A 60,611-nucleotide genomic window follows, 5' to 3' on the forward strand; every position below is an offset into this window, starting at 1 on the left:
GTATACTTTTTTAATGTAGAAATACACACTCGTGTATATCATGAATAATACTTTAATTTCCACATTAAAAAAAGTTACATATGCGTATGAAGGGTACGTTGATGCATGCTTTAGCCTTTATCTAGAAAATTAATGATTGTACCTATCAATGGGCACACAAGCACGCGAGACGTATGAGGGAAAAAACATTTGGGACAAGCTAGAGGCAAGGAAAGTGAAAAAGGAAATAATCACTATTAATTTTTAATTTCATAATTTGGCATTCATATGTGTTGGGAAAGACTTCTAAAACTATAAATCTGTCTAGATTATGTTAATTTAAGAATTTACAATAGACCATATGTATAGGAATATTTTAGGTGCGTTTAAGTCCACTTTAGCCCAGACAAAAAATTAAATAAGAGAAAGAGAATTGCCGTATCCATCAATTCGTTGTCCAAGAAAATGTGATGCATTCTTTAATAACCACCTATCCATCAATTCGCCGACATCCTCAGATAGAAATTTCTATGATCACTGCTTAATTTTCTTTCATATAGGAGATTTTATGGAATTATTAATTATAAAATAAATTTCCATGATATATGGGACTTTAAAAGATTTAATTATACTTCAGCGCTGACATTCATTTCTACTATCACTATGTAGCCATTTTATGTATAATACGTCCTAGCTAATCAATTTGCCAGGTGTTATGCTAGTATATGCCTTCATATTCGAATGTATATAAGATGTATTTTAGAATCATAAATGAACTTTCTAAAATTTTAATTTTATAATTAACTAAAATTTATTGAGACTCATTAATAAAAAGTGAGACACGTGTAATTTTGTATTTTTAAATAAATTTTACTTTATAATTCACTCTTATATTATATAGTTTTAACTTTTAGACGAAAGTATCTTTAAAAATTATTTTCTTTTATACCAAGTTGTGTGACTTTTTCATTAAATATCTAATTTTCTTTTTTTATTCTTTTTAAACATCATCGCTTAAATTTAATCATTTTAAGTTTCGGTACGTTATGTCAAATCAACTAAATCCTTTTCTAGGATTCACCATATCATATTAAGTTTTTATTTTTAAATATATTCTTACTTAACCAAAATAATAATAATTATCAGTAATAACAAATATTTATTATTCTATTAATTAATTAATTAATTTTTATTCATAAATTTTTATCTAAATTTAAAAATACTCATATAATGTACGAAACTTACTAATAAAAAATAATTTTAAAAAGAATTTACTTTCACATCTTTCATGAAATTGGCAATATATATATATATATATATATATAAACCGCAAGGCAATGGATACTTGTAAATTTTTACCAAGCTATTTAAAAAAATCAACTTCTAACTTTATGAAATATTATTCATTTTAATATTACTATACATAAAAAATAAATATCGTTTCATAAATAAAAAAAAATTAGAAAGTAAAGCATCTGAACGAAATAATCTGGGTGATTAATATATGGGAGGATATAGTCTACGAAAATGGTTGGAGAGACATTGACAACGGTAAACAATAAATTAATGAATAACTAAAACGAGTAAACGACATACCTTGACGAAAACCAAAGGAGAGAAACCAAGGTCGGGACCAAGCATGTGATCATGGACAAGATCTTCAGTGGAATACCCATTTTGGTTGAACCATTCTTCAAGGATCATGTCACTGTGGGACTCAGCGATGCGCACGCCGGCGTCGTTGCACTTTATGAAGGCTCGACCCGATTCCTCCACTCGGATCCGACCTGATAAGTGCGCTAAGTCGTCGAGGAGAAGGAACATGGGTTCCTTGAGGTCGCAAATTGAGAGCCCCAGTGCTGCGTCGTTGATGAAAAAATAAACGGCTCTGATGTAGTGGAGCTTCACGAGCAGGTCCATGTTGCTCAGATGCCACGCGCTGTTTTCATCGCGTCGTGAGGTTGCGGGTACCACTGTTGAGATCTTGGAGCTCAATGGAGGTTGGTTTTCTTCCATGATAATGAACCAATGAGTGAGAGTTGAGGGGTGAGATAGAATGTGTAGTACATATTGGTTTGAAAGGGCACCGTTCCTTTGAATCTTTTGAAGGGAAAATGCAGTAGGTAGAGTTTTCCCCTTAAAGACACGTGTGTATGGGTATAATTAAGCTCCACTAAGTCCACTATTGACTTACTTGTAGCACCAGTGTGATTCCAGTCAAAAGCGATTAAACTAGATAACAATTTCTCATTTTGATAAATATTACTTGTTTTATATGCTCCAAAGGAAAAACAAAAAACATATATTTGGTTGAGTTTAAATTCGTGTATTATCCATGCAAACTTTTTACATTACCAATTAATTAAAATATATTATAATGTGATTTAATCAATACAGAAATTAATAAATTTTATTGTTATGAGAATTCACAATTGGATGATAGTATAAAAATATTGTCTATTATAAATGCATTTAAATTTAATTTTTATTTATTATCTTGAAAGTATAAAATATGTGTAATATTTATACAAATAATAGATATAAAAATTATTATAGAACACACTAGTTAAATTATATAAAAATTGTGTCATCTATTAGTAGTTTTTTTTTACCTTCAAATTTCTCAACTAGTATAATTATTTTATTCATTATACTTAAAACTTTTAAATAAAAGAGAAATATTAATAAAATAATAATAATAATAGTTATTATTATCTAAAAGTTTTTATACCAATAAGTGCAGATAAAGAGAAACATAGGTAATAATATAATACCATTGTATTAGAGATATAATCACAAATTTTATTAAATAAGGATTTGTTATGATTGGTTATAAAATTTACTAACTAAATTAAATAAAAACTTACGTCCTATTATACAGTGGCATAATGATTGCTCTTGGTTGAAATGATCATGAAAAATTTTCATTATTGATAAAAATTGATTGCATGTGTAATTTCTTATACATCACTATTTCTAATTTTCTATTATTTTATTTTTTATCTACCAGTTAACTTTTTAAAACTATCTATACCATAAAATTTCAATGTTTTTCTCTTAACCTTTGAATTCCCGTCCCCTTCAGACCTTCATGGGTATTTTGTAAAGTAAATTATTAAATTAGATTACTAATATCGAAGTGTTGCAGTGAAATACTAACATGCTACTTTTTATTTCTAAGTTTTCAATATTTGTAGCAATAGAAAATTCTAAATAATATATATATATATATATGAACATGTATTTGAAAACAGTGTCCTAGATAAAATTGTTAACATTTATAAAAGAAATATCACCAGGAATTTAATTGGTGAATAAAATTATACAAAATACTAATTGCTCTTATTCCACTCTGAAACAAATGTATAAATTGATTGCTAATCAAATATTATTAACGTTACCTATAAAAAAAGTGAAATGTTAGAATTACTTTTATTATGGAATTTAGATAATTCAGTTTACAACTTAGGAGGCTAAAAAAATGTGAGAATTAATTGTTTATTTATCATGCGTTAAGTTTCTCTATAAATTTTAACTAAGATCTCAAAACAAATTTTGACATGTCCCTAAGTTTATGCAAAAGGAATAAGGGCAAGTATGACACTTTTGTATATTATTAATAATTATCTTGTACAATTCATGTACATTTATAGTTTAAGTAAAACTTTAAATTATACATAAATTTATTTTTTCAACTATACAATAAATATATATATATATATATATATTATAATTAAAAAGTATAATAATTTAGATTTGAGGAGCAACAACTAAGAAAATATTTGATTTTAAAAACAAAACAGTTTGACATAAGATATATTGTATTGAAAAATAAAATCAAACATACTCTAAATTTAAAATTAGTAAACTGAATTTAATTCAAGATATATTGTATTTGACATAAGATAAGAAAATAAAAATTTGACACAAAAAATTAAAACAATAAAACTGAAGAGAATTTGAGGGAGAAAAAGTAAATCTTAGAAAAAAGAAAATTATTTAACACAATTAATAATTTTAATTTATTTTAAAATTAAAAATAAATATTAATAATGAAAAAGTTAAAGGTGTCATAAGGAAAAAGAAAATGTAATATGTCTTTGTGATGATGAGTCAAATTTATTATATAAATGTTAATTCTCAAAAGTTATTTATTCTTTATTTTTTAGCATAATTTAAAATTTATTCAATTTAAAAATTAAACATTATAGAAAAAAATTGTAATTCCTTTTCTTTATCTGCCCCTTGTTCATTATGGAGAGATAAACAGAAAATCTCATATAATGCATGTATAATAATCACATATAGCTTACCTTACAAAAGAAATGTTAGATTATTTATAGCATAGATAAATATAATGATGTAAAAAAGATGAGTTTTTTTAAACAAAAGAAAAAAAAAATCTGAGTTTTCTCTTTCAAACTTTTGAATGCGTGGCTGTATTACTAAAACAAGGCTCAGCATTTTTTTTAATTTCTTTTTATTTTCAATTTAGTTATTTGAAAAGTAATTAATGCACTTAATTTAAGAAATAATTATTCAGCTATAAAAAATAATAAATATTAATATATATAATTATGCATATTTTTTTATATAAGGTAATTTTGTTCGAACATAATAAAATTATTATAAACAGTAAAACTCTTATAAATTTTAACATAACTACAAATATTACAACTCAAATTTTAGTTAATTGATTTACATATTCAATAATAGTATTAATATATGTGACTAAAAATAAAAAAATTTAAATACTATTTTAATCTTTATACAATTTTTTTTATTTTTATATAAAAAAATTATAAATAATTCTCTAAAATGAAACAAATATTTTTCAAATAATTCTTAGTATTAAATTTTGTTAAAAAATTGTTATTTTATATTTATATTTTTTTAATCCATATATAATATATTTTTTTATTATGATCCTTGTATATAATGTAATTTTTTATTTATTTTTATACTAATAAAAATTAATTGAGGATTAAAATAAAAAAATTATCATAAAGTGATTATAAAAAATATTATAAAAAATGATGTTTGAAGGTTAAGTAAAAAAATATTTTGCTTTTGTTCGTCACGAAAGATTAAAAATAAATTTTATGAATTAATTTTTAAATGTTAAAGTTATTTTTTTTTATTTGAAGAAGTAGGGGCAGTCTCTTATTTTTATTTTATGTTTTTATAGATTAAAATTTATAACTAAATTTGTTCATATTTTTAAATGAACTAAATTATTTATTTTATATAAACAAAACTTCAATATAATTTTTTAAATATTTTCTCTAATTAAAATTTAAAAAAATAATTAATACAGTAAAGGTCAATGTTAAAAGGTGATACTAATTTATAGTTTAATTGAAAAAAGCACTACTAGTGTTTAAGGTAATGTATATAAGTTTTATTTTCAAACAATTACTTAAAAATAATCTTTCAAATGTACTAGTGGTATAACACCAATGTATTTCATAAACACCAACTTTTCAAAACAATTTTTATAATTAAATAATATATAGATATATTATTTAAAATTTTTAAATTACTTTATGTACATTATTATAAATTTCCATAATCTCTCTTAACTTGTTTTGACAGTGAATTTTTTTTTTTTTACATTAATTTTTTTTATTTTAATTCCTATGCATACCAAATTCTTTTTATCTTGATTTCTGTAGTTTATTTATTTTGTATAAAAGAACTAGAATAAAAATTGTGTCATGTATCAAGACTATAATAAAAGAAAATTGTGTTATGTATAAGCATTAAAAAAATATATATAAAATTTAAACACGATATACAAAAATTATAAATAGAGACTATTTTTAAAATATGTTTGATTTAAAATCTTATTTACAAAATTTTTTATAACAACTAAAAAATTGATTGTAAAGACTAAAATATTATTTAAATCAAATAAAAATTTAACATCACTTTCATATAAAAAACATTTAATTATAATATTTTAAATATTATTTTTCAGTAAAACTAGAGTTTAAAAAATCGGTATAATATTATATTTAAATTAGTATATCTAAACTGAAAATGAAAGTAACAGAAGATGAAAGAGCATTGTTTTTAAAAAAAGAAAATGTAAAGAAATGTGACACGGTGAAATCACTTTCGACGTATTTAGAGATGTCGTATTAAGGTAGGTTGAAATGTCAACAACTAATTGCATGAAAATGATACGCTCCTTGTGGCCACATGCATGCATATCAAATCACCTCCTTAGTTGATCACCTTCTTTCCTTTCCCACCTAACCCAAGTAAAGCAACTTCATCCTCATCTTTATCTTATTATTATTATTATTGAAAATTTTACTATTTATAATAAAACAAAATAATAAAATTATTTAACAAGACAACCTGATTAATCAGGTAACTGTATTGATACTCCAACAACCCCCAATAAATAGCAATAAAATGTAAAACTAATAATCATTTAGAACTTCAATATAAAGTTAAGGGTCGTTCGATTAAGTTTTAAAATACATTAGGATGTGGATTTTTTACAATTTGTTCTAAGACTATTATTTTTAACTTCTAAAATAATCCTATATTTCTTCTCAAGTTTTAATTTTTTAAAATTTCAAAAGAATTTAATTTTAATATATCATTCATATAGAATTTTTCACTCTGTAACTAATTAAAATATATAATAGATATAATATAATTAAACTAACTTTAATTAAATTAATAATTTTTGTTGACGTGATAATTAATTAGATAACAATAAAAAATATTTATATTGCAGCGGATTGCAATTAAATCTATTACACATTATCATTATAAAATGTAAAATCATATTTAAATTAAAAAAATACTTTTATCTTTGATTAGTTTCCGATAGGAATGAGTTTTCCACAGCAATAGAAGTATATTATGAAGTTAATTATGGTAGTTTGGAGTTAGCACAAACTAATTAACTCACCAAGATAATCGAATAGTCCAATTTGGATAGGGGCAGTGTAGAGCACGCGTAGGTAAGGCAAGAGTTTTAGGCCTCATTTTTTATCTTTTTATTTTTTAATATACCTTTAAAATTAAAAAAAATAAATTTAAAAATAGTTTTTAATTTAAATATTTAATTTAATTATTAAATATTTATTAGTATTATAAATAATATTTAATGAGCCGTAATTCTTAATCAATAATAATAAATTATTTTATTAATAAAAAAAGTCTCATTTTTAAATTTGCTTTTAAGCTCTAAATTTTTTTTTGCCATTACTAGATTGAATCGTACTTTATTTTTGTCTTTTGTAAATCATAGTTGCTTCTCGTTTACTTTTGACAAAAAATTATCTAAAATATAATACACGATATATTAATATAAATTATAATCACTCGATTTTGTAAAATGTTAATACATACGATCTCTATAGAAATTATGTTATTAACTATCAGATATTCACCATTATTATAGATGATTGTGAGTGAATGTTCATATTTATAATTTCTTATGTTTTTTATAACTAACAATTTTATAATTATTTTATTTAATTCTCAATTAAAGAGATAAATTCTTTGATTATAAATTTAGGTCTATAAATAAATATTTTATTTGTATTGAAGTCAAGTCAAATAAAATTGAGATTCTCTTTTTTTTTATAATATTTTTTTATTTTCTCATTTGCTCCTTATAATTTTACGTTATTTTATAATAATTTAATTATTTAAATACATTTAAACTAAACAAAAATATATTAGGAGGATTAAAAGAAAACAATTAAGAAAACCAATAATTAAATGAAGTTAAGATCAAGTTTAAGAGTTTTTAAAAATTAATTTCACTACAATGAAAATTTGATAAATTTACAAAAAATTAAATAAGTAAATAGTCTATAAAAATATATCATCTTTTAGTATTAGTCTTTATAATTTTTTTTATTTAGTCTCGCAATTTTTTTTTTTGAATAGTCCTTACCTTTAATTGTCGCACAGCTTAAAAAGTAATTAATTTTTACAAAATATACTTTTGGATTAATTTCTAAAAAATAACTCATTGAATATTTTTAAGAGAAAGATGAAGTATAAGATATTGTCTAAATCAAGAATGTTAATCCAAAAGATAACAATATGATCTATTTTTAAAAATTTAAAATTTTATGAGACTAAAATCAAAATAAAAATTTAATAGAGACTAACTTAAAAAATATATATTTTTAGAGACTAATTAGTTTTTAAACTTTAAAGCTACCGTTCCACATCACTGGTGACAAGTATGACATGGAATATCATTTGCTTGCTTAGTCATCACTTGATGATTCTCAGTTAATTATATGGACTACTTTTTTTATAAAGACTAATTTTAAAATATAGATATATTTTTAGGGACTACTTATTTATTTAAGTCATTTTTACAAAATCAATTCTTTTATTAAGTTTTGATTTATTTTAAAAATATTATATTAACATAATTATTATTTCTTTTAAAATATAATAATGTATTTATTAAATCAACTAGTATTTTGGTGACAATTATATTACATCAAATTCATTAGGTTATAAATGTAGCTCAAATAAAACTTAAAAAAATTATTTTTTATGATTTAGAACCTTAAATTCAATTCCAAGATTTCATAGATCAAGGTTTATCTTTCAATTCTTATTTTAATATCTAAAATGATATAAATATGATGGCTAACGTAACATGTTTACAAGTAAAATAAAAATTATAAAATAAACAAAATAAACTAAAATCATCAAACATGTTTGGATGCCATAAATACAAAGGATGAAAAGAAAATAGAGAAGAAAAATACTTTCTTGTTGGGATAAATTTTTTTTTTTGAAAAAAAAAACTATTTTACAAGTTGTCAATTGCGTGAGATTTTGATTCTTATTATTATATGCAAATTAATAATTAATAAAATTTATTTTAGTTTTACTCATATAATATAATTTTTATTATTAATAACTATAAAATAGTATTTTTTAAATGTATAAAGTTTATTAAATTTTTATAAATTATATATTTTAAATTATAATTAAAAATTATTTAATTTAATGATATTTGTACGGTGTAAAAAAATTACTAGTTACTATAAAATTAAAAGTATGTGTTTTTTATACTTACAATTTAAATATATGAATTTATTAAGGATGTTTAGAGGCAGAATTTTAGTATCTTTATTTAAGATAGTTTGATCTATTTATGGTTAAGATTTGTTAATTAAATGATAAAAATATTCTCTTAACAGTTAGAATTTTTAAATATGTTATGAGAGCACAAAGTAGAAAAAAAATAGCAAATAAAAGAGTAAGTACCCAGACTAACAAATAACGTAAAATGAAAAAGAAATAAAATTAGCAATTAAAAAAAGTAATGCTAAACTAACCAAACAGGCAAAATACTCGTCAAAAGGCTAGAAAATTAATAAAATCAATTTTATATATAAAGAATTGAAGCTTTATCATTGAGTTTTTTTTATTCTATTATGATGGAAAGAGTATAAGCAACATTTTAGTTATACTTGACATCTGGTTCAAAGATTTTAATCATTTAAAGTTAATTATTTTTATTTGTTTTAATTATTGTATTTTATCATTCTTGTTTTGTTACCCACTTTAGAAATATGTTGTTAGTAAGTGGGGAGTTAACTACTTTTTAGTTTGTTGCAAGCAAACTATATAAACTTGATCTTTTAATTTATGAATATGTAAGAATGGAACATTTTTCTATTTAAATGAATTAAGTGCTATTTATATTTTCATGTTCTTGTAAGTTAACATCTAGGATCACAGTCAAGTGGGTACAACAAAAGTGCTTAAAGTTTCATAAGATGAAACAAGTGTTGGACCTGACTGTAGAATAAGTGGTTTTTGAGGTGGCGCTGCACAAGGAAGAGGCAAATGAGATAAACAACTAGTGTACAAGGCGACAATAAAGTACTATTAATGTCATGATTTTGGACATTTCCAATATGAACGTCCAAAGAAGTTACAGAACTACAAAGCAAATTATGTTGAGGCAAGTGAGAAGGAAGTGTGTTACTCATGGCACAACTTTCACCGGATGGAAAATCAAATGAATAGGATATGTGATTCATTGGCTCAAGGCGTAGCAACCATATAACAAGTAGCAAGGATTAGTTCTCTTCTATTGATGTTTCCTTTTTTTTTATATGAAGTAAAATTGGAGAATAATTATCCACTAAAGGTGAGTGGGAAAGGTACTATCAATATCTTTGATTAATGAAGTTGTGCACTTGATTAATGATATTTTTATGTAACTAAATTGAAAAATAATTTATTCAATGTAGGGCAACTTCGGAAAAGAGAATTGAGTGTTGAAATAAATCAAAATAAATGTAGAGTGTTTCAAGAAAAAGACTTTATTTTTTAAACCTCTATAACTAACAACCACATGCTTATTGTCCATGTAAAATATTGAGTTTCTTAGTCATGTTTTCAGGTTAGTGCCACTAGCTCAACTTTGGCACTGTTGCTATGGTCACATAAGCTCCAATGACCTGAAAACTTTATTGGAGTATGATATGGCGAAAGGTCTACCCTTATTTAAGTGATCAACTCAACTTTGTGAACATTGTCTTATAGGGAACTATCAAAGAGACCTTTTTTCGCGACAAAGTAATTGGCGTACATTTCAACTGTTGCAATTAATTCATTTTGACACATGTGGCTCTGTTGATCCTACATACTTTCATTGATTATTTTAGCAGAAAATTCTAGGTATATTTTCTTGTTGAAAAAAGTGAAACATTTGGTATATTTAAGAGATTTAAAGCATTAGTTGAAAAACAAGTTGGCATTCCTATTCAAATATTGTGCAATGACAAAGGAGAGTATCTATCCAAGGATTTTGTTGAATTTTACAATGAACAAGGTATTCAAAGGCAACTCATAGCTTTATATACATCACAACAAAATAGTGTGGCTAAGAAAAAAAAATCAAACCATTACAAATATGGTTTAGAGTGTTTTGACAGAAAGAGGAGTTTTAAGATCTTTTTTGCTTGAAGTTGTAAATTGGGTAGTTCATATTTTGAACAAGAGCCCCACTATTACAGTAAAAAATATCACACTAGAGGAGGCATGGAGCATAATCAATTCATTTGTCTCTTATTTCAAAACCTTTGGTTGGATTGAATATGTTCATATACCTAACCAACAAGGAAGCAAACTTGATGACAAAAGTATCAAATGTGTGCTGTTAGGAGTGAGTAAGGAGTCTAAGGCCTACAAACCTTATGATCTTATCAAAAAGAAAATTCTAATTAGCAGAGATGTTAAATTTTAAGTGGATGTTGTGTGGGATTAGGATGAAGCAAATACTAGTAGCATACTTGATACAAATGAGTTAAATCCTTGTGAAGAATCAACTTAAGCAACTGAGGAGATAATTCAAAAAGATTCTAATGATACGACAATTTCTAATACAATAGCTCCAAATTCAACTTTTAAATGTGTCTAATTTTTCTATTTTGGGAGCTTCAATAATTTCAACTGAAGGGAAGGCTAGAAAACCACCACCATGGATAAGAGATTTATGTCACAGGTGATGATTTAACTGTGGAAGATGCTATAAATTTTGTCATGTTTCCAGAATCAAATCCAATAACATATAATCAAGCATAAGAAAGTAAACACTAGAAAGCTGCAACGAATGCTAAAATCTAAGGTATAGAAAGAAATTATACATGAAAGCTAGTTGATCTACCACTCAATTGCAAAGTTGTAGGCATCAAATGGATTTTCAAGAATAGGGTGAAGGAAACTAGAGAAATTGACAAATTCAAGGTTAGACTTATAGAAAAAGGCTATACTCAAAAGTAAGGCATATATTATGGAGAGGTTTTGCTCTAGTAGATTGTCTTAAAACCATCAGAATTGTTATTACATCGTCAGCTACGAAGAGATGAAGTATTTATAAGCTTATATTAAATCAACATTCTTGCATGGAGAAATAAGGGGAGATGTCTATGTAAAGCAACCACCAATTTATGTTTTCAAGGACGCGAACATTAATTATACAAACTCAAAAATGTCTCATATGACCTTTAGCAGACTCTTAAAACATGGTATAACAAATTAGAAACTCGTCTTGCAACTAATGATTTTCTAAAATGTCCACGTGAACACTCTTTATTTATTAAGAAGGAGAAAGGTGAAATTTTAATTATTTATGTTATGTAGATGATTTTATATATATCAATAACGATGAGATGATATTTCAAAAGTTTAAGACTATGATGATGAATGAATTTGCAATGATTGACTTAGGCAAGATGAAATATTTTTTGGACATTGAAGTTGTGTATGGTTATTATGACAGTTTCATTGGGCAAAAAAATAAAATACAATAAAGATATATTGGACAGATTTTATTTTCGTCATTATTCATATGTTAATTTCTCTAATAGATTAGTTGACTAAACATATTAAGTCTCAATTGGACATGACATGTGGTAGAGTTATATAAATAAGTTTATTTTCTACAAAATTTGTTAATATAGTCATACAATAATCTCTAGACCTAAAACCTATTACTTTGGTTCTTAAAGAATCTTTAATCAAACAAATTGGTCCCTTAAGAATCTTTAATTAGTTAATCTAACCCTATAAAATTCTTAATCAAACAATTTAGTGCTAAAAAATCTTAATTAATCATTTGGTCCTTAAAGCATCCTTAATCATATAATTTGTTTCTTCTAAGCCTAAATTAACTTTTTTTCTCTTCACCTCTCTATTTTAGAATTGTATTTCAAAACCATATGCTGTAACAAAATATAATGACTCAACCATAATTTCCTATTATTAAAACTAATTGAACTAAAATATTAATTTTCAATATTGTTGCTACTAATCAGCGTTGAACTCTTTTATTGACGTCACTCAACCAACACACTATATGTTTAGATTGTAGGTTCTAATATGATGGTGGTAATGTACTAGATAAGACACCACTCGGTTATAATGACAAAAGAAGGAATCTGAATACCTCTTCGGCATAAAGTACAGACATCCCTCTAGTCAGATTAAAATAATTTAATAAAGGTAATTAAAGATGATTAAAGAGATTAAAGTAGATAATCATCAATTATCTAATTAAATAGAAGGCTGAAGACAGGGCTGAGTCATAAAGCCAATTAGCCCAAAATCTTGCCTATAAAAGAAAAGTATAAGGTATAAATAAAAGGTAGGCTTTTGAATAGTAAATAGTATTTATTGCATAAACTGACACATAACTTTATCATTGGAGTGCCTTTTACAAATCCTCCCACATCAGATAAAGAAGGATCTGACATATCTGCGAGAATGTCACAACGTAGGACAGAAGAAGAAATAATTGAAGACCATTGTATCCTTAACGGGAATAGCTAGGTAAAGTTTGAACACGAAACAAATATACTGACTTAACCATGATTTACTATTATTAGAACTACTAGAAGTGAGCTATTAACTTTTAACATTGCCATTACTAATCAACATTAAACCCCATTATCAACACCATTCAACCAACACACTATATTTGGATTGTAAGTTCCAACATGATAATAATAAGGTTTAGACAAGAAAAATAAAAGTAACAATGATTACAACTTGTTAAGAAAGAATGAAAAAGAAGAACAATTGATAGATGAAAGATTTTAAGAATTAGTAATTAAAATGTTTGACGTAAATAATTTAGAAATTAAAATAAATAAAAATATATTTTACATCATATATGATGTCATTTTTGTCATACAATCAATTATACATATTATTTCATCACTATATGTTGACGATATATGGTTCAAAGGACTAAAGTGATTAACGAAGATAAAAGTTAACAGCTAACATGAAAATTTTTAAATCATAGACACTAAAATGCTTGATACTAACGATTTTAAGGACTATAATTTTAAAAATGTATTTCACATCATATATGACATTGTTTTTACTATATAATTATCCTATGTTGATAGTATGTAATTTGAAGGACTAAAGTGATTGATAAAGACAAAAGTTAGAAACTAACATGAAAAATTTAAAATTATAAATACTAAAATGTTTGATACTATATAATTTTAGATACTAAATTGATTAATTAGAGGCTCTTTAGGGACTAACTTGATTAATTAAGAATTCTTTGTGAATCAAATTAATGAATTCTAAATTTATAGATTGTTTGGAGACCAAATTGATAAGTTCTCATAAAAATAAATTCTATGTCATGCTACTTTGTCTGGTTTGTTAAATGTTACATGTCAAATTAACTTGTTTGTTAGGGTAATTAATATTTAAGTATCAATAAAGATTAAAATGATTAATGATTATAGGTATTGGGGATATAAATAACCTTTTGCTTGGTTTAAAAACTATTTTGATGAACCTTAAAAATGATAAAAACAAAATTGAGAATTCATTCTTTTCAAAATGGTCAAATTCGATCCAACACTTTTTCTTTTTAAAAAATACCAACTGAAACCTTAAAAAGATATGATATTTGCCACGGCTATACTCATCTTTGTTGGGTATGAATATGCCATTTACGTTATCACTTTTATATATAACAAATTTAGTTTGGAACAGGGAGTTCAAAAATGTTCTATGAATTTGACTCCTTAGTAGCTATAGACTTCTTGTTGCTGAGTTCTTGTTCATTTAATACATTCCACCACTTTAGCGTCAACCCAAAAGTTGTGTACATAGTTCAGTTTGAGATTGTTCTATTGGTGTACATACTTTACTCTCTATTCATGATAAGGCCTCATTTTCAATCCTACCAAAAAGTAGAGTATTGATCACTTGTCTCATTCTACTAACTTAGCTCAGTTTGAGATATTTCAAATGGGTTATGTACTAATTTGATATTCTCCATTTTTTTAAATTATATATTTTTAAATAATTATATATTAATGATAAATCTTCAATAATATTTTACATATTCTAATGCTGTAATTTTATTTGTATATTATTTATTTTTTCAACAGGATAAATGATATACATGTCCATACTGAGATTGATTGTAAAAGCCCAATGCCCAAAATCGGAATGTTGTATTTGGAAAAAAAAAATTGTTGACCAAAAACAAGCCCAATGCCCAATCCATCTTTTCGTGCTTGAAAGTTTGTATTTATCTGCTGTGTATTCTTTTGTTACAAAAATCAGATCCCTTAACATCGTGGGTAAAATTTAGATATTTATATAATTTAATAATATTTCATAGAATATAAAATTAATTAATTTGATTATTAATTCAAAAAATTTTGTTAAGTAGATATTATATTACTTTATTTTAATGCATATTATATTTTAAATAACATACTTATAAATATCAAAGTTATATAAAATTTAATATATATTATCATAAAAATAATATAAAATAATTCAATAATTAAATTAATTGATCTTATATTTTAAAAAAATATGAAATAATATATACATTTGTATTTTATACATGGTCATGAATAGAAATAAATCAAATTGTCTTACCAAAGTTTATACTCTAGTCCAATTTATTTAAGTAATAGACTAAATTTAATTTTTTTTTAAATTTAATTAATTAAATAAATAAAATTTGAACTTTAAAAATTTATTAAACTAGACAGATAAACATATTTAAAGCTCACTGATTTTATAAAAGCATATAATATATATATAATAATAATTTATTTATTTAAATAAATATATAAATTGATATATAATTTTACTATAAATATTCAAGCATTGAAAATTTTTTATGACTTATTTTAATTATATAAATTTTGTAACTTTTTTATACACAAATCTATTCAAATAGTTTGATAATCTATTTATAAAAAAACTTAATGTTTATTAAAAATTTAATATAAAATAAATTATTAAAATATTTAATTAAATACTTAAAAATTTAAATTAAACTTAATAAAAAGATTCCTTATATAATATATAACTTACCAGAAAATAATAACAATGATTCTGTGACCTAAAAGAAAAAAGGATTGAAGATGTATATTAAAAATAAAAATAAAACATTGGCACAGTGAGTCTCTTTTTGCGGGAAACCCGAAGAATACCAAAACCGCGACGCAACAACCAACCAATCCTTGACATGAAACAAGTGAGCATCGCGCGTGGCTGTTTCATGAAGCAGAGCAGGGCACCAAAAGTACTCAACAAATTTAAAAAAATTATATATATATATATATATATATATATATATATATATCGATGCAAATTAAACATTATTAATATATTTCTATCATAATTTAATATTTATTAATTTCTTTCAATAATACTATTAATATAATTTTTTTATATATTGTGTAAAATTAACAAAAATATTTAAAAACAACTTTAGAGAAACATTAAATAATATTTTGTTAAAATGATTACATTAAAATACAAAATATTGAATATTAACTTTTTAAATGCTTATATACATGTATAGGGATAAAATCTTTTATGTAAGTCTAAAAACTCATACATTCAAGCTGAGTCTTTAATTTAACTTATATTTAATGAGTTATAATTTATTATTACATTGACCGTTAGATGTAAGTTAAATGAAAGGTTAAAATTAAGTATAAATTTTTAAATTTACAAAACAAATGGTATATATATATATATATATATATATATATATATATATATATAACATATTAACTACTCATTTATCATATCAGACTACTAATTTAAAAGACTTTTTTTATAAGTCTACTTACCATCTTTACTTTAATAAAAAATATTTAAACTTTTAAAAATTGTGTTTTTTAAATTTCTTTTTATCAATTTTTTTATGTTTCTCTTCAATTTAATCATCTCTTTTAATACTCTGATAATTTCTCTATCCACCATAATTATCTCTTTTATTTTTTTCTCATAAGAGTGATATATATGATATTGGTAATTACAATTATTAAAAAAGTTAAATTTTATTAAAAAGTATAAACAGTTAAACAAGTTTTTTATGAGTTACAGGTATGTTAAAAAGTATTTAAGATTTATAGTTTTTTTTGTAATGACTTATCTAAAAGTATATAAAAAAATTTATAGACTATGACTAATAAAGAAAAACAGAAGTAAAAATATTTTATATTAAAATTAATTATCATATGAAAATAATGAATTTATCTTTTTTTAAGAAAATTAAACTATTTAATTTTAATGGTAGCTAATGTTTACTAATATTATTAATATATTAATGCTATGACTTTTAGTAATCATTTTTATTGATTTCTCAACCAACTTTATTAACAAAAGCTTGTATTTATCATTTACGTATCATATATCTACGAGGATAGTCAAATAAACTTTTATTTCTCAACCAAATTTTAATAATATGATTATTATTTTTATTTAAATTAAAATGACTTAAATATATGTTTATTCTATGGACTTTTAATTCTTCAGTTACATGTTGTACCAAAATATGACATTTAACATAAAAATGTTAGCACATAACAATTTTATAATTACTCAGATCATTATTAGAGTTTAAATTTGTTAAATTTAGAGCAAATATAAGGATTAAAATTTAAAAAAACTATAAAATTAAAGTTAAAATCTAACAAAAATATATAAAAAAATTATTTAAGCTAAATAAAAAAATTGTAAAAAAAATATAATACTAGTACTAAAAATTTACTTCACTTAGAAGACTTATAAATGATTTTAGTTTCTATATTTTATAATTTTTTATTACAATTCTTCTAACATTTTCTATGATTTTAGTTCTCTTTCTACTAAACTAATCACACACATAGTCATTAATTAGCTACATCGTTATTTAGTGATTATTAAGAATCAAAATATTAATTCTTAAAAACTAGAGATCAAAACTATAAAAGAAATAATAAAGTGTGCTCAAATAATTTTAATACGTTTTCTTAATATTATTCTCAAATTTTAAAAAATATCTTACTAATTAAGATACTGAATAAAAATATAAATTATAATTTCTATTGACCAATTAATATTCAATAAAAAAAAGGTTTTAAAAAGTTGAAATTAAAAATTCACTGTGACCAAGGGAAAAAAACAAATGCTAACAATATTAAAAAATATTTTTATTATATTAAAGTTTTAATAAATTTTTAAGTAAAAATTACTATTTTTAAGTATTTAAATTCAATTTTAAAAATTGGATTAACATTTTCTTAAAAAAATAAATTTTAATTTATTAACCACGACTCTTCGAAACTTACTAGCGAGGAAAAGAAAAACTTCGTTAATTTTGCTTTTTGATGGCACTATTCTTGAGTGTTTCCCTTTTCGGGAATTACATTATACCAAGTGACTCGTCGTAGCATAAATTTTGTTTCCTAGCATTCAATGCTCAATTACATGCCACAGTGTTCTCTCTCTCTCTCTCTCTCTCTCTCTCTCTCTCTCCAATCCATAGCAGTAGATCAGCAATGCTGCTACACACACTGTGATAAAACTGTAAATTCTGGTTTCTCGAGAATCATGAGCGAAGAAGAGAACAAGGGTTCTGCTTCCAACTCTCCCTACACAGGTCATTCTTTTCCTCTCTCTCTCTCTCTCTCTCTCTCTCTCTGTTGTTCCACTGTCTGGGGTTTACGTTTTTGTTTTTGTTTTTTTTTGTTTTTGTTTTTCTTTTAGCATGTAAAAAGCCATGAGCTTGAACTTTTATGGGTTTGTCTTCTCTTGTATTCCCATTTATTAAATCGTAGGTGTTGTGCTATTCACAATGTAGGTTACACTAAATCCTTTTTTCCTCATTTGCATTATTGTTATGCCTTTGCTTCGCTGCTTTATGTTGTTCGGTGTTTTTATCAACGTTTTCCACCACTCAAACACTGCACTGTTAGAAAAAGAGGATTTTTATGATGGAAAATGTTTTTTATTTCTAGAATAACTTAACCAGTCATATAAAAATTAGAAATTTGTAAATTTTTTCATTTCTAATTAAAAAAAGAAAGAAATTTATTTTGTTTCCACTAATACCGGTTTTGTGTTATTTAGTACCCTAACATCCAGAAATTAAGACTTAACATACATCGATATTTCCCTGAAAAAGGCTTGGTGGTTGTGCCAGCATTATCATGGGTATCATCTAAATTTTCTCATTGGTGTTTGAGCATTATAATTCATTATGTATGTATTTATCCGTATTATGTCTCTAGTGAACTCCTCTGATGCATGAATAACAAATTTTTCCAGGGTAGTTTTGTTGCTTTGCTGGCTCCAAACTAGAGAGACATTACTTGACAATTTTGGAACTTGTAATGTTAATAATGGAATTGATAATGCGGCTGATATAGGGTTGTGCAGAGTAATTTCAGTCATTTTACTTCAACATTTTTTGAAACAAAGACAAAAGGTGGAATTTGGTTATGGTTCAATGAATGCTGCTATTCTGTTGTCCTCAACTTTTTGTGAGGATTAGTCTTGTGGTACCTCCTCCCCTTGTAAAGGGAAGAGGTTGTACCTTTTACACCCTACCAGTTTTCTTGATGCCTTGGTCATAATCAGAAAAAATAGGATTCACGAAAGATAAATTGTGTTTTAGCTAGATCTACTGAAATTTACAGTAATGCAGATGTGCATTGGAATTGAAGTGGATGAAATTGTCTTAAGAGGTTCAAATTGAGAGTTTTTGGTTTTTTTATATTCAAAATAACATGGTGAGGGACTTGAAATTTGCACAGGCTATTTTATTGTTAAAGTTCATTACTTTTGAATCTAATTAACGCTTAGTTTGGCCAACTATATGCTAATCAAAGTGTAAAAGTTTTTCTTTTCTCGCCTGCAGCTTCTGCACGTGGTGAAAACCCCACACAAATTTGTTGTCATCATTTTTTTTATAAGATTTATTCTTAATTAATGCATATTGTTTATACATTTTAGATATTCTTGTCAGATGATAAATACAGTGTTTAATTGGCAAGAGGAAAGTCATGAACATTGTAAACTTGTTAGAAGATTTCCATAAAGTCATGCTGAACTTTCTTTATTTTCTTTTTAGAGATAATGAAGTTCAACCTGAAATGCTGTTCATATTTCATTACAGGTTTTCTTCTTGACCCTGCAAAATGTGGTGATCTGAGTTTGCTAGACAAACAAAGACTAGTCCGTGAGATTGCTGGACAGTCAACAGATGCCCCAAGTATGCTTCAGTCATTTACACGCAGGGAACTTCTAGAAATAATCTGTGCTGAATTAGGCAAAGAGAGGAAGTACACAGGATATACCAAGAGTCAAATGATAGAACATCTTCTGAAGATAATCTCTAAGAAATCCAACTTGCATGTCAATGGAAATACTCTTGCCCATTCTCCTGCCAAAAGTTGCATTGGATCTCAAAGGAAAAAACGACCTGCATCTCAGGATTTACATCCTGCTCCTCTGGGGAACACTAAAGAGGAAACAGTGAAAATCTTTTTGTGTCAGAATGTTGCATGCAAAGCTACATTGAATCCAGAAGACTCCTTTTGCAAGAGATGTTCTTGTTGTATATGTCATTGTTATGATGATAACAAGGATCCTAGTTTGTGGTTGACCTGCAGCCCCGATCTTCCCAGTGAGGAGTCATGTGGAATGTCATGCCATTTGCAATGTGCTTTGAGTAATCAAATGTCTGGAATTTTGAAGGGCAGTTGTGGTGTAAAGTTGGATGGAAGATTCTATTGTGTTTCTTGTGGAAAAATTAATGAATTAATGAAGTAAGTAGGTTATATACTTGTTTACAAACACCCAAAAATGTAAAATATGCATAGATAATTACATACACAAATACATCCTTTTGTGTATAAACTCACTGAGAAACCCCATTAATTACTTATCATATGTTCATATGTTGTCAGAAAAATTTATGTTCAAAAGAAGGGTTATTACCCGAGTCATATTGGTTGCACTGCTGTGGTTTTAAGCACCACATGTAAATTACTGTTGACTATTTAAATGGATATCTGGATTTTGCAGGACATGGCGAAAGCAATTATTGGTTGCCAAAGAAGCAAGAAGAACGGATATACTTTCTTTGCGAATATCCTTGGCCTATAGGATTCTTGTAGGAACAGAAGTCTACAAGGAAGTGCAGAAAATTGTAGAAACTGCTCTCAGATTACTGGAGAATGAAGTGGGATCACTCGATCATGTATATGCTAGGATGACCCGTGGGATTGTGAGCAGACTCTCATGCGGTGCTGAGGTTCAGAGACTGTGCTCTACTGCAGTGGAATGTTTTGATTCCAAGTTTTCTGACCTCTTCTCTAATTGTGTGGTAAAGAAAGATACGCCAAGTAAGCTTTTTTTTTTCTTTTTACTGAAGGTCAGCTGATTGAACTTCTAATTGCAAGGCAGGACCAGAGATTGTCTGGATTTTTATCCTAATTACACTTTGAACTGTAGTCAAAGTGTACACAGTTCATATCTGTTATCCAATATTATAGCAAATAGATGTTGGGTTAGTCTTTTGAAACCAGAATAGCATTTTGTGCATTTTGTTTATGTCAGAAGAGCACATGACTCTGAAAAAAGGCTTGATAGCTGCTTAAAAATAGGAGAAATGAAATAGAGGAATATACTGCATGTTTAGTTCAACTTATGGAGTAACCAGCTATTTATGTCAGTCTCCTGAAAGAAATATCGAAAAATAAGCAATTACTTCGCTAGAAAAAAGTTATTCCAAACATGCTAATAGTGGGGAACTAAATAATCTTTTTTTCCCTCAATTAGTGCTTGTAGCAGATATGGAAATTTAAATGGGTTACAATTTCCAAGTCTCATCCATGGTAGGGTTAATTATCGAGATGAATGTGCATTGGAAATTGCACAGTTTTTATTGTTTTATTCATGTATGTTTGAATATGACATCATCTTGGAAGATATATAAATAAATTTTATTCAAGGCATTCAGCAATATTGTTTTGGTTGATATTTATTTTCCTTTCAACTTATTTTCAGTAGAATAAAATATCCTCCCCCCCCCCCCCCCCGCCAAAAAAAAAAGTCCTATTTTATAAGACCCTTTTAATTAAATCACAGATCAAGAAGAGTTGTTAAAATTAGTTAATGTATTGTTGGGTTCTGAAAAGTTAATTACAAGTATACTCCTATTCAAAGTTAAACTCTATTATTATATTGATTGCTGAGAAGTTAGAAAATTTCAATTTTTATGAAGAGCAGATGTGAAAAAATAATAAATACTTCTAGAAATTTATAACGGATCTTACATTAAAGACCGTCAAAAGTTTTCAAGAGAGTCTTATAAAAAGAATTAGGGGGAGTAGCATATAATGAAAATAGTATTCTTCTGACAGACTACTATAAACAGTCTATCCTTGTTTTCGTATTCCCCAGAATCACTCCTCCACTTGCATGTAATAAGGAAGAGAATAATATCAGCTGAAAACAACATTGATTTGATTATATTTTCCTGTATTAGTTAATTGCGCTTTTCTATTTACCTACACTGATTTAGCCTATCTTATAACTTAATTTGGCAGCATGCTATATCCGTTTTGAAGAGTGTCTTCCTACATCAGTGGTCATTGTGCTGGAATACAAAGATAAACTTCTAAAAAATTTTCTAGGCTGCAGGCTTTGGTACCGAACATCAACAATTGACTACCCTGAACAACCCACCTTCATTGTCTTGAGGCCTGAGAAAAGATTCAAGTTGGAAAACCTCCATCCTTCAACTGAGTACTTTTGCAAGGCTTCCGTGTTCAGTAGCACAGGGATTTTGGGTGCTGCAGAAGCTAAATGGGTGACACCTTGTGAACCCACAAATTCTTCAAAAGTTATCAGACATGGTGGGAACCATTTAAGACGGTCCCCTCAGAGATCCCCAGGTACAGGTGTGGACATACGTGCACAAGACCAAATTAAGGTAACTGCTGAAATTCATCAAGTAGAATCAGCTAACTCTGACATTAAGTTATCAACCGGAGAACATCCTGCAAAACACCTCTTTTTGAACAACAGGAGCAGGTTCGAAGAGTTTCTCACCAAACCTCAATCAGTTGATCCTTTTTCTTATAAAACTTTTGCTGCAGTTTCACCTTCCACACCATCTAAATCCAATGAAATGAGGCAACTTACCAGTCTGAGTTATAGAAAGCGCTCTAAGGAAAATGATTATGAGTATTCTGTCAGGGTAGTCAAATGGTTAGAGCATCAAGGGCACATAGATGAAATCTTCAGAGTAAGATTTCTCACTTGGTTCAGCCTCAAGGCTACTCAGCAGGAGAGAAGGGTGGTTAGTGCTTTTGTTGATGCATTGATTGATGACCCAGCAAGCTTAGCAGATCAGCTCATACACACTTTCAGTGACGTGATATGTTGCGAGCAAAAATCTTAGTGAACATAAGATCTACACCATATATTTGTTTTGGTCCGAGTGCAAGTCAATCTATATATGGCTTTGGATGCTTGGATATAAAGTTGTAACACTTTATGGGAGTTATAGGGACAGTTCATGTGTCAGGGTTTCCAATTGTTCATTTGTTCTTCCGGAGGTTGGTGGGGGGTACTAGTTTATTATGGTCTTTAGCAATTTAGTTTAGATTATGTATTGGTCAGTGGACTGATTGTTGAATACAATATCACATCCCACCATAGCTCTCAACTTTAAATTTCTCGTCATATATTCGTCACTGTATTTTTAGCTTACGTAATTAACAATACTTAAAACGATTAACGGTTTAAAAAGTTAGATAAAGGCATAAATGCAGTGTTCTAATAGTAATTTGAAAAATAACACTTCCATAATTTCCCAACCGCCACTTCTAAAGTTTTGCGCGTCACTTATTCCAAAGCATTTAGACGTGAATTCACCTCAAACATGCGCTCAAAATGTGGCTACACAGATTTACAGTTTCTACTTTCTAAACAGAGAATGCATAGACCTTTTATCTGCACTAGTACATTCACTTGGCAATTCAGACAGTATATAATTGAACGTCAACTGACCAGGGGGAGCCAGTAACCTAAACACATCTCTAAAAATTTTCTCAAGATGTCTGGTGCATTAGTACAAACAGTAACACCAAACAGCTTAGTCTATGGCATTCATCTATGAAATTACTTCTTCATTATTCATAGTTTTTTCAATGGTTGGACATTCTTTCACCTTTGTAACACCATGATGGTCCCCTTCGTGAAACTACCAGCAGCAATCATACATCTTCGGCATCATTGGCAGCTTCATTCAATGCAGCAGCCAAGTACTCAGCAAGGCTTGGTCCAGGATTAGAGTTTACAGAAACAGCTGATGATCCCTCCCTTTTCATACTTGTTGATTTTGAAGTCCAGGGTTTTGAATTCTCAGGTGGATTTGTAGTATTTAAGGAACCAACTGTTGCCATCCATATCACAGGTTTTAAATGCTTCCACGGATCTTCAACCATGGACCTCTTGTAAAATCGATCTGGACCACAAGATCTGTCCTCGTTGGACCAATGGCCATGAAAACTCACTCCTTGTCCACTACCTCGTCCTGAAACAGGGTTTCTAGTGTTGTTCCAGAAGCCCCTGCCTCGCCCTTGACTAGGGCCTGGACTGTTCCTATATCCCGGAGAAGGATTTGGACTGTAGCTGGGTCGGTAAGTTATGCCCTGTGCAGGGTTATATAATGGACGACCTGCTGGTTCAAATCTAGGACTTGAATAAGTACCACCTCTTGATGGATGATATGGAAAGTTATGGGGAGCAGGGCCTCTAGGTCCACTCCAAACCGGATTTCTATACGCTGCTGGTGATACTTGAGTAGGAGGGGGAGTCATCTGAGTATTTGTTGATTCTGTTATTTCAAATCAACGAATGTGAATTGTAAGAAAGGAAAGGTGACTGTAGATAGTAATCAGAGTACATGAGAAAAACTCCAGGTATACTGATGATCATAACGATACATCACAAAATAACTCATAAAAGCAATGCTGCATACCGTAGTTCAACCATTCCAGTTCCAGAGAAATTTCTCATACATTAAAGTGAAGCGTGAAGTTTTGGTACTTGAAAATTTGGAATTACGTCACTTGAATCCTCCAAAAATCATTTAGATGAAAATCCATATTGGACTCAACCAAGTCCTTCTTTAGGCAAAATTAATATAATTAACATAAGACTAGACATCCAACTTGATTGAGTCAAATTTTAGTGTGCTGTAGTTATAGTCAATTGACGTAAATAATCTTCTGACAACTTAACGAATGTATATCAAAATTTGAAGGGAATAAATATCAGTCCACTTTAAACTAAAAGGGTGTCAAAAGGGAAGGGAGGTTGACCCCTTGAGACAGTATAAAGTCCTTATGCCAGTAGTCATGGATGTAATATGAATAACATTCGCATAAATTAGGTCTAATAGCTTAATGTCACATGAATATATAAAGACTGTAATGGTCAGCAATGATTAGGAAATTACTAGTAAATCGTCTCAAATAAAAGGAATGGATAGACAGTTCAGTACCTAGATGCGGTGATGAATATTGCACCATAGGAGAACCACCAAAATTTGGAGGAGGGAAATTATCTGGCCTAGCCTGGATATTGGTATTGCTTCTTTTGTTAGAAGAGAATGCACTCATTGGATCAGTATAAAAGTCGAATCTTGGAGCAGCATATGATCTATCCAGTGATGGCATAGTTGAAGGTGCTTCAACCAGGGGATTAGAAAGCAAACCGGGCATCCGAGAACCTTCAATGCCACCAGAAACTTCAGCTTGATCAGCTTGCATGCGCATTTCTTTCAGCCTTTTCTTCCTCTGCTCTGAATCCTCCATATAACCTGAGAATTAAAAAACCAATTATAGCCACCCCATGTTTGTCACAAACACACCAACTTAAAATTGTGCTCAAACATCATGGAAACAACAAAAACAAAAACAAACAAAAAAGTTCTCACGATTTATGCCCTTTTATTTTTGTTTCCTGTATATAATTTAACAAGAAACTTAAGAAAAACTAATAATTTGCAGGTAAGTAACAATCTTCTCACGCCCTAGATTTTTATTCAATGCACCCTTCACCTATTTCAGAAAATGCCACAGACAACAAGGTCAAAATTTGAACCATTTAACTCACGAACACTGGATATGAAATCACAACATAACTTAACAAACACACAAGAATCTGCGAAAACTACACATATTTCAGCACAGTGAGAACATATTTTTTTAAAAGGAGAACAATAGCCAAGCCGACTTAAGCAAACTACAAAACAGTATGAAACTTTCAAAAATCAAATTTTAATGAAGAAACAAACATTGAGTCAAACCCCAAACCAAATTCCAATGCATTTGAGTTGGGACTATTTCAGCAAAAAAAAAAAAAAGTGATAAACACAGAACAGTGGAAGAAATCGATATTTTTTTCCCCCTTTTTGCAACTTCCAAAAAAATGATAAAAAAAAAAGAAGAGAGAAGGTAATAGGGTTGAAACGAGTGGATGAGGCGGAACCAACCAATGAGTTGTAGAAGGAAACGAGGGTTAGGGCAAATCGGGTTCTGTTCTCAAACGCAATGCCTTTCTTCGCCGAAATACACAGAAGATTTTATTTTATTTTAATCGAATTGGGTTTTAATGGGTCGATGAGAAAGAAAATAGAAGAAGAAAGAGGACGGATTCCATTCGTTACCAATAAGAACATGTTCAGTATTTTTGTTCATTCAAATTGCAATTCGGTCCCTAATTCTTGTATCATCTAACATCTCTTCCTTCATTAACTCCATTGCACCTCAGTTTAATCATGGTTTTGATGTTCTAAATATTCGTGAAATTTTTATTTTGTTTTTTTAATCTAGTTCTTTAAGATTTTTTATTTACTTTTATCTTGTTTTTAATAATAATTTGTTAATTTATTTTATTATTTATGAAAAATTCAAATTAATTCATAATTTAACTAAGATATAACATCAACTATATTATATTTTTATTCTTTAATGAAATTTTGAATTACAGAATTCAAAGTTTTACAATTAAGATTTTAAAATATGAAAAAAATAATTATTCCCTTTTGACACCCTTCCAGTATAAAATAATTTTTAAAAAATATTTGAAAAAAAATAAAAACAACGAATGAAATAAAAAAGTTTAAAATCTTGAGGACCAAAATTTTATTTAACACACCTAGAATTCTATTCAGAGTAGAGAAGCTTGAAGGGCACCGCACCACCACCGTATGAAGTTCACTGGAGCCACCTCACCACACCATCATCACACCTCACATTATGATCAGGACCCTAAACATGATAATATCAAGACTTAAATGTAATTTAAATATTTTAATACCAATTTTATAAAAATTTAAACTATTTATATATAATAACTTTTCTTATAGTATCAAGTTAAAAGTGAATATGAATGGATCCCTGGTGGTCCAAAACTTACCGAGACCACCCTATAAAAAGTTAACACCTTCTTAACTATTATTGTTAATCTTTGGTAATGCTGAAATTTTAGTTTTAATTTCTACATTTTAAGAATTTAGGTTACACAAATTAAGAACATAAAAAACGTTAAGATATATACTTTACAATTAGTTTGTAAAGAAAAATTAAATGTCACTCATTTATGTATATAAAACCTAATAATTTAGTTTAACTTATTTAAAAATAAACTTAATTATGAGTTAGTTTGCAAAATACATAAATTAAATTGTTAAAATTTTAAGTAAAGTAACATTAATTTTATAAATTATGTTTTTAAGTAAATATATTAAATACACTATCATAATATTTAAAAATTACACACAAAATAATTTATTTAAATTCTCGCTCTTTAGAAAGTAAAAATAAGAGCTCTTTAAATGTTTATTTTTTATTTTCATTTATAACACTTAAATTTAATATCAATCGAGCTTTATTTCATTAAGTGATATTGATTACATGAATCATATTTTTAAACTCGTTAAAAACTAATTTTTTATAAATTTAATTAATCAAAAAATCTATTTTAATAACTTTGTCTAAGATTTTTTTAAGTATATTTCAACCTCTTTTTATCATACTAAAAGCAATATAATTCATTATTTTTAAATCTTCAAAAGATCTTCTCTTAACTCAAATGAACCGCTTTAATCAACATTTTTCTTTGTATTATCATTTCATATCTTCTCATTTTTCATGTATCTACTCGTCCATCTTTTAACATTCTAATAGTTGGTGATACATACAATGAAACCTTTCTTTCACATGACACTTTAATCAAATACCTTAAAAGGAAATTCAAACTTCTTCGCACTTGAATCAACCAACATTTTATTAAAAGTGAAAATAAGAATCATCACTTAAGGCAGGAAACTAATACATCAAGGCTCGGAGTGATTTGACCACCCGGTAGACATTTTGAATAATCAATCGTTGTTTTAAACAATTTAGCCTACTTAAATCTCCAAAGTGAGTATATGTTATAATGAGATAAGCTCACACTCTATCGACATAAGAATACCTATGTTCTCCTTTATCTCATACTGAAAATTTTGCATTTGAATTTGACCATTTTGAAATCCTTTGCAGCAACATTATTGTTAAAATCTGAGAAGCCTTATTGATATTTTAAAGTTTGAATTTAACAAAATTGGATATAAAAGAGACCGTAAATAAATGAAAATTTTAAATTATTTCTTGTCAAAATTTTGTTTACACTCACGTGACTGGATGGTGGCGGATTGACTGGACCTAATCATAGATTTTATTGAAGTTTTATTTTTCTGATACAATGTGATGCATGGCGCTTTTATCAACAATAATTCTATTTATGCAATTCGTCCTTAACAAATTGCAATGTTTTTTTTCACATCAGATGCTAATACAATCGAACTAATGAAAGTTAATAACAATGTTCTGTAGTATACAAATACCAACCGACACGTAATTAAGGAGAGATATTAGCCTTTTATTCCAATTTCACTGTGTTTGCCTTAATCATTTGCAAATGTGTTAATCCTTAAGCATATATAAGCCTTTTGATATTCCTTGTTCATCTTGTGCCATGTTACCATGGGGTAGTGGATAATCGCCATAAAACCTCATATACTGAGGAAGATGTAAGATTGATTCGGAGGTTCAATGCTAAATCCTTTCTCAAGCTTTTGATTTAATACATAAGATTAACAACTAATTTAAATTTAGATATACCTTGGCAATGTGAAGACAAAGGGACTGGGATTCTTTTTTCTCTTTTGTTGGAAACTGTAACAAGTGATAAATCTCATTCTAGTATAAAGAATTTAGTGAGGACAACAAAAAGGAAGAAGACATATTTTTAAGATTTTAAAAGTCAAGATTTAATATCAAGCCTACTTTTGCGATCCTTTGCTTTAATTCATTAATAAAAGCCTCCTTCCTTTTAAGCTGTCATCTTTTGTTTAGATTAAGATAAGAGTTACACTAAAGCAAAACAAAATAATGTGTGAACTCACTTGAGTTAGTGTGAGCGATGAAGTCATATGTTAGTTAGAAATAGTTAAGCTAGGCCTAGAATACTATAAAGGGAAGGCTCATATACCCACACATGCAAGTGAAAACACCAATTTTAAAGACAATAATTTATTTACAAGTGTTTTAAAAATTCTCCAAAAATTCTAAAAAATAAACTATACATGCGTTAATCATCTGAGAAACCAAATTGACAGAGCAAGATGTAAAATTTTCATCCCATATCAGCGCATACACTTCCAAATTTCCAATATAATTTGCAAAGCACAGTTAGACCCAAATATGTTACTCATCTATGAAACTGTAATCCAAACACGGTAAGACACTAACAATACCTAAACTGGTTTGAGATAAATTTCTTTTCGAAACCTCAATTGTTCTCCAAATTGTGGAGAGCTTGTTGAGCCACCCGCAATTGTGGTTCCAACCGTAGAGCTTCTTTGTAAGCCTTAATGGCATCCTCGTTCATCTTCTTTCGCTCGTAGCACTCTCCCAACGCGCAAAAAGCCTTCGCATTGTTGGGGCTTAACTTAATCGATTCGGTTAAATCATCGAGGGCTGAGTCGACTCGGCCGCGTTGACTCGTGCCGAGTCTCAACTCGGCTCTCTTGAGGAGTGCGTCTCCACGCTCCATATCGGTGAGGGACTTAGCGGCGCGTGAGGAGAGGGCTTCGTCGAGAGAGTCGAGGGCAGCGGAGCGGAGGCCTAGGAAATCGAGGGCGAGGGCCTTAAGAAGGTGAGGGGCGGCGTCGTTAGGGTCGAGGGCGATGGCCTGTTGGGCCTGGGCCTGGGCTTCCTTGGCCATGGGCCGGGACTTGGAGGATCGGGCTCGGGCCAGAAGTTGGGCTCCATGGACAAAGTGACGCTTGGCTTGGATGTCGGCGCGGTTTCTCAGACGGAGCTTGGCCAACACCCTTTTGGGAACGTCGTGCATGAAGAGGTAAGAGAAGATCATTACCAGGACCAGACCCACCTGCAAAACGATGTCGTACAAGGATGAGTCTCTGTCGGTCTTTTCCATTGAACTCTGGATCTTGAATCTCGAATAGTGAAGGATCTGAAGCCGAATGGGAGGGGAAGATGATCGTGTACGAGTGGATGGATGAAATTGGAATTGTTATTGCACAGTACTACTCCACCCTGTAGCTGCCGTGTTTGATTCGATTGTGGGTTTCATTTTTTGGTTTTCTTCTTCGAGGGTTACATAATTAAGAGTCCGGTTACCTCTTTTGGTTTCAGATTGATTTAAAGCTATGAATTTTAAAACTCTCGAGTGTGGAGTACCTGGAGGTAGGTAAAAGAAATGGATGAGTGGACTAAATTTATTTTATTTTAAAAAACTATAAATTTATAACTTGTAATACTTAATGGTTTTTTTAATTAAGAGATTAAAATTATACATAATTAAAATTAAAAGGAAAAAAAATATAGTTTAACCTCAGTTTTCTTTCTTTCCATGTATTAGAAATTTATAGCTTGCGATACTATAAGTTTAGAAAGTTTAATTACGTCTTAGTGAGTCTAAAAACATTTTAGTTAATTTGACTTAACAGTAGATTGTATTCAAGGGCACATCTGGGTATCCATTTATAACTTTTTATAGGGATCTATTTAAAAAATATAAATACATAAACATTAATTTAATTTTTAACAATTAGCAAATAATTAATTTAAAAGAAACTTATTCAATATAAGATCATCATCATCTTCTCATAAAAATTCATGGTAAATTACGTGTCTTATTTTAAAAGTAAAAAACCTTAATACCCAACAGTGGATAATCACAATATAAGTAAATCTTAAGCAACAAATAAAGTTTATAAGGACTTGCAATGACATTTTATTATTGTTCACATATATTATGGACAAAGTTTTTTGTATTAGATTAAACAATTTTTAAGAGAACATGTAAAATAAAAAAGTGAAAACTTTATTTATTATTTTTAAATCAATGATAAATAAATTTTAAACTCAACTTCCAAAGAGTCAAATTAATTATGTGTTGGCTTGATTCAACTTTGAGGTAAAATAAAATAAAATAATTCATTTAATTAGGTAGACTTGATTCATTTAGTTATATATTTTCAATCAATTCAAACGTCATCAACTTGATTGAATTGATTTAATTTGAATAATCATATTTCACTGAAAAATTAAATTTTTTAAAAGATTTCACATTTTTTAAAGAAAATCTTAAATTTCATATCACTACAAGCTAAAAGATTTTTTTTTATTCACTCATAATAATATTGTTATTCTAAATACTAATGTTTTTTTAATTATCATATTTTTGTTTATGATTATAACGTTATATATCTCGTCATTCTTTTTACACAATTAAGATAAATAACATACTTGAAAATAAAGACGTAATAACAGCATATAATAAGGTTACGTTAGATGAAAAAAAAGAAAATAAAAGTTAAAATGGATAAATTTAAAAATCAAAAACTAAAAAGTTAATTGAGTTTATTTGAATTGAAAAACACAAATCTTAAGAAAAAATCAATTATAATTAAATTGGTTTGAGTTTCAAATCAAATAAACTAATATAAACTAATTTAATTAATTTGATTTAAATTATTAAATTTATCAGGTCAATCCAATTCGCAAAAAGAAAACCAGTAATGAAATGTACATAACGACACAGTTGTCGCTAATTTGCACCACTATCATAGTATTAAGAACTTACATTTATGGAGTATTAAGAGATCATGGTTCCAGACGATATCTGATACACACTGTCAAAATGATTATTACACAATTTACAGGCTTAAAAACAATAGCAAAGTTCAAATAATTATAGCTTGGAGGCAGCAGATTACAAAACATTTTATAGATCTCAAAGCTATAGATAAAAGAGCTTGAGGTCATTAGTTTGCCAGTCCAGGATCCCCTAGGATACAGGCAGCACCTATTAGCACCTCTTTTAACTTACTACACTTGATGGCTTTAAGTGCCCTTATGAAATGGGTTAGCATGAATCAACCGATATACAATTGCAACAACCAAAGGGTTCCATCAATAGGAGTATATGACCACAAGGGTCAGGTTACTTGTTAACAGTTCCACAAAAGAGTAACAAATTTTAGAACAAAAAAAGGCCAATCATAGGCTGCGTACTCCTCATGTCCCACCCATTTTTATCGCATCCGCTGGTGACTTAAGCAGCTTCTTTATCGACTCAACTATGCTGGCGAAAGATGGGCGATCAGCAGGGTTACTGCCGAAAAAATTCACAAGAGTCAGAAAGAAATCAATGCAGTTATCGCGGCATAAAACATTAATGAATTATGATCATTTTTCCCTTGATAGTAGAAGGTTCTCGAATGGAAGGTAGAATTGCTAAGACACGTCATCAAAAAGGCCTTCAGTCTATAGTTAAGAACAGAAGCCACACTACTAAAATCGAATCGAAATGAGTCACAACAAAATTTTAGGAATTTATTTTATTCTATGGAAATTAGCCTGCTCGTTCTTCAACAATTCCAAAATAGAATTCATTCAATCAACGAACTAAATAGAAAATACCACCAAATGCAAACCAAAAATATGCACAACAAAGTCTAACTTAGTAACTATTATCTGGATAAGGTATGCATTGATCAGAAATTCAAATTGAATGGATGCCTATTATGCCCATCTTGCCAGAGGACTAACATTTCCATAAAACCAAATGGACCAGTAGTATTGCAAACAGACGGACCAATAGTATAGCAAACAGAGTATTACCACAAAACATGACATAAACAATACTTACTCAGCCCAACAAGATTCCATGAGCGAGGCCAATGCCGGGGAGACATTTGAAGGGATAGCAAGCCTCCTATTCTGGAAAGCGACAGCTCCAACCACCTGAGTTCACACACAAAAATTACTATACAGAATTCACCTATATAAACTTTGCAGGTTTCATTTTGCTATTAGGCTGTTTAAAAAAATGAAGGTTTTCATTATACCTCCGTCGTATGTCTTTTTAAATTAAGAATTTCTTGGAAGTGATCCTTATTACCATATAAATGAACAGATAAGTAAAAGTGATCAGCTTTTAGCATATGCAATTCAGATCTAAAATACCTAACAAATTTACCTGGGCATGACTCATTCCATTCCATGGTTGCTGCAGGGTCACGAGTTCCCACAAAATAACTCCAAAACTGTAAACATCAGACTTCTCATTTGAAGGTTCTCCACGAAGAAATTCTGGAGCCATCCACTCAGGCTGAAAATAAAATTAAGAGAGTTACACACTTATTGAAGGTGTGGCACCGTGAAGTGAAAGTTCAACCTGCAAAATATTAATAGAATGACCACTTTTGTTAAAAGGAATTTGCCTCTATCTACACCAACATGCAGAACCTACTAAGCCAGATAGTATAATGGACACAAATTTTCTCCCTTAAAGCACACCTGAAAAGCACACTCTCTCCACCCAAAAGACCAAACCTTCCTCAAACAACTGACAGCTACGCATCAAATCTCACTGCTAATCAATCATTTATCCAAAAAACACAATTATATCCTTGTTCTTAACACCAAGTTGTAAGGGGAATGTTAATGAGAAGTAACAGCATTGCTGACTACTTCAATCAAGATGCATTGATGTGCAGCAACGTTAGTTGAACTCTCTTTACTTTCAAACCTGAAATTGCTACTCAGATAATTTTCAAACCTAATGATCATAATTTTATTTTCTTATCATCATGCTAGTGCACATCATTAGTGTGTGAAAGACTTACTGTTCCAGCAACAGATTTTGATGATAAGAAAGTGTTCGCTTTAAATCTTGACAATCCAAAATCGCAAACCTGAGCATGACAAGACAAACAAATTACCTAGGGGCACACGATTTTTAAAAATTTCAATGAGACTCAATTGTTTCAATTCGTTCCATTATACCTTTACAGTCCAATTTCTGTCCACTAAAAGGTTTGGGGTTTTGAGATCCCAGTGCACAATTGGAGGCTTCAGACAGTGGAGATAATTGATCCCTTTAGCCTACAATCAGACAAACCATACATCATATATCATCAACAAATTAATTTATTAATGAGGCAAAATATTTACTAATTGGGACAAACCACGTCTAAAGTCATCCGTAATCTTCTCCTTGGATCCAGAATTTCACCAGATGAAGGCCGGTGAATCAGGCGGAATAAACTACCCCTGTCATAAATGTGCCAGAAAACAATAGTAAGACACTAAAAAAGGTTCATGAAAGAAAATTCGATAATACGGTTGACTACGAAAGAAGTTGGATGTCTTACCTAGGCAAATACTCTGTTACTATAGATAGATGGGGACGTTTAGTAACTGCACCCATGAAGAGCACCACATTTGGATGACGAACACGTTTCATTATTGCAACCTAAAGCAATGAAAATAACAACTTGAATTTAACATGCTTCACAGCATACCTTTAGAGAAAGAGTGAGTTCGAATTGAATATTTAATATTATTATGCTCAAACTAGGGATTCATAAAAGGATATAAATTTTAAGATTTACATTACAGATTGACAGTATTACATAAAATTCACTACTCTTCCCAATAAACCATATCAGCATACCTTCGCATTTTTTCCATTAGAACGCTTAACCAACATTACTTACTAACACCACTTTCTGCAAACCAACCAGTGTGGACACATCTAATCTCTACAGAAAAAGGTTTCCAGTTCAAGTTTATATGGGTCCAGTGTGGGTCCAATTAAATTGAGATGCGGTCAGGCATGAAAGAGTTGACTAATTTACTTGCACAGATAGCATAACTTATACATTGAAAACCATGAATTCTGGGTCAGCTGATTGCAAGAAGTTGAGTAGATGCAATATGTATATTGGACCAACTAATTGATGAAAGGCCCTTAGAATGTGCAATTGGGAAAGGAACTGAGTAGTTTGTAAGAGGTTGGATAAAATTTCCATGTAGACATTACATTTGGAAAAAAAAAAACAAATAACTTATGTCAAAACAATGTGTGACATGAATGTGATTTTTTGTTATTAAATGTGAATATTATAATAAACAAGCTTATATCACTAGACATCACAGAAGATAAAACAAAAATAACAATAAATTGCTACTATGAAGATAAAAATAACAGGTTTATCTCACTAGACATCACAGAAGGTAAAACAGACATAACAATTTCCTACTATCAAGATAAAAATAATGCAGAAATATAAATAAGCATGGAAAAAGGAAACCGGTAAAGGCAACTCAAAGAAACATTAGTAGGAGAGAGATTGTCTAAGCAGAAACTCAACAACAAAACATAGTACTAAAAGGAATAGAAGCATTTTTAACAGAAGAGAAATTCATAGAATTAGAAAGGCATGACATACAAGACACTAGACAAATGATATTAACACATCCTCCTAATTAAAATAAGAGAAATGCTAAAAACAAATTCTTTCAGAAACACTTTTATTTACTGGGTCCAATATGAAATTCCTAATAATGAAGAGTATGTTACTAGCATTCTTCATGAGGATAATTGATGTTCAGTTACTATGTATGCATTCAATAGCATGTTGGGCAAAACCACAGTCAATCAGATCCAAAATAATTGCAATAAATAGGCGCCATTGTCCATTCGTTTAATCCATTTTTGGAAGGCTAACCTCTCTGAGAAACTCTTTCAACTGATCATCATGGAAATCCTGAACTGTTAAAACCTTGACAGCAACATCCTGCAATTGTAAAACCATCAGTAAATGCACAAAAATGGGGAAATTAATATAGAAAAATAATTGGCTGTATCAAAAATAATTAAGCGGCAAACACAAGATGCATCATGGTTCAATTTAATAAATTAAATTGGCAACTAAATGTCACTCATGCAAACGACTACAATCAAACAGATTTAAGAAACTAAGGAATATGAAGACATAATTACTAAGCACATACATAAATTTCAAATGTACAAAAAATAACGTCAATTTCCAGCGTGATGAAAAGAAGTGGGTATTTCAACACTTACTGATCCATGCCAGTCAGCACAGTACACTGTTCCAAATGATCCTACATAGATTAAAGAGCAAAAGCAATCAACATTTGAAGTCACGTCGATCATATTCCTTCAAAAGGAAGTAGGGGGAAGTAGAAAATTTACCAGCACCAACTCGCTCTTTGATACGTAAATCATCCCACGGTATCTCAAGCCAGTCCATTGCAAGCGACGGCTCAAGATTCAAGTATCTTGGAACATTCCCAGCACCCTGGCTTTCATGCCTATTCTCTACCTGTTCCTGTTCTGACTCGCTGGATGAACTTAAAATAGATTGCTTAAAATTACTTCGTACCCCACAACTTCCCTTTACAATGATCTCCTTGTTGGAAGTGTCTTGTACTACAACTGAATCTTTACTGAGCCTGGTGTATTCGTGTAATGATGCTTCAGAGACAGGATGAAGAGCTTCAGAAACACCTTCATAGATGGGAGGAAAATTTAATAAACCTAGAATAGCACGTTGCCTGCCATTCCTTTTCAAGCCAAAAGGAATTAGAGGTGGTTCTGTACCTCCAGAAGTTTGATCGACTGAAGCATAAAAGAAGCCATTATTATTTTTCAGCATATCAGTTCCTTTAACTCGTTGATCTTCCTGTACACAGCCTGCAAGAGAACGAGAAACAACTAAGACCAACTTCAGAATAGGAATGATTTCTACAAATCAAGATTTGTTAAACAGCAGTGTACAAGCAGAGGATTTTTCTGTCCTCAATGGGTGTCAGTCTTAAATTTCAGAGCCAACCGTACTCCAAAAGTTAGGGAAGGAAAAGGCCAAAGCATCTTTTAATGCATGAACTATGAAAAATCAGGGGACTTGGGCTAGAGGAGAGTATGAAGAAAAGATCAAATTTCTTTGAAATAAGCATAGATCTAAAAATTTTCAGACAATGAAAATGAAACATGTGGCTCAGAACTTTGTTGATGAGATAAATAGTTCATTTTATACAAGCAAGCATGGTGCTTTTGTGCATCTACATCATTTGCAAATTTAATGGACAAATTTTTATGTAGTATAATTTCACACCAAAAGAAACCACCTAGTAAAATTATTTAGGCTATTATAAATAAGGTTCAAATGAGATGCAACTCAATGACCAAGAATATATCAAGATTTAAGGATACATGGACTCTGAACTAAAAATAAAAAATGTTCAAAATAAAAGGAAGATCAAATTTCCAAGTAAATATAAAATCACAAGTCACAACACACCTGAATAAGTGTCACTTTCCGGGATTATAGAACGTTGATTGAAACTTATAGATTGAGAACATGCTGCAGCATCTTCATATGGTGATTGGGACTCTTTCAAATGAGAAATTTGAAATGGGGAAGGTATGGAAGACACATAAGCTCCATTGATGGATGAATCTGGCCCATGGACATTTCCTGGATCCCCAACCAGGTCAACTACATATTCCCTGTTAAAAAATAAAGCATATAACAAGGCACCAACAGACAATATGAAAAAAATGCCAAATTCTTGATACGCTGATCTACAAGACTTTAACAACAAACCAAATGTTCTACAATGTCAATAAGTTATCAGTCACATGCCAAAAATCTGACATGGCAATCTAAACAGAAAGGTGTAATAATACAACAACTCATACAACTTATTTATCCGTAAATTTGTAGAAGATTATGAAAACCCAGAAAACCTAGATAACTATGAAAAGGTACACAACCGTACAAGAAAAATTAATAGAACTCTAGGCAAGAAAAGAATGAAAATGTTCAAAATTACTGTAGCTATCCACTACGATTAACATTAAAGTATCAGCATCTGAACAGAGGCATGTTTGGTGACATTACTATAACATATCAAAAGGACAAAACAAACACAAGAGCTGCAAAGACAGTCATTGCACTAACCTTGAGAGTTGTCTGTCATCCTTAATCTTCACAAGGCAAGAGGATCTATGATCCGAAACACAGTACCTGCAACCCCGAGCAATGCGACACGGCAAACCTATGTAATCCGCCAATCTCTACATGCAAAATTAAAATATAACTGAATTATTTCAAACCTCTAATCAAAGATCACGAAAAACAGTAACGCAACAACGACACGCCCTCCTCTTAACGCAACCACATGAAAGAATAACAAAAAAAAGACAAGTTCTTCACCTTGAAGAGAATCGCGCGATGCCTGCAGAGTCCACTAGATAAGCTTCCAATGGGAAGCACAACACATTGATGAAAGTTCCTCAACCTCTTACTAACCAACTTCCATCGCTTGTGTAGATCTCCTTGCTCCACCGGAAACGTACCCCTTCATACACATTCAACACCAAATAAATAAATAAACAATAACCCAAAGCAGAGCGTATAAAAAAAACACGGTTATATTCTTAAATATCTTGTTCTTACCCCATACATATGGCGACGAGTTTTCCAAGCTTTTCAACCAGCACCAATGTGTTCTCGGAAGCAGAATACAACTCTTGAGCTTTATCTTGAAGTTCCTTAAGCCGAGAGTCCTCGTGCCAATCAACAAGAGCCACCTCTATAGAAGTCTCGCTTGGTTCAACGGCCTTAAGCGCCATCAGAGTCGGTAACCGCTTCCCTTCTTCCCCCACGTCATTGCACATCACCCACAGATACGGATTCATCCCCAAAATGTTGTAAAAACCATCAGATATCTTGTCCGTGTACGACAAGCACCCACTCACCTGAAAATAAAACAAAACGTTACTTCTCATGCTCCGTGAAACTGCACTTATAGCAAATGTCGTTTCGTTTCGATTTGTTGTCGTACGTACCCATAGACGATACGAAACGGATTCGGCGTCCCAAGTTTCGATTTCAGCGTCGAGCGTTAGAACGGGCTCAGAGGCGAGGCTTGCAAAGCAAGTGAGCCTCTTCGCTAACGCCAGTTGCAGGTAGTAGCTCTCTTTATACTTCTGAAGGCTTTTGCGTTTTTCTTTTTCTTCTTCTTCCTCTTCTTGTTCGCGCCTTTTCGTCGTGGAGACTTGAAACGACGAGGTTTCGACGTCTTTGGTTACGTCGCTAGAGAAAGTGGCGGTGCCATCCAACGTGAACAAGCTTCCAGCATAGCTGCTCCCGCTCGACAACCGCGGCAGCGAAACTTGCCGGTCGAAGCTCCGGTCAACAGCATCTTTCGCCGCCGGCGCCGGAGGAAGCAGAAGCTCGCGTTCCTCCTCCTCTTCCTCATCATCGTCGTTTGGATAGGGTTTGAAATGGTGACTAGGTCGGTTCTGATCCTTCTTTTTATCTATCAACCAATCGCAGAACGCGGCAATTTGCTTCTGCTTGGTTAGGAACTTGTCGCCGGCGGTGAAGAGGTCGGAGACGGCGGATTGTTTACTAGAGGAGAAAACGACGTCGTCTTTGGCAGCGGTAGTGGGAGTAGTAGACGGCTTTTTCGGCCCGTCGCTTTCAAATCCAAAAGCACTATCTGATGATTTTATGGAGTTGACGATTTTGCTCTTCTCGTGATCTAATCTCTGCTTGGAAGATTCATCCAAGCCTCTTTCGGGAAACTGCCTTGGGAAAAAGTAAGTGGCTCTGTGAGGCATATTTTCGGTGTCACTGTTCCCCCTCACTCAAAAACCGTGATCTCAACCTTCCACTTCACTTTCTTTTTTCAATTAACCACCCACCCAGACGAACCTACACCTGCAGGCACAGACGATTGTGATGCACGCACTCACGTGCCAACCACTATCCTCCGTCTTCGTCGCCGTCGTCTTTCTTTCCTCAACCTAAACGTAAATATTACTATTGCCTTATATCCAAACACAGCCTCTTCCCAGCTCTAACAGTCACCGCCATCGAGTTTCCTCTATATTATGAATATTGGATATTGCACTTTTCTCTTTTTCTAACCCCGAAAGTCAAGGATTCAATGAGCAACTCCGTTTAAATCTATAGCATGTGCGTCCAACCTCGAAGACGAGTTTTCAGAGAGCGATTGACCTCTCACGGAACCGACGAGGAAGCGTGAGTTTGTAGAACTAGTATTTTAATAATAAATAATAACAATAATAAGCTAAGCTAAGCTAAAACTCACCGATTTGAGAATTCGGATTTTGGAGGCGGTGGATAGTTATAGAGAGTGTGTGTCTAAAATTTGGTGCAAGCTGCTCTGGCCTCTAGTTGGTTCGTGGGATGATTGTGACGACGCTGTATTTTATGCAGAAGAAAGGGTTGCCATGCTACTTGTACTAGAGAGATCGTGGAATGTTGCAACGGATGGCGAATCGTAAACATATAAAGTCAGAACGTTAACATACACGGGAGAGTTAGTGCGCACCCTTTCTCATACCGCGACACGTAAAATAATGGCCAATCAGTTTGTGACACATAAACAAAGTGCGCACTGCGCTTAATGTACTGCAGTCTGGAGCCGCGGGTTTTTTTTATTTTTTGAAAATGAATAATACTCTAGTAATATCACCTTTCTTCAGAAATAATTATCCTTGGATTTTACATAAAAATTAAAACCTGCTAATTATATTTAGAGGACAATATACTCTCCTTCTTTGAGAGGAAAATGTTTTGTACTCTAGGAATATGTTTTACCTCTCCCTTAAAATTAGACAATTGATTTTATATTTTTTTCATTTGATTTTTAAAATAAAAATAAACTACAGTTATTAAATAAGGAAAATAATGGTTAAAGATTAAATATTTATGAGTATAAAAAATTTACACCTATTAAAAATACTTAAATTACATACTCTTTTTTATTTTGAGTTTTTTTAGTGATCAATGTGTTGTATTATACTCCATTTTATTACGTTTTTATACTCAAATTATGTTTTTAAAGTTAAATGAAATAAAAGTATGAAAATGTGCAATAAAGATGTATTTGGCTTAAAATAATTATCATAAAGTTAGATTTTTCTCATTTTAAAACATTTATTTGAGATAAAAAAACATTATTTTTCTATCTTATCATGTTTTTGTAATATTTAAAAATAAAATAACATTTCCAAACTTATGAATGAAATAAAATTTTTAAATTGTCTTTAGAGATACACATTTAGTGAGAGATTTTAAAATAATATTTCTCATGTTTTTCTTTTGCAGCAAGCAAAATAAAAAATGTTTAAAAAACAGTATTTATATATTCCAAAAAATAAAAAACAATATAATATATAAAAAAAGTGTAAACAACTTAATATTACCCAGAAAAATATAGTATAGTATTAAAAAATTTGAGTCGCGCAGCTCGAGACAAAGAACATGGTATCTTGTAGCATGCAGAGACGGTAGGAAATGCCGATTTATTATTATTTTTTTCTTTTTCCATTTTTTACCGTAACTGTTAATAGTTATTTGCCAAAATTATATTTCTAGTTCTGTAATCTTCTTAAATTTTTCTCTTGTCTTATAAATTTAATTTTTTTAAATTTTCAAACGCAATCGTCCATCTCTCCTTTGTATATTTGCTCTGCCCATAAGAGTATTATTATTTATAAATTAAAATATATAATTAATCTCTATAATGAATATACTTATAAATTAAATTTTAAAATTTTTAAAAGTTATATTTTTAATCTTTATATAATTTTTATTATATTTTAATTCAATCACCATAATATATTTTAAAAAATATTAAAAAACAATAAATTATAAGAATATTATTATAATAATAAATACTAAAATATGATAAATTACTTGCATAAAAATAAAACATAAACTTTTTAAATATAAAAACTAATTTATAAATTAATAACTGTTATGAAAAATAAGCATACATTTGAGCCTTATTTACAGTGTGAGTAACTAAAATATAAAAAAAAACTAAGTACAGTATTGTAATTATTGTTAGTGCTATTATTTAATTAAAGTTAAAATTTTATTATAATAATCTGTATAATAAAATTAATATTAAAAATAAGTACTACTGTCATATATTATAGAGAGATAAAATTTAAATTTTAATTAAAGAATAATATTAATAATGTCTATTATTCTGTTATTAATTTTTGCAAAATATAAGCGTAAGGCTTGACCCTTCGATAAATGTCACAGGCAAATGCTAATCGACGATTCCCCGTCCACTTCAATAAAACGAGTTGATTTTTATTAATGTACTTATAAAATAATTATTTAAATCATGTTTAAAATTAAATAATCAATTTAAAAATTTTAATAGTTAAGATATTTAAATGGAAAAAAAAGAAGAGAGTAAACAACCAGCTTTTGCCTAATTGTTTTTTATTTCTTTTATAACAACGGCATGTGACAAGTCTGGTGACTTTTAGGGAGATCTACGAACCTACGACTGAGATATTGATAGTCGTGGGATGAATCAATATAGTGTGAGTATGTGCTGTAAAGGCTAATACGCTTACTATTTTTGACTTTAAATTTTTGTGGATTTTCTTCTTTCTGGTCCGTTTTTCACTTGGTCTGCGTGAACCCTTCCCAATCTAGTCCAAGTTTTTCTGCGTTTTTATTTTTCGTTAGGCAAGTCCTTGCTCGTGTTTAGATTTTCTTCCCCTTTTTATACAGTTTACATTGTTGTGTTATCTTTGGGTTTTGACCGTCAAAATTAGAAAGACTGACCCCAACTTCACGTTTTATTATAGTTATATAATATTAGAAATATTTCAGAGAGAAAAAATTATAATTTTTATTAATATAAAAATTTAAAACAACTACAACAATAATTTTTTATTAATGTCTTTATATCTGTATAAATTATTTATACTATTTTAAATAAATAAAAAAGAATAATTAAAGTGTATATATCTAGTAAGGGATAGAACTCGTAGAAGTCTATATCCCCATCTTGTAAAAGTTCTGTGAACTACTTTCAAAATCAACCTCAATAATAATATCTTTCATTAAAAAATGTTAGTTGTTGGGACATATAAAAAAATACACACAATTGTTTGCGTGATACATATAATTAATTAATATCTCTCTGATATTTTATATTGATTAGAAGTATATAAACAAGTTTTATTGGATATAATAATATATTAGTAATTTTCTTTAGAACTGATCCTTCCATTTTTATAGGAATTTTATATTTTGATTTGTCCACTATGACATAATATAAGAAATTGATAATAAATAGGATAAAAAATGTAAAAATGAATATAAATAAAAACATGTCAGTATATTATAGGTATTTATTTAGAAGTAATTTTTTTCATTTTCTTTTTGGGAGTTTCTGTTTCGATTTGTCCATTGTGCTATAATGACAGAAGGAATCATAGGAATATATCATATATATCAAATTAACCTACAAATTTTTTAAATTTAAACATTATTGAGAATTGAATTATTGTTGACTGTTGAGATGTGAACACTTTACAAACTTTCGCAAAATCTCTTGGTTCATATTTATCAACCCGTGTCTATAATTTATGTGAAGAAATGTTCCAAAAAAATATTTATTGATGTAGAAACTATGAATGTTACACATCGTATCATTCTTGCCCAATGTTTTACTTGGATGAAATGAAAAATAGGCAAAAAAGAAAAAAATAATATATATATATATATATAACAAATAAAATAGAAAATATGTATTGTTTTGATGGATAAAAATGAAAAAAATAATATTTTTTTACATATTTGAATGAATGAAAAAATTAATAAAAAACAGATAACTTGTAATAATAATAACAACAACAATAATACAAATAAAACTTTAAATATAATAGTGTTTTAGTGGTCTGATTTTTAATAATTTTTAAAAAGTTCAAACATATGAAAATTTTGCCAAAATCTCACCACTTTGACTTAGAAAATTATTTTTGTATCCATACAAAATAAAACTTTCAAACACATGAAAATTTTGGTTTTCTACACTTTTCTGTCCCTTTACTTTTTCTTTAGAAAACAAGCAGAGTATATAAAATTAATTCAAAATTAAAACAGTTTGTCGAAGATATCACATGAAATAATAACTCCTTCATAGATGGACATATGAGATTTTGTTTATTTATTTATAAATAAATAACTGATATAATTTTTAAAATAATGTCTTGATTTTATTATTTTATTTAAAATAGTGTTATTTATCTCATCAAGTAATTTAGAGAAACTTATTTGATGATATTATTAAGGTAAGTTGGACATTATTCATTTAATTTCATGTTGAAAATCGTTAAATAAGTTTAAAATTTTTTATAAATATAAAAATTATTATTAATTTTTCATCACACCAAATATGGAGCATTTTTAAAAATATCCTAGACTTCAACAATTATGATTTAGAGAGGTTTAACAGCATTATTCGGGCAATGGTCATAATAGAATAATTTCCTTTCTTTATCCATATAGATTTAATAAAAAATAGTTTGTAATTTTAATTGTAGACAATTTATAAAGAATAAAAATATTCTTTGGATTTATAAAAATAAAAATGTTAAATTTATATATTCAGCTTTTGTTTCTTTTTGTCCTTATATAAGTATTTCTTAGAACAAAGAACGTGAAGGTTTACCTCTCCTTTTTGGGACAGAATAGGTGTCCAAAACCGTGTGTCCAAATGCTTGGAATATGCTAAACAATGCAAGCATGACATACTTTCACGTGCAAAGTGAAAATTGCCCATTATTTTGTAACAAAAATTCAACTAATTTGTTCGTGTGACCCATGATGAATCAATTTGCCCATTATTTTGTAACACAGCTTCAACTAAATTGCTGCTGTAGTCAATCAAAAGTTTCTTCTCACTGTCTATTTGACTTGGGGACGAGGGGTGTAATGTAATTGTAAACAACCTATGCTATTAATTTGTTAAGTGACTAATTACAATTATTTGCTCAGTTATATTATTTGAATAGCAACAAATTAAATAGTGTATAATATTATATATAAATATTTTACTTACTTTTTATTCTTTTTATACACATATATCAAAATAGATAATAAAAAAGGAAAAGATAAGCAAATTTACGAGAAGCAAATTTAGCTTTAATAAACTTGACATTTTAATAACTTTGTATTAAAATTAATTTTTGTTAATTTAACAACTATTTTCTTATAATATTATCAAGAAAAACAATGCACATAAAGTCTTACACAATTTAAACATTCATAAATACATAATTCAATAATAATTTTATTCATATTTTACATAAATGTATCCATTAAAATAATATGAGATAATAAAACATCAACCAATACTAAATTTTTTTAAAAATTTACAGGCTTAATCTAGTTAATAAACAATTAAAGTGCAGATTAAATTAAAATTTTACTTTTAATGAATTAAAGACATATAATTTTATTAATTATATTTACTTACAAAATTTTTGTTTTTATCCTGTATTAATGAATTATCTAACCGTAATGATTAAAAGTTATGTTTTAAATAAGTAATCATTAATAATTTTTTTTAAAAAGTACTATTTGTTTATTAAATATTAAATTAATAATTTTAAAAAATAAATATTCTATAAATATTAAAAATGTAGTACAAATTTATATGTAATGTATGTATATTTTTAATAGAAAACTGTAAATATTTTAAAAAAAAGTTTTTGACGGAAATAAGGCAAGATTGTTCTGTAAATGATTTCCTCTAATCACATACAAACAATTCGTGCTATAAAGCATTTGTCATCTTAAAAAAAACGTTTAATAGAGTGATAATGAACTAATTAAAGAAAACATTAGTTTAAAATTTTATCAAATAGATAAATTTCATAAAAAATAATAAATATTTAATTACATTATTTTATTTTAACGGATGATATATTTTAAAATATAAAAAATATTATATTTAAAATAACACACAAATAACTATTTAGATTTTGTAAAATTTAATATACATACTCATAAAAATTATATAAATAATTAAACAATTAAATTTATGAAAATCTTATTTTATAAAAAATTTTAAATAATATAACTATTCTAATTTTACGATCTCCATAAACAAATTCCAACTCATATTATATTATTTAAAACTTATTTTATATACACGTAGAAAGAGATATAGCGAAAAACATGTATATGTGCCTGATTCGATGTACTGGGAAAGCGAGTGCCATTCGTGTAGGCATTAAACTAAGTAGGAAATGTGGTCATCCAATGTTAATCAGACACCTATCAGCATAAAATTAGTACTAATCAATGTCTAGATAGTAGATAATTTAATTAATTACCATAAACAGTAAGTTTGATCCGTCAACAATGCATCTCATATGCATTGACTTCATTGGCCACGCGCGTTTTGCCATAGCTGCTGTTCCAACAACTACCCCATATGCTTTTGTTTGGCTATGGCCTTTGTAAATTGGCCACTGTGGAGAGTTCCCAAATTCATAGAAAACTACCAAACATCACATGATGGGATTGTCCTTTTATAGACAGGAAGAACATGCCCAGAGTAGTAAAATGATCTATTTATGTTTATTATTATTTAAAAGGAAGGAGTAAAATGATCTTCATCACCATCACTTTCTTCCCACAAAAGCCAATGGCACAAGCATATTTCTATATAATATTGTTTTAATCGCAGGATCGCACCCACTTTCTTGGAAATGAAAACCAATAATGATACTCTTCTTTTATACAGGAACCACTTGCATAGAAAAATATATCATTTCAGCTACGGTTTATTTAAGCGCATGATCATTGTGACATTATAATATAGATGAACTAGTACATAAAAAAAAATACAATTTGTATGAATTCTTTTACATAATTTATTCAAAATATATTCGATATTCCATTATTCTAGAATGTGTGAACGTAGATACTGTAAGTATAAATTAACAATTTTCAGCGCATTACATGCATAGTTTAAACATATGTCAATTTTATAAATAAAAGTAAATTTGAAAACAATAAGTATTTTATTAGATACAAATAAATTGAAATATTAAAAAAAACATATTAATAATATTTGAAAATTATACGAGATTAAAAGAAATAATATTTTTATATTAAAATTAACATGTTTCCTTAACATGTTTGAATAGTTGTCAACATTTTGTTCAATATTTTTTTTTATCTAGTATTGCAAAAATCAGATATAAAAACATGGTTCATGCCTATTTATAATAAGAAAAATGCTAGCAATATACTTTAATATATTTTTTTAACATACTATAATATATATTGTTTTATTTATTTTTACAAACACTAATAATAAAAGCAAATAAACAAACTTTTTTTTTCTTTTTGTGAAAATACGTAAGTAATGTATTTAGTATAATGGTAGTTAATTTTATAATAGAGTGCAAAATTTCTCGACATACTATTGGATAATTTATGTGTTCACGCTTGTTTCCATATGCTAAAAGATCGTGGTACATGATATGATCTCGATTTTATAGCATATCCTTTTGAAACATCTAATAACTGAGTGGAAAATATCATTATATGTTTCCAAAGTTTGCAGTGTTTTCTTTTCTTAATGATAAATTAAGTTTTGAGGGAATCGAGTGGAGTTCACTGGTTCGACTGAAGATAGGCAATGCACACGTTTTAGTAATAGCTTATGTATTAAATGGTATAATGTCTTTCAAGGAAAGTGTTTGTCCTTATCAACATGATGATGTTGAATATTTAAAGTTTGTAAGTGCTTCATTTAAGTAATAGTTGATTTTTCTAAAAAGAAAAATTTAACGTCGTAGTTATATTTTTCTAAAGAAGTTTAAACTATAATAATCTATTTCTATATTTAAAAAAATTTGTAATTAATTCTTTTACTCTTTTTCTTTTCTCTTATTCCTTTTCTTTCAAACTCGTTTATTACCTCCTGTTTTAGATTCCAAACAAAGTTTAATAACAAATTTATATGTTTTTTAATAAATCAATAAGAGTACAAAAGTGATCATTTCATTTGTATCATTTCACGGGATCAGAAGTGAGTGTCAACCGTGGAAACAAAAGTCACGTAAGTGTTTTGGAAAATTTTTTGATCATGGAATCGAACCTACGTAATCACATCAAGAACTTTAACTAAGTTTTCCTATTCCTTGCCATTTGCTTATGGAACCTAAAAGGCAAGGGAAAGCACCAACCTAGAGAGTCAGGCAAATGAGCAGTGGATATCTATGCTCTCAGTAGTTGTAGGCTTGCCACCTTAGCCCCGAGGTGCACCTATATGTAGATATTGTGTGTGAAGAAAAAAATGGACGAGTATAGGATTAATAAAAGCTCAAAGCACAAAGCATGTTAACTTTAATGTTTAAGGCACTTGCTTAATTAATTGGATGGTTGTCAAAACCACCATTTATTGGATGACTTCATAGTCCATACACTGGATCCTCTATTATTATTATTATTATTATTATAGATTTGTTCATCGACTTTTTTTTTTAATTTATGCTATATTAGACACATTAGGATGTGTAGGGAAAAAAAATATATAAACAATATACACATTAGGCAGAGCCACTAAGGTTTGTTTAGTTTGCATGATGGGACATATCTAAATTCGAACTTCATTATCATTATTGTACTAAACAGAGAGATCCATTATAGACTCACACACACAAAAATACTATATTAAAATAAAAATATTTGTTTTTTTTTTCTTTTTAGTTATTTAAAAACATTTTTATTTAAAAAAAAAACTAAGCATTTTAAAACAGTGGATCCATTGTATGTAAAAGTGCCTGTAACATGTGTTAACATAGAAGAGTTTTTGATGATAACATAATCAGGGATTTAACTTTTTTATAAATTAAAACAATATTTTTAAAACTCCTTTATCTGTGTTTTGAAAACTATGTAGACAGAATAATTTTTTTTTATCACCTTTAAAATACATATTAAAAATAAAAATATTAAAGAAACATTTAATACTAGTCTCACGGGTCATGAATAGTATCGAGGATATCGTCTTGCGACAATGGCCACGATATGGACCCAGGCAGGAGAAAAAGTGCACGAGTCGGACCCAGTTATGGAGTTCAGTTAATAAAACGGCTGTCAAGCCACATTTCGTTGACTAAATTTTATGTCTTACTAATTACCTTTCTATTATATTTTTTTAATTAAAATATTTTTCATACTGTTAAAACTTCAATCAATGTTTGTATTTAGTGTAACTCAATATCTTTATTCAAATATAGAAGATTTTTTTTATTTATCTGTTAATGTGAAAAATTTAAAATAATATTACTTATTATTTTTTCTTAATATCTTTTTACTCAACAAATTTTTCAGTACAGTAAATAAAGCATAAATACACTAGTTGAGTAGTCCAAAAATTGAAAAAACTACTAACAAAAAATAAGTTAGAAAGATTAATAAGTAATTTTAATAAAACTGTTAAAAAAATTTGTTTCTCCTTTCTCTAAATAAATAAGAATACAGATATGTTTATTTTGTATTAGGTGGCTATAAGTTAGAAGTACTAATTTAATTTCGATCCATGGCCTAATCTAATTTAATGATGGGTTGAATTGTAAAAAAAGAAAAAACAACTCATTGAAAATTTGAGCCATATTGACCAAACCCACTTAATCCATGGGTTAAATGGGTGGGCTAAGGAGAAATGAGTCTAATATTTTGTTTTAATTCTCCCTAATCTTCATTGTTCCTAATACGATATCAATAGATTAAACAAGTTATATCAGTAAATAAATAAGTAAGCTTTCATTATGTTGAAATTATTTAACCCAGTTTAAGTATGTGAATTGAGTTGCACTGATAAACAAATTAAAGTTAAGTGAAAACCAACTGAGCTATATCCCCCGAGCCAACTTTACAAATGTTTTATGAAATGTATTTAGGAATTCAGTTTTTGAAATGTATTAAACTCTTTTTGAAAATTGATTTTAAAATTATTTATAATTAAATTTCCAAAAATTATAAACTTAAAAAAGTGTCAATTTAAAAAATAGTGAGAAAAGAAAAATCCTTTGAAAATGGTATATATCTAATCCTGTTCCTCCACAATGATGTGGTTGAGGGAAAAGGTGACAAACCAAATTCAGACCTCTCTAAGATTGAGCATAATGCAACCCAAACTTTGTTTTGTCCACCGATTCCACTAGTAACGAAACCCAACTTCAACACGATCTGCTATTAAAAGAGGCCCAGAGGGGTTTGGGCACCATTAGATTCAAATCTCAGATCAATAGACTAGAGATCCAATTTCTTTTAGACAGTCACCTCTTATTTTTTGCAACCTCGAAATGCCAAGTTTCTACAATTGCGTGTTGAACTTGCACCCTAATTTCAAGTGCTAGCTACCAGTGAGTAATGAGCACTACCTGACAATTGATGGTTGATTGTTTTTAATCAAAATTAGCTTTATCTTTAAATTCATATTTTATTCAGTATAATAACTTTTTAATTTTCATATTGAATTAAAATATCTATGCTAAATTTTATTACAGAGACAAAATTTTAAATATAAAATATGATATTTGAAACACACTTTAAAATAAAATAAACTCATTTAAACTCAAATTTATAAAGAAAAGATGGTTCCTACATCATTAATTGTTAAGATTGGTCCTTGAAGACAAGGTCTCTTTCAGTGGTGAGGTAATGTAACGAGTCTTGAGATGATCATTGATCCACATGACAGCAGAATGTCAAATAGGCAAGGTAAGGTGGTTGGAGCGAATGATGAGATAGCAGTAGGTGTTGAAAGCAAGGGAAGTTGCTATGCTATGGACAAAGTGAATGTGAAAGGATATGGGAGAAGCAGAAAGCATGAGTAGACAAATTGTACCTGCCATGTTCATTTGAACACTTTCTCAACCCCTCCTTGTATGCATTATAGTATTTCTTGGCTTTATCATTAATGTTTAAAAAGTGTACAAATAAAGTGATCCCCTCACATTTCTTGGCTTTATCCTTAAAATTATTAAATGATATAGATCTTCCTTCTTATTTAAACAATAAATAAACATATATCATACTCTAAATAAATAATTAGTGAATTTCTTTAAAATTGTACTAATATTATTAAATTAAATAAAAACTAAAGAAATATTGCTTACCTTTTTCAAATTTAATAGGTTTTTTAAATTCAAAAAGCGTAATTTTTTTATTGTATTAAATAATTAAGAGATAAAGTTTTTAAAATTAGGAAAAATTATAAAAAATTAAGTTACGATTTAATTTATAAATTTTTTACCCTTTTTAATATAGTGTGTCAAAATTTAAAATTAAATCTAAAGTAAGATTGATTAAGAATGTAATAGTATTCAAATTTAATTTATTTTAAAAAGATATATTCAATTTAACATGTTATATTAAAATTTGAAGCTTAAATATAATTATATTTAAAACTTAAAAACATGTTTAAACATAATACTGAATAATTAAAAAAAATACATGCTATATACAAGAAAAGTCACATGACTTAATGATTGACGATAGTAGTTTTTAAAAGCACTTTTTTAAAAAACACCTCTTAAAAAATATTTAAAAATGAATAATTAGATTTAATATATAAAAATGGATATATAATATTAATTAAATTTTTCATCTTATTCGTATCAATTAAGACATTTAAAAGAGCGTATTGGAGGTTAAAAAATTAGTTTAAGATTTTTGTAATAATTTTATAAATTTATTTTAAAAACTATTAAGTAAATATTTATTATTGTCTTAAAAATACTATTTGAATTCTTAAAAGTTAAATCAATGAGAGTTCAACTTCATTTATATAAAAAAATTAAGTTTATATAATTTTTTCTTAGTGTATTAAATTGTTTTTTGTGAAGGATGCTTGCAATACTTAATAGTAAATATCTTTATTAAAAAGATGAAATAATTAAAGAATCCTTAATATATATTTTTTAACTAAATTAAAGGAAGATTTTCATAATAAAGTCCTTCAAATGTAATAAATAATATTTCATTATTTATTAATTTCATAACTATTACTTCTAAAAATCGATTTGAGGGATCCTAAGTTTTATGAAAAAATTTATTATTTTCGTTGAAAATATGATTTTGGTCTGAGGAGACTAATTGACTGTTGGAAGTGCAAATTAAAGTTTGTTATCAAACATGTAATCTGAAGGGCATGTGCCATGTTTATTGGGCCTTATGTGGACAAGCCCAGTAAATATGAACATCATTGTGGTCACTTTTTCATTTTCGTTTTCCAATTGTAGAACGAATTGAAGAATTGCTTATTGCTGTGTTGTGTTGTGTTGTCCTTCTCTCGAGCTGGCTTTCACATTCACTTAATCACTTCCTTCATTCGCCCTCTCACACACTCAGCACTCTCAAATACACCCAAACTCTAACCAAATTGAAACTCTTCCTAGGGTTAGGGTTTCAAGCCTCCTTCCAATTCTCGCTGTAAATGCATTGCAATTCCCCGGTTCTACCATGGAACCAGCAATGTACGGACACGCCCAGCCTGTAAACATGCCCGGACAGATCGCCGCCGGCGAAAGCGACGACGGCTCCGGCGCCGACCCCGCCATCGACGGCCACCACCACATTCACTACGAAACGCACGCGCTCGAGGACGGTGGCGGTGGAGTTGGCGGTGGCGGCGTTGTCGTCGAGGATGTTACCTCTGATGCTGTCTATGTTTCTGGCGGTTGTGGCCCTGAAGAGTCTAGTCAACTTACGCTGTCGTTTCGTGGCCAAGTTTATGTTTTCGATGCTGTTACGCCTGATAAGGTACCATTTTCCTTTTTTTTTTTTTAAATTTATTTTTTCTTATTTTATTATTCTCGTCTCTCATTTTTATTTAAAATTTTGCAACTTTTTATTCGGGTTTGCAATTTTAATTTTTCATTTTTTTAATTTGTCGCTAGAGTGGGATTAAGAACTGAGTATAATGTTAGGAAGATATGTGATAATAGTTTCGCCTTACTTCAACTTTTATTTTAAAATTAAAAGTAGGAATTTTTAAGCTTTTAGAATGAAATTCTGTAATTGGTTTCACGTGACAGGTTCAAGCTGTATTGTTACTGTTGGGTGGATGTGAACTATCTTCAACTGGTTCGCCATGTGTGGATACTGTACCTCAACAGAATCAGAGGGTATTTTGTGATAGTATAGACTAGTGTTGTTTACCTACGCTTGCACTCACATCACTTTACCATTTATTAGGTACCGTAGATAATTATCACCTAATACAACGTACTTCCCACCAGACATTAATAAAGTGAGAATTTGTAATTTGTATATACATTGAAGTTAGGTCGTGAATACTTTGATGTTGGGTGATAAATTGATAATTAACTAAAAGCTGTGGAGTGAGCATGCCTTGGTAATAAATACCTTGCCAACCTATGGCTAGCTACTTGCTAGCATTGGTTAACGGCATTTGTCAATATGTTAATGTTTGGTGGTGAATATATTGATTCAGGTGATAGTTATCACCAAGCTACATAATAAATGGTAAAGTGATATGCAGGTGATGTGATTGTAAGTGGCTGTGAGTATCATTATTCATATTAGAACTTGATTAATCTGCATGCAAGTGCACTGTGGTGAGTGGCATTTTCTAATTTTTGGATCCTGTTGCAGGGTTCAATGGAATATCCAGCACGATGTAGTCAACCACAGCGAGCTGCATCTTTAAATAGGTTCAGGCAGAAGAGGAAAGAGCGGTGCTTTGATAAGAAAGTCAGATATAGTGTACGTCAAGAAGTTGCGCTCAGGTCTGATAATGTTATAGAAAATTACTTGTATTAAATTGAATTCTTTAAACATAAACAAAGTTGTTTACTGCCTGAGCTTAAAAGTTGTTGCTGCTTAGTTAACAAATCCATGTGTGAATGATGATTGGGAATGTGTTTGATACTTTGCTTCTTGAAACCAATTAATTGATAACTAATAAATATAATGAAATTGAGCAGTGTGCTAGACAATTGATCTGATAGCAGGTTATTCTGTATTTTGTTTTACACAGACTTGTGTTGGGCTTCATTATACCTACAATTATGTTGATATGTTCAACTTTGAGCTTCGTTTTATATAAAATTTTTGTTTGGATTCCGGTTCAACTTGTCTGAGTTGATGAAATTAAATATTAAATCCCAAGACAAGCTCTGTGAACAGCTGTACTACAGAAATATGTGCTTTAAACTATTCTCTCATTTTGAAATTTGAACTGATTAAAATATAGACTTCATAGTTTCCAAATTGACTCATTGGCACAATAAGTTGAGGGGGAATTTTACCTTGGTCATTGTGGAGCAATCTCTAACCTTCACTATGCAGAAGCCTGTCCTTTTGGATTTTGTAAGAAATAGATCTGAATATAATGTCAAATCTTGTTAAGCTATACTTCCTATTAGTGAAAATTGATGGCTGATAAGTGTATCATTTAAACTTTGTTAAATGTAAGAATGTGAATTATTTTGTTCACTCTTTACTTCATGTCGATTGTTTGTGTATTAGTTTGAGCATGTTTAGTATTCTCATAATTCACTCCTTTTGGTATCCTAGTTATTTTTTATTCAGTCCATATAATCCTAAATCTAGGCCATACCTCTTTTAATTGTGAACATTTTATGTTTTCACTTTCTATTTGTTTTTTCAAAATGATTTTTTCGTTTTCATTTTCAAATTTTAGAAAATGCATTGTTTATGGGGTGTTGAGGATTAATTGAGTACTCCATGTTTCTCTCCAACAGGTATCCGGGATTAATTACCAAACATATGTTATATCTATCTATATGTGTAATGAATTTTTAAATTTTTATGGTTGTAACCCCTAACCTGCAATTGTTTGACAACTCCCTTTGGTGTGGTACCCTTAGGGGTACTAATACCTATTGACTTCCATGGTTCGCATTATTTTTATTACGATTATGAAGTTGCCACTATGTTTTCAATTTCCTGTTTCTGAAAACAACAATTCATCAGCATTTTCATTAAAACCCAAACCAAGCATATTTTCATATCCGTTTTCTATTTTTATTGAACATGAAACATGCTTTAAATTTAGTGCAAAGATTTCAAAAGATACTCTGATATCTCTTATAAGCGATTGAATTCCATGTGGAGATATGAAAATTGGATGATGATCTTTGTTTCTTATGTTTCTAATGTTGTGAGAGACAAATATTGACCAACTGACATAGTGCAGTCAGCAAAAAATTACCACTAACGCTTTAATGTTCTTCCCTCTACTCAAATAAAATTTTAATTCACTAAGAAATTATGAATAGGATTTATACTGTAACAACATCATCTATACCATTAGTATGTTGCACACGTGATACATTGATAGTTTATATCTGCCAGAGTGAAGGCTGAATTGTGCCTTGGGATTTGCTTGGTAGTATATTATATGTAGTGTGTATATGGGTTTTTATAGTTGCGTCCATTTTTTTAACAAATGACTTGAAGTAAACAGATACTAACGGTCTTTCTTAGTGTGAACTTTCCTTGGAGTTGATATTGGTACAAAAAATGGAGGTTTCATCATCTCACTAATTTTTCCATGTTGTCTATGTTCCATTCTTTTTCTTGTTGCTCATCTTTCATAGCTGTTATATGTTTCAGTGTCAATTTCTTACTTAGTTGATGTTTAAATGTAGGATGCACCGTAATAAGGGCCAGTTCACTTCATCAAAGAAACAAGATGGTGCTAATTGTTGGGGTACAGACCAAGAGTCAGGACAGGATGATAGTCAATCAGAAACCTCGTGAGTTTTGTCTTACATTTATATTCTTATAGCTAAAAGATTTGTTACATTCTGAAATTTTGTCCTATTTTGAGTTTTTGAAAATTTGGTTTTTGACGGAGTTAAATGGCACATGTGATCTATGTAGCCAACCTTACTTAGTTGAATAAGGCTTGGTTGTTGTTGTTATTGTTGTATTGTGAGTTTCTACTCTTGGCTTTTTTGTTGCTATTTAATTCTTGCTTAAGGTTTATTTAATACAGTTTTATATTTCACATTATTAGAGATTGCATCTTGTATTAAGAAGTTATTAATGAATTTATTTTCCCTTGGCTAGGCAGTCTCTAACTGCATGGTTTACTCTCTTTTTTATTGCATTTTCTTAGATGCACGCATTGCGGCATTAGTTCAAAATCCACCCCAATGATGCGGCGAGGGCCATCTGGTCCGAGGTCACTTTGCAATGCCTGTGGGCTTTTTTGGGCAAATAGGGTAGGTATTTCCACCAAATGGCTTTTGTTTTTGGGACAAAAATGTGTCTGAGTTTTTCTCCAAATGTATACATTTTATAGTTAAACAATACAAATGAATAACTAATATATACTTTTTCATGCATGGCCTGCTCTTTTACTTCATTGTATTTAAATTTAGGTGTTGGTTAATGAAAATCCACAATTTCAGGTTTTGTTTTTGGTAAGTGGTCATATTCAGGATGCTTTAAGTCCTAATGTCCCCAGTGGAGTTATTTTAGTCTTTGTAAAACAAAATATTTAAGAGCTGGGTCTATTTGGTTATTATAGATGTTCTAATACGTGGACATGATCCAATAACCACACGGAATATCGCATGCAACGCATATGGCCTCAAGCTGTACCTTTTGGTTCTTGATTCTATTTCCATTCCCAGCTACATTAATTGTGAATATGATGGTGGGGAAACATATCTTTAGTTTCACAAGGAGGGAATCTATTGGTGTATTGTGTGGTCTGGTCTTTTCTGGCACTATTTGGGAATAACAAAATCTAGGGAAGTCTTACTGATATTGCTTTTGAACTTATTTTGAACCATTTTCTTCTAAATGACATAGGAGGATAATTTAATTTTTGCCACTCGTGTCTGAGGCCTATTATCTTGCTTAGAGGAAGGTGCAACTATATTCTTTATGTGCATCAATTCAAATTTGGTCAATTGTGAATTTGCAATTTCTTTTATGCTGACTGCTGAGTTGTCAGTGTTCCACCTTTTGACAATGGTATTCTGCAGGGTGCTTTGAGAGACCTTTCTAAGAGAAATCAGGAACACTCTCTTGCCCCGGTTGAGCAGGTATGCTTTCATTTACTCTATTAATCAGCATGTTAATATGTGCATTCTCTTACCCTCTTTCCCGTCTGATAACCAGGTTGATGAAGGTAATGACTCAGACTCTCGGACCGCTGTCCCCGCACATAATAATCTTGCTGCTTTCTCTGATAATGATAATCAAGCTTTGGTAGCTGATCGTTGAGTTTTCCAATCAGAAAATGCCGGAGTCGTTGACTCTGGCATAGTAGGTTCATAGTAATTCCATTCAGATTGAACAATAGAATGTACAGATATAGCAATACTACCATCAATGCAAGAACTTTGTTTTCTAAATGCTTGGATCAGTGGCATTAACTGGTGATCTCTGAATGTATAATCCGGAATTTAAATGATGCTTGGCGATAGTTTGACCTTACACTTCGAATTTAAGTTTGTTTATCCATATGGGGAGGAGTGGAATTCAATTCTACATGGTGCCGAAGCCTGAAGTTATATACTGAATCCTGATATTAAGGTCAGGGCCTCACTGCTGTTCTTGCATTTTGACAAGAGCACTTTTGATTTCTTTTTAAAAAATAATTTTCTGTTTTTATTTTATTTTTAAAAAGAAAATCAAACATGCTTTAAACATCTCAATTTTTTTATGGTGGAGGAAGCAATGAATGACGAATGTGGAGTAGCTTAATCCATGGTACAATTGTTGGAAATAATCCAATTCACTTCCACATGTTATGAGGAATCAAATAAAACCGTTCATGAACCTCACATTATTATCCTTAGCTGCTAAAACTCTCGGTATGCGGCTTCGCTAGGGGTTTTGCCAGCATTTTCTCTTTCCACTTATCGTCAATCTAATCACCAACTTGGACATTGCCGAATGAATTGTGCCATTATTGATTTTAACTTTTTTCAGTCTCATCCTCCTCTCTCACCTACGCTTAATTTGGTTCGAATTCGAATCCATTCTAATTGCATTCAGAGTGCCGTTCTCCTTCTCCCTCTCCAAATACTCTCTCTCTCTATCTCCTTTCAAACATTCCAGGCAAATAAGCTATAGAAGTGTAATTCATATTAAATGCCACAAACATGGTTGATTAGAACCCATTAGAAGCCCACACACAAAGCTATCTCCAAAGTTAGACCAATAAGAAATGGGTTGATGTTCCATAGATTATGGCTGAGTTGGATCCAAAACAAGTCACAGTATGAGACCCATCAGATTTCAAACCATAAAAGACAGAACCTTTTTCCATACGAGATGGCCATGAATGCCATGGAACCAAGACTTGTAACTGGCAACCACAAGCACGATAAAAGCGCATTTGGGGATGGAGAGAGAAATCACTGTATACTACCATCTTAACATTTATTAAAAAAGAAATAAAAACTGTTCTAATTTAACCCCCAACAGATTGACTTGGACCTCATGACAGCGGGGAGCAACGAGCAATGGCGGCGAAGAGAAACAAACAGTGGCAGCAATGAGCGACAACCCAAAAAGTTGTAAAGCACAAGCAATGACCAAAATGGAGACCGATCAGAGAAAAAAGGACTCATTACATGGACTTAATAACAAAATGTAAAATTTAATTAACCTTTAATAACCGATCAATTTACTGATTTACTCATATCCACTATAAGCCACTAGTTCACCGTAGCCTTCACGGATGATATGTTATTGATCTGGATAAATTAATAGAAATATAAATATTTAAATAAAAATACTAAAAAAAATGTATAGAATATATTTTTTTTTTAATTTTGTTTAATTAAATTTTGACAATTTGTTATTTGGTATACATTTTTTTTATATATTTGTATAAATTAATGATAATATTTGCTATAGATTTTTTAATTATTGAATAAATTTTAGAATAAGAGATTTAATTTGGACAATAGAAAAAATTTAAAAAGTAAATATAAGTAATTAAATTTAAAAAAACTAAAATTACACAAAAATTAAAGTGCATTTAAACCTTTTATTTTTTAAAATATACAGGAAATCAATAGTCAATCAGTATCTTCTATATAAAGTTAACAAAAATACCTTTATTCCAAGTTTTGGTTCACTGTTTACAATCTAACACAAACTGTTTTTAAATGCATGAATTAAATCCTGTGACAATAAAAAAAAATAAAAATTATTAAATAGTTCATTAATGTTTTAAAATAACATTGGGTTAGCATAAGAGAATAATAGGCAAAATATATTATAATTTCACTGCTTAAAAATAAGAATTAAGATTCAATATAGTAGAATTATCTACTTTGCAGTATTCTTAATTTGCTATAGGAAATGTTATATGAAACAATAAATCAAGAAAAGAAAAGCATAAATTTCTTCAAGCCAATACTTGACAAATTGAATTAAATTATTAAAATAATGAGAGAATTCATTATTCAACCTAAATTGTTTAATAGCCAAAATATGCTACCAAAAATGCCCCCTTTAAGAGTATGTTTGTTTCTCATTTTTAAGAGTTTTCTCTTTCTAATAACTAAAAATACATGTATTGACTATTGTTATCTCTTAAATTTTTAAGAGTATGTTATGTCTGTAGAATTTTAAATTTTTGTAAATAAACTCTATTGTTATCTCTTGAAGCAATATTTTTTTATTTAAATAACATCTTATTTTCTTAAGAATTATTGAATCAACATTCTTGTTTTACTGCTATCATTTTTTTTTTTGTCTTTTTTGAGATTCATATTTTTTTGTTAAGACGAGAACTGAATTTCAAGTTTTATACTTTTGTTTAAAGAAACGTGCTCTCTTTCCCTCACCTCACAAACTTTCTCTCTCTCCCCTCGTCCCCCTTTTTGATTCTCTTCCCAACTCTTCCACCCTCCCTACCTTCCTAGCTTGAGTTTGATGTGAAGAGAGAAGATTGAATAAATATAATTTGGATTAATTATTATTATTTTTGAAATAATTAAATATTTCTTAAATTTTTTTATAAATATTAATTTTTAATAATAAAATATTAAAAAATGATGATGCAATGGTGAAAAATTAAATTTTCATTATCCAACTCTTTATCTAAATTGACGGTAAATACTCATTTTTTTTATTTTAATTACTGTATAATGTAAGTGACAATGTTTTGAGATTTTCAATACTTTGTTACTTATTGGCAGGTACAAGTAGTCGTATTTTTTTCAATATCACAATTCTATACTTATATAATTTTAACATGACCAAAGTATTTCGTATCTACATACATAAATGCTTAATTCAAGCACAATATAGTCAAACCTCTTAAAGGTAACTTTACTTTTTCACTTCAAATGTTCAAAAAACAAATGGAGGAACCGTCAAACATTAATTTAAACAATTTTTTTATTTGAGTTACTGTTTAGTCAAAATCATAAAGTTATTGTGTATTTAACCCAATAAGTTTTCAGATTTGGGTTTCGTCCTAAAGAAGAAAAACACGTAATAATGCTTTTAAAATTAAATCCTT

The 60,611-nt window shown here is 29.3% G+C and overlaps 6 protein-coding genes across 10 annotated transcripts in view; 2 read left to right on the forward strand and 4 right to left on the reverse strand.

The window, feature by feature from the left end:
* LOC113847091 (protein ECERIFERUM 2-like) overlaps window positions 1-2,138 on the reverse strand; it is a 19,564-nt gene extending 17,426 nt beyond the window's left edge. The window contains exon 1 of one of the 2 annotated variants that reach the window (XM_027475959.1): window positions 1,576-2,067. In XM_027475959.1, coding sequence (XP_027331760.1) covers window positions 1,576-1,995 — 420 coding nt within the window. In that variant the 5' untranslated portion in view covers window positions 1,996-2,067. Of the gene's footprint in view, window positions 1-1,575 lie in introns of both variants that reach the window. The other variant, XM_027475958.1, reaches the window with a different exon arrangement.
* Window positions 2,139-18,537: 16,399 nt separating this feature from the next.
* LOC113874388 (VIN3-like protein 2) lies at window positions 18,538-23,236 on the forward strand. Its single transcript, XM_027512611.1, has 3 exons — window positions 18,538-20,594; window positions 20,854-21,173; window positions 22,380-23,236. Exons 1-3 carry the CDS (start codon window positions 19,903-19,905, stop codon window positions 23,234-23,236), a joined length of 1,869 nt encoding a protein of 622 aa, XP_027368412.1. The 5' UTR covers window positions 18,538-19,902.
* A 382-nt stretch (window positions 23,237-23,618) lies between these two features.
* Window positions 23,619-26,453, reverse strand: LOC113847349 (protein SICKLE). Of its 2 annotated transcripts, none has more exons than XM_027476395.1 (3): window positions 25,781-26,168; window positions 25,346-25,663; window positions 23,619-24,676 (listed from the first exon to the last, which is right to left on the reverse strand). In XM_027476395.1, the coding sequence occupies exons 2-3, from the start codon at window positions 25,656-25,658 to the stop codon at window positions 24,054-24,056; spliced, it is 936 nt and encodes a 311-aa protein (XP_027332196.1). In that variant the 5' UTR covers window positions 25,659-25,663; window positions 25,781-26,168; the 3' UTR covers window positions 23,619-24,053. The 2 variants fall into 2 exon arrangements, with proteins under 2 accessions (XP_027332196.1, XP_027332195.1); XM_027476394.1 differs by lacking the exon at window positions 25,781-26,168 and adding an exon at window positions 26,339-26,453 and having other exon boundaries at window positions 23,728-24,676.
* A 2,950-nt stretch (window positions 26,454-29,403) lies between these two features.
* On the reverse strand, window positions 29,404-30,509 carry LOC113848195 (putative adenylate cyclase 3). Its single transcript, XM_027477598.1, has one exon. It carries the CDS (start codon window positions 30,331-30,333, stop codon window positions 29,683-29,685), a length of 651 nt encoding a protein of 216 aa, XP_027333399.1. The 5' UTR covers window positions 30,334-30,509; the 3' UTR covers window positions 29,404-29,682.
* A 1,507-nt stretch (window positions 30,510-32,016) lies between these two features.
* On the reverse strand, window positions 32,017-40,490 carry LOC113846169 (serine/threonine-protein kinase CTR1-like). 2 transcript variants are annotated; one of them, XM_027474134.1, is made up of 16 exons: window positions 39,091-40,490; window positions 38,699-39,000; window positions 38,456-38,600; window positions 38,201-38,316; window positions 37,538-37,746; window positions 36,838-36,930; window positions 36,430-36,744; window positions 36,298-36,338; window positions 35,939-36,007; window positions 34,580-34,680; window positions 34,394-34,478; window positions 34,212-34,310; window positions 34,052-34,120; window positions 33,403-33,534; window positions 33,073-33,167; window positions 32,017-32,535 (listed from the first exon to the last, which is right to left on the reverse strand). In XM_027474134.1, the coding sequence occupies exons 1-16, from the start codon at window positions 39,865-39,867 to the stop codon at window positions 32,439-32,441; spliced, it is 2,745 nt and encodes a 914-aa protein (XP_027329935.1). In that variant the 5' UTR covers window positions 39,868-40,490; the 3' UTR covers window positions 32,017-32,438. The 2 variants fall into 2 exon arrangements, with proteins under 2 accessions (XP_027329935.1, XP_027329934.1); XM_027474133.1 differs by having other exon boundaries at window positions 36,430-36,930.
* Window positions 40,491-52,363: 11,873 nt separating this feature from the next.
* On the forward strand, window positions 52,364-57,613 carry LOC113846144 (GATA transcription factor 25). 2 transcript variants are annotated; one of them, XM_027474089.1, is made up of 7 exons: window positions 52,364-52,882; window positions 53,158-53,247; window positions 53,738-53,871; window positions 55,759-55,866; window positions 56,232-56,337; window positions 57,109-57,168; window positions 57,245-57,613. In XM_027474089.1, the coding sequence occupies exons 1-7, from the start codon at window positions 52,583-52,585 to the stop codon at window positions 57,347-57,349; spliced, it is 903 nt and encodes a 300-aa protein (XP_027329890.1). In that variant the 5' UTR covers window positions 52,364-52,582; the 3' UTR covers window positions 57,350-57,613. The 2 variants fall into 2 exon arrangements, with proteins under 2 accessions (XP_027329890.1, XP_027329891.1); XM_027474090.1 differs by lacking the exon at window positions 53,158-53,247 and having other exon boundaries at window positions 52,412-52,882; window positions 57,245-57,586.
* Window positions 57,614-60,611: the final 2,998 nt, after the last annotated feature.

This window comes from Abrus precatorius, unplaced genomic scaffold (genome assembly GCF_003935025.1).
Source record: "Abrus precatorius isolate BTA unplaced genomic scaffold, Abrus_2018 Scaffold8, whole genome shotgun sequence".
NCBI lineage: Eukaryota > Viridiplantae > Streptophyta > Magnoliopsida > Fabales > Fabaceae > Abrus > Abrus precatorius.

Excerpts from the sequence above, each read along its gene's own strand:
- LOC113874388 (XM_027512611.1), top strand. The coding sequence starts at position 19,903 with ATGAAGTTCAACCTGAAATGCTGTTCATATTTCATTACAGGTTTTCTT. Across the intron at positions 20,595-20,853 it reads AAAATTAATGAATTAATGAA|GACATGGCGAAAGCAATTAT; the intron begins GTAAGTAGGTTA and ends TGGATTTTGCAG. Across the intron at positions 21,174-22,379 it reads GGTAAAGAAAGATACGCCAA|CATGCTATATCCGTTTTGAA; the intron begins GTAAGCTTTTTT and ends TTAATTTGGCAG.
- LOC113847349 (XM_027476395.1), bottom strand. The coding sequence starts at position 25,658 with ATGGAGGATTCAGAGCAGAGGAAGAAAAGGCTGAAAGAAATGCGCATG. Across the intron at positions 24,677-25,345 it reads ATATTCATCACCGCATCTAG|AATCAACAAATACTCAGATG; the intron begins GTACTGAACTGT and ends TTGAAATAACAG.
- LOC113848195 (XM_027477598.1), bottom strand. The coding sequence starts at position 30,333 with ATGGAAAAGACCGACAGAGACTCATCCTTGTACGACATCGTTTTGCAG.
- LOC113846169 (XM_027474133.1), bottom strand. The coding sequence starts at position 39,867 with ATGCCTCACAGAGCCACTTACTTTTTCCCAAGGCAGTTTCCCGAAAGA. Across the intron at positions 33,535-34,051 it reads CAAAATCTGTTGCTGGAACA|CCTGAGTGGATGGCTCCAGA; the intron begins GTAAGTCTTTCA and ends TTTTATTTTCAG. Across the intron at positions 32,536-33,072 it reads ATGGAATCTTGTTGGGCTGA|TAACCCTGCTGATCGCCCAT; the intron begins GTAAGTATTGTT and ends TTTTTTCGGCAG.
- LOC113846144 (XM_027474089.1), top strand. The coding sequence starts at position 52,583 with ATGGAACCAGCAATGTACGGACACGCCCAGCCTGTAAACATGCCCGGA. Across the intron at positions 52,883-53,157 it reads ATGCTGTTACGCCTGATAAG|GTTCAAGCTGTATTGTTACT; the intron begins GTACCATTTTCC and ends TTCACGTGACAG. Across the intron at positions 56,338-57,108 it reads GGCTTTTTTGGGCAAATAGG|GGTGCTTTGAGAGACCTTTC; the intron begins GTAGGTATTTCC and ends GGTATTCTGCAG.